The sequence below is a fragment of the Panicum hallii genome, chromosome 9 (assembly GCF_002211085.1).
Source record: "Panicum hallii strain FIL2 chromosome 9, PHallii_v3.1, whole genome shotgun sequence".
NCBI classification, from domain to species: Eukaryota; Viridiplantae; Streptophyta; class Magnoliopsida; order Poales; family Poaceae; genus Panicum; species Panicum hallii.
The window spans coordinates 58,926,693-58,997,752 of NC_038050.1; the positions used below are offsets into that span (position 1 = coordinate 58,926,693).

General features: G+C 49.5%; 4 protein-coding genes, 1 long non-coding RNA gene and 1 pseudogene across 6 annotated transcripts; 4 read left to right on the top strand and 2 right to left on the bottom strand.

The window, feature by feature from the left end:
- The first annotated feature begins 5,723 nt into the window (after nt 1–5,723).
- Nucleotides 5,724–7,177, top strand: LOC112877522. Of its 2 annotated transcripts, none has more exons than XR_003225508.1 (2): nt 5,724–6,205; nt 6,622–7,177. It is a non-coding gene; the product is annotated as an uncharacterized LOC112877522 (long non-coding RNA). The 2 variants fall into 2 exon arrangements; XR_003225507.1 differs by having other exon boundaries at nt 6,625–7,177.
- Nucleotides 7,178–12,219: 5,042 nt separating this feature from the next.
- LOC112873244 (MAP7 domain-containing protein 1-like) lies at nt 12,220–14,133 on the top strand. Its single transcript, XM_025936247.1, has 2 exons — nt 12,220–12,743; nt 13,257–14,133. The coding sequence occupies exons 1-2, from the start codon at nt 12,220–12,222 to the stop codon at nt 14,131–14,133; spliced, it is 1,401 nt and encodes a 466-aa protein (XP_025792032.1).
- Nucleotides 14,134–27,964: 13,831 nt separating this feature from the next.
- Nucleotides 27,965–30,091, bottom strand: LOC112876612 (UDP-glycosyltransferase 73E1-like). The gene is made up of 2 exons (XM_025940755.1): nt 28,436–30,091; nt 27,965–28,343 (listed from the first exon to the last, which is right to left on the bottom strand). The coding sequence occupies exons 1-2, from the start codon at nt 29,920–29,922 to the stop codon at nt 28,313–28,315; spliced, it is 1,518 nt and encodes a 505-aa protein (XP_025796540.1). The 5' UTR covers nt 29,923–30,091; the 3' UTR covers nt 27,965–28,312.
- Nucleotides 30,050–31,802, top strand: LOC112873245 (probable 2-oxoglutarate-dependent dioxygenase AOP1; the record flags this gene model as incomplete). The annotated part of the gene is made up of 4 exons (XM_025936248.1): nt 30,050–30,167; nt 30,220–30,697; nt 30,924–31,248; nt 31,344–31,802. Coding segments are annotated over 4 exons (1,194 nt in total), but the record flags the coding sequence as incomplete, so codon positions are not given.
- Nucleotides 31,803–33,164: 1,362 nt separating this feature from the next.
- On the bottom strand, nt 33,165–35,068 carry LOC112876070 (UDP-glycosyltransferase 73C5-like). Its single transcript, XM_025940110.1, has one exon. It carries the CDS (start codon nt 34,959–34,961, stop codon nt 33,357–33,359), a length of 1,605 nt encoding a protein of 534 aa, XP_025795895.1. The 5' UTR covers nt 34,962–35,068; the 3' UTR covers nt 33,165–33,356.
- Nucleotides 35,069–38,026: 2,958 nt separating this feature from the next.
- On the top strand, nt 38,027–41,254 carry LOC112872980 (annotated as a pseudogene).
- The last annotated feature ends 29,806 nt before the right edge of the window (nt 41,255–71,060 follow it).

A 71,060-nucleotide genomic window follows, 5' to 3' on the forward strand; every position in this document is an offset into this window, starting at 1 on the left:
TAATAGGTTAAGATGCACTACTAGAATGCACTTGTTTCCCTAGGGTATAAATTCCTATGGAAAGGTCCTGAAACAGTAGGGACAATGTTTCCCTACGATTTTTGGTAGGGATATCTTCCTAGGAACCTTTTTGACGGGAAATGCAAAAGTGCCCCATGGTTATTAAAAAACCGTAGGGAAACAATCTTTCCCTAGGAATTGAGTCCCAAGGGAAAGTTGCTGACATGGTGCAGATCTATCCTACATGTAAAGGTGGTTTCCCTAGGAGAATGAACTCTAGGAAAAATGTCATACAATTTATTCAACATGGAACTAATATCTTAATTCAAATGCAGGATTTATATTTGAATTCATATCCGGGATTTATACTTGGATTGAAATGCAAATTATTTAAAACTCAAATTCACATAAGCATTGGATTCCATCAGTATACATTTGAAGTTGCATCACAGGCATGATGGTCCATATATCTTCAAATATCAGCACCAGGTGCAAAAGAGCACTATTGGTCACAAGCAATGTTAACTATAAAAGAGCATCCTAAATGCTGCTCATGCAGGTGACATACTCACATGAGACCCACATGGGACCAAATATTTGCTTAACCGTACCAAAATATATACAAGAAATAACCTCTCTAAGCCATGTTTCAAAAACACATGATGTCAAAAAAATGGAAAGTCATCTTGAGGAGGAGAGGAGTAGGTGCCCCCACCACTTGTAGTTGCATTCACATGGCCACATAGTACTCCATTAGCATCCTGTCCAATGTTTCTTCTGGAGTTTCCATTCCAATTGTGAAGCGTCCCCCCATCAGGGAAGACTTAAAAGTGTTACTTTATCAGTCCCAGGAGGCTGATAACACTTTTATTACATCAGATGGTACATCACCGTACAACTCTTCGCGGTAATGGGCAGTGAAGCGCCACTATCGCGAGGATTACAACAAAAACCCATACTACTACACTAACTACGAACAGGGGATCATCAGAGTCTTGCGCCATGCGGAGCTCCAACGGTGACCTCACCCACAGGCAAGACTGGGTGCAGGACGGGACCCTACTCGTCGTTCTCGGGGATGTAGTCGGGATCCTCCACTGTAAAGTAAGAACGGGGTGAGTACAAACGTACTCAGCAAGTCCAATCACACCGCGAGGGGGGGGTTGTAACAGAATTAAATGCACAGGATAATCCAAGGATAAAGTTACGGTTCTTTTGCGGAAACACAATTATATGCAAGGGTTCGTTTTAAAAGCACTTTTCAAAATGAGTTTTCGAGTATCAAAGAACACACGATGTTGATCCACACGGATTCAAGTTTCAAACCGCTACCGGACTCCCCGTCCGCCGTAGCGCACGGCACAACCGCCGGGTACTTTTCAAACAACTCACACCAGCTCAACCATTCCCAGAGAGAAACACTAGTTATGTGACCACACCGTAACTTGCCCAGTACCGTGGGCACGGCTATTCGAATAGATTTTAACTCTGCAGAGGTGTGCAACTTTACCCACAGGTGGGGTACCACAGCACGAACACCTTAGTGCCGGTGCAGATCCCAACAAAGCCATTACCCACCTTAGCTATACCTGACTAGCCATCACGGGATCCACCAAGGGGTCACTCAACCTATCTCCGAGGTTTAACCAGGGCATAAGTCACACAGAGCTTATCCCTTCTCCTTGATCACCCGTTGCTCTCAGCTCTCCTGATGGCTATCAGACTAACTAGTGGGATTTATGCTAAGCCGTTGCCCATACAACGGTCAAGTGGTTCGCACTACAAGAAGCTAGGTGAGATGTCACATCAACTCGGTCCTTAGGGGTGACAAGATGGATATCTCCCCTCCACGCTCAACCACACAGGTACGAGCACACCAACGGCAATTCACACAGAAATGCCATCCATCCCGTCTGACTCGTTTCTCAAATCCACATTTTACCCTTTCCCACACACACGCATTTTCTTTATAAAATCAGGGGGTCAAGGTATGGTTGTCACAACGAGGGCGGCTATCCTACCATGGTTACGGCACGCAAAACCATGCAATTTTATAAAACAGGCCATCGGGTTGTGTTTATAAAAACTAGGACAAAAACATGCATCAAAGGGCGGAATTGAACTTGCCATCGTCAAATCCTTGCGGGAAGTCCTGATCGAAGCACTGTCCTTCGGGTTCGGGGTCGCAGAACTGGTCCTCGTTCACTTGATTGCAGTCGGGACCTTCCTCATTCACTCCGTCTCCTAAGACGTAAATAAACAGGCACACGATCAAGCGAACGAACTAAAAGCTTTTACCGATAGGCTTGAATCGGAAATAATTTAGTTACGGAGGTAGGGGCAATATTTTTGGATAATTTCTGTATAGCGTGCTTAGAACTATACTAAAAAGGGCGTGGTAAAGTTTCAGGTCAATCAGAGGTCGTTTCGTACATAAAATGACGAGGTAAAGGAAGGTCTATGGGTTAAACAGGGTTACCGGGGGCTCATTTGCAAGTTTCTGTAAAGAGGGAGGGCTTATTTGTAAATCCTAGAAATATTAGGGGGCAGTGAAAAGTGTGAGGGGTCTATTTGGAAATAATAATATAGGGTGGAGGGATTAGATTTGAAAAGAGATAGTAACCAGGGGCTTTTCTGCAAGTTTTACAAAGGTGGGAGGGCTCTTAACAAAATGGGAAAAAGGGGAGGGGCTAGGGGGTAAAATGCCCCTTTCTTCTTCCTCCTGCCCGCAAGAACAGAGGAGGGAGGGGGAGGGCTCGGCGCCGGCTCGATCCGGGCGGCCGGGGCTCGGGCGGCTCGGGCGCGTGGAGGGGAAAGGGAGAGGGAGGCAAGAGGGTTCGATTCCCGGCCTTACCTCGGGCCGGGGCGGCGTGAGGCGGCGGGCCGGCGGTGGCAAGCGGCGGCGGCTCGGGAGCTCGGCGGGGGCAGCGGTGGAGCGCGGGGGAGAGGCAGGGGCGGCGGTGGAGGCTTGTGGGGGGGTGAGAGGCCGCGGCCGGCCTACTTATAGGCGGCCGAGCGGCACGGGGAGGCGGTGGCCGGCGGGGCGGCTCCACGGGCGGCCATTAATGGCGCCCGTGGCTTGCGGCGGGGGCGCGGCCGTGCACAGCCGTGCACGTGGGGGGGGGGGGGCCGGGCGGCGGTGTGCGGGCACAGGGGCGGCACGGCGGGCGAGGCGGCACAGCGGCGGGGGCGCGGCGAGTGCGGGCGGGGCAGGGCGGCGGCGTGTGCGCCACGGCGGCCGTGCGGCCGCGCGCGTGCGCCAGCGACGGGCGGCACGGCGGGCGGCGCGGCACGTGGTGCACGCGCGGGTACGGGCGGCCGGGCACAGGCGCGCGCGAGGGAAGGGGGGCCGGTGGCCGGCGCGGCGGGTGCGGCCAGGCACGCGCGCGGGAGCAGGGGCTCGGGAGCGGGGAACAGGGAGGAAGAAAGAAGGAGGGAGAAGGGAGAAAAGGGGAAAAAGAAGAGAAAAGAAAAGGGGAAAAAGGTGGGGAAGGAAAAAGGGAAAATAGGAAAAAGGAGAAAGGAAAAAAAAGAAAAGAAAAGGGGAAGGAAATAATGAAAAAGGGAGGGATTGACGCGCGCCGGCGGGATTCGCGGCGGCGACCGCGCGGCGAAACTCGCGGCGGTGACCGCGGCCGGTCGGCCACGCGCGCGCGGCGCTCGCGCGCGGAACGAGGGAAAAGATGGCGTGACTGCGGTTGGATTCGGTTGCCGGTTTCGGGTCTCGGAAAGGTTAGGGTTTCGGGGAGTTAAGGGTTTCGGCGAAACGAAGAATTTAGCGCGAAATTTTCGGGCGAAAATTTTCAGGGTGTTACAAATTGACGAGGAAAAGGTGTCAGCCTATGCAAGTAAACAAGTCAAACAGTTAGGACAAACAGTTATCAAAACAATAAGCAAATAGTAATCAGACTGCAATCAGGGCAGCAACATAGAAATATTTAGCTTTTGACAAATAAATGGATGATCTATCATTGTTATGGTCAACACATATAATGAAATTGATTCTAAGAAATGTCACAGGTGAACAAATTTTTGCTCATTACAAAGGCTACATGAAACCATTCACTTTTGTCATCAGCAACAACAACCATTTTCACAATGCAGTAATGGTTATTATGTGCATATGGAACATAGTAGTACATGTTGTTTTGTGCATCTGGAACATTGCTATAGAAACCTTAAAAATAGTTGCCTGATCCAAGTTCCAATTTTACAAGAACCTTAAAAATAGTTCCATCTGGCTGCTACGTGGCCGCGGTCGTCAAACTCGTCCTGACGAAATCAGCAAGCGGTAGGGAAAGGAATGTTTCCCTACGGTTTTGAGATGTAATCCTAGGGAAACAAAATTTCCCTACGGTTCTCTAGTATTTCCTAGGGAACGAAATTAACTCTAGGGAAACATGGTGATTCCAGTAGAGGTATTATATTCACTACTACAGAAAGTATTTTTACCACTACTATTGTCACCACTGGTTTTGCAAAGACCGGTGGTGAAATATTTTCACTGCCGGCTCCAAACAGAGGTGGCGGTGGCCGGCTCCAAACAGAGGTGGCGGTGAAAATGGTTATCACCATTGTCATGTGGCTGGGACCGGCGGTGATAACAGTTTCCATTTTCACCGCCGGTCCCAGCCACGAGCTGGTGGTGATAACCACTTTCACAACCGGCTTCAGCCACGGGCTGGCATTGAAAATGCTACCTCAGTCAAGTTTATATATTTCCTTACATTATATTGAGGTTATTTGTAAAATAATTCACAGTATAGAAACAAAGTAGAAAATAGAGAGATAGTAAGTAACAAACATAACTATATATTTTCATACAAGGCATGAGAAATTTACATATTTTCCATAGCTAATTGATTAAACCTAACGTACTTTTGATGATAGAATTTGTGATACTCATTTATTTCACTTAGCTAATTGATTAAGTAGATACAGTTAGTTAGTGTATAGTCTGATAGAAATTCCACCACGTCCTAGCATTTTGTAACTAAGTATTCACTAAAGTTGCCAAATAGTAATTGATTGTAAAGGTTGGTAGATTTTATCAAAGTGTGGTTCGAATCCAAAAATTCTTCTAAAGATGGAGGGTAATAGTGTGGCATAAAATTTGTTTAAGCATTTTTCGGTGCTAGTGGATTAAACTTCCCAAGAAGTCTTCATGGACAAGTACAATATGACGGTTGTTGATCTCACAAACATCAAAACATCAGGTATAGAGACAAACCGTTCGTATGAGTTAAAGATGTAGTCCAAGTCTTCTATGTAAAAGATCTAACTAACTAAAGAAAACACGTGGTACTTCAGGTGAAAAGAGAGATCGTCAGTGTTGAAAATAGAAGCAAGTACGAAGGGAACGACTACCAGGATATGGGATAAGGTACCTTTGCACGAAGAGCATGAGGAATCTCTTGTGTGCAACATGATCAAAACGAGGCCCTTATCGTCAATTGGAGATCTATTCGAAGATACCAAACCCACTTGTCTCTATTCAAAGGCCCTTATTCTACTTGGGATTAATGGAGCTAATTCTCTCAATTTTATGTAATATGTTTTAATTAACGGAAATAGTGGCATCATCACTGGCCCATAATTGGAATCGGTGGTGAAATGGTTATCATCACCGGGTCATTGATTGGGCCGGCATTGAAAATCATTCCGTTAAAAGCCCGTCGTCTCCACCAGATGTCATTGAAAAATAATTTACCAGATCTCATTCTCTATGCGGCTGCCGGCCTTGCCCCAACGCCTGCCCCGAGTCCAGCTCGCCACCTACCCCAACGGGCCGCCCGTGCCCCGAGCTTGACGCCGCCCGCGCCCAGGCTCGCCGCGTTGCTCTTGAGGCGCTCCCGGTACACCCCGGCCCCGCCGGCGCCCCATCCCACCGCCGCCGCCATAGCGGGCCTCATCTTCCTGCCTGCCGGCGCTATTCCATCGCCCCGTTCAGGAACAGAACTGGCCTGTAGTTGACGTCTGCCACCACCTCCATCCACTCACTGCTGCCTCCAGCCCAGCTCCATGGCCTCCGTAGCAGAGCACTCCGCTACCAGGATGCCACCAAGATCACTCGACAACTGTTTTGCTTGCCCGTGGGAGGAAGGACGATGGCACGACGCACGACAGTCCCTCGCTGTCGGTCACCTTCACCGATTGTTGAGCAAGCAGCCAAGCAGCCGCCACCAGCCCGCCACCACCAGTTCAGGTATGCATCCATGGTGTTCAATGAAATGTCTGTGTAGGTGTATGCTAGAGAACAACAGGACAACATTTGACTTCAAAGCTGCCATGTGATGCTACGATTAGCAGGAGACCACCATGCCTACATGGCACACACCCAAGTTTAGGTTTTCCAGTATGTTCTCTTTATGATGTGATGGTTGATTATTTCTGCAGTAATAATTTCCTTTGTTTGCTTAGATATCATTCTTTAATTGCTGGAGCGGGGGTATGTTGAATTATGTTGGCGTTACTCTGAAACTTAATTGTAGTATGATGACATACTTTGTGTTTTATATCTTGGCCCAACATTCATCACAATTTTCAGCTTCTGAGCTAGCTTTATGCTTGCCACTTGCACCTGTGTTTATGAACCGGGACGCTGATATTTCAATGTTGCAGCAGGTTCATTTTGAGGCTTGAATTTGGCCCGCGCCAATGGCCACCTTCCCCGACTAAACACGCCGCCGCCACCACCAGCTCAGGTATGCATCTATGTTGTGCTCTGTATGCCTAGGGGCAAATGAAAGATAGACTAGACAAATGAAACGTTGGTCTCATGCATGTGTAAACATATGTGGGATTTGAAAAGGAAGCGGGCATGCGTGTGGTAAAGAATAAAGGTTTTGGTCTAAAAAAATGCAAATGGTTGGTCTCCAAATGCAAAGGATTTCGGATAATGTAATTGCAGTGCCTTAACTTCAGTTTTTAGTTTGCTTGATTTGCTTCAATTTGGTGATCTGGTATGAACAGTTAGCCAAAGATTATCAGAAAATGTAGGATTCTTACAGTGAAACATAATGGCGGTGCATTGAAGATGTGAAGCATCATATCAGATATTCATGTAAGCTCTTATTTGTTATAGGAAGCATTACCTTGTACTCAGATCCTTATACGGTATGCTGCTCTACAGATATTTTACTACTATCCTGAGCTGGAATTGTTTGTTTGGCGATCATGGATTATGGATATCTTATTGATTTAATTGCACCTGGTTTTCAATTTGTATAGTTACCTCAAATGTAAGAAATTGTAAGTATGATGCTTGTAACAACTGTGCACTTGTAAGTGGTGCATTGGTGAATTAGTTTTACCAGTATGATGCTAATTGATTCACAACACTTATATGCTGCCAAAACTTCACTTCATTCATTTGTGCTCCGTTGAGCAAACAATAACTTGGAATGAATTGGAGCAGTTAAAGTTTTGCGGAATGTGCTTTTATTGTGAAAATTGAGCTGGAAAAAAATATTACCTCAGAAAATGATTATCATTGCTGGCTCGTAACATGGACCGGTGGTGATAATGTGCATATCACTACCGGCCCATAGTAGGAACCGCCGGTGATATACACATTATCACCGCCGGTCTCTATTATGGGCCGGCGGTGATAACCTATTTTACACCGCTGGTTCAAAAACCGGCGGTAAAAAGTGGGTATTTTCACCGCCGATATTTCACCACAGGCGCCTAAACTTGCGGTGAAAATAGGTTAAGGGCCGGCGGTGTAAATCAATCTGCAGTAGTGATTCTCCCCTCCTTCAGAGAAGTAGTGATTCTCCCCTCCTTTAGAGCTAACACAGTTGGTAGCCTACCTCATTCACGCTACACAAACACATAGGAATGCCCTCATTGGCTTATTGCCACAACCATGAAATGTCCCTGGTATGGGTGCTCATAATACTTAGCACAAAGAGTGATAGTGTTAGGCTAGCTCTAATTAAGAGAGCAAGGTGTAGATATCTTGTGCTTGTTCTTGAGTGAACCTCGGCTGTAATCTCGGTGTGCCGGCCCCTTGGAGTCTTCGTGGCTCGTTGGCAAGTCTTCGACCGTCCAGCTTGGTGTGGAGCGGCGACGACAGCTTTGTGCGGGGGGCGAGAAGACCCCTCCTTCGTGGGAAGCTCTGTACTGAAGGCAGCATCAAAGTGACCGAGGACTTAGTGTGAGCCTTAGTGGCCGAGCCTCCGTGGCAAGTCAAGGGAAGTCCTAGAAGAGAATTGGTGACGGGAAAGCAATATTGTTTGTGAGTGCTTCAACAACGTGGACTAGGGGTGGCTTAGTGTGTACCAACTAGGACAGAGTTTATTGTCAACTAGGACGAAACCTTTGCTTTTGCGCATGACACGAGCTGCCTCTGCGGTTCTTGCGTCCATCCCCGCTGGTAGTCTTTGGTCCCGGATGAAGTCGATATAAGTCTCTCTCCAGACCTCTCCAAGCATTATAACCTCCCGATCAGGCTGTTGAAGGCCAGCATCGGTGGTTACCTGAGGCAAGGACTTGATGAATGGCTGTTTCAGCTCCTGAACGAAAACTCCCGCTGGAACTTGTGCACGGTGGATCCCAGCTTGGATAATATGTCCACGCCAACATTACGTTCCCGTATCACATCCGTATCACATGATGAACCTCCAGGCTGGAAAACTTATTTTCCAGCTTGCGAACTTCTTGTACATAGGCGTCCATTGTCTCCTTGTTGCAGTCCCACTCTTCGTTGACTTGCTGAACGACCAGAAGTGAGTTGCCGTATACAAGTAGTCGCTTGATGCCTAGTGATATCGCCAAACGTAGCCCGTGAACCAAGGCTTCATACTCGGCTTCATTATTAGATACCTCCGAAAAGATCTGGAGAACATACTTCAGTTGCTCGTCTCTCGGAGAAATAAATAGGACCCCAGCACCATCTTCATCGAGCTTTAAGGGACCCATCGAAATATATGGTCCAGTGCTCTGGCTTGTCAACTGGAGTTGGAATTTGGTTCTCTCGCCACTCGGCCACAAAATCGACTAGAGCTTGAGACTTGATTGCAATGCGTGGCTTGAAGTCGATTGACAAAGCCCCCAGTTCCACTGCCCACTTTGATATACGCCCCGTGGCATCCTGATTGTGCAGAATATCCGCCAATGGAAAATCCGTAATCACAGTAATCTTGTACTCGTCGAAGTAATGGCGCATCTTCCTTGATGTGATCAGTATTGCATATAAAAGTTTTTGAACTGCCGGGTATCGTACCTTAGATTCGGAGAGTATCTCGCTAATGAAGTACACGAGCCTCTGCACTCCAAACGCATGGCCCTCCTTGCTGCGCTCGACTACAATGGCACTGCTGTCAACACGAGTTGTCGCCGCAATGTAGAGTAGTAGATCTTCTCCCGATAGTGGTGCTGTAAGGACCGGAGGTGACTGAAGGTGTTGTTTCAGATCTTGCAGGGCCCGCTCGGCCTCCTCCGTCCAGTGGAACTTGTCCTGGCGTTTCAGGAGTTTGAAGAAGGGTAGTCCTCTCTCCCCAAGTCGGGAGATGAACCTGTTCAAGGCTGACATACATCCTGTTAGCTTCTGCACATCCTTGATTGTGCCCGGAGCCCCATGTCAGTGACGGCCGTAATCTTCACAGGATTGGCTTCAATTCCTCGGTTGCTGACGATGAACCCGAGCAATTTCCCTGATGGCACTCCGAAAACGCATTTAGTTGGGTTGAGCTTCAACCGAAACCTGCGTAAGCTGCTGAACATCTCTTCCAAGTCTGTAATCAGGTCATCAGGATTCCTGGTCTTGATGACCACGTCATCCACGTAGGCCTCAACGTTCCGATGCAGCTGATCAGCAAAGCATATCTGAATCGCGCGTTGATAGGTTGCTCCTGCGTTTTTCAACCCGAAAGACATAGTTTTGTAAGCGTATGTTCCGAACGGGGTGATGAACACTGTCGGAGGAAATCTCCAGCCGGGTGGCGGAATGCACCCGCCTAATCCTAGTTAAGGATGGGTTTGGAGGAGACTTAGGAGCGCTTGATCGATTACGGATGAACACAGGAAAGACACAAGGGTTTTAGAGTGGTTCGGGCCGTCGGAGCGTAATATCCTACGTCCACTTGGGAGTTGTATTTTTTGTGTAAGCCTGGATGTGACCTAGCTTGAGATGTAAGGATGGACCTTGTGTTCTAACGGGTGCACGTTCCCTTTTATAGTCCAAGGGAGGTGTTTACACCGAGCGGGGCCCCGACAGGTGGGCCCGGCCAATAGGAGCCTATTCTATGAGAGATATGGAGATCTTCATCTCCAGCTCTTCATTGTAGTCTTCCTGGTTGGGAAGTTGATGTGCGTATCCACAGCCTTGATATGGCCGTGTGCCGCCTTGCGGGCACAGTGACCGCTGTCAGTGTTAACCAACAGTGAAGCCGTGCTGCCACTGTTGGGTCAGAACCTGTCAGGCGAGGGAGCAGCGCTGACCCGCCGCGCCGTTGCCTCCACGCGCACTGTGGTAGCGCACGCCTCGACTCTCCTATTGCAGGCCATCATCACCCACGCGCGCGGCGCCGTGTTGGCACTGTACGCCGTCAGTATACGGTGATACGACGCGTCGCCTTGGAAACAGGTGGCTTACTGTGGCGTCAGCTCACCTACCCCGTGTGTCAGTGGCAGGCCATACTTTTGACTTGGGCGCACCTAGCCCACCTACCCGCATTTAATGCGGTAGTTGGCCTGGAGTCCCGCGAAGGACCTTCTGCCATGGGCACGTGGCAGGGCCAGCCCCGCTCCTACTTTGGAGGCAGCACGTGGCGGCACCGGACCCCTTCCCGGGGGGAGGGGGGTCCGGGCCCCCGAGGCCGGTCGGAGCGGCCGGGCCCGTGGAGGTCTGGCCCCCACACGTGGCGGCTCTGGACCTCCCTGGGGAGTCCGGGTCCGTGGGGGCCACCCGAGAGCATCCCTGTCTTCATGGGCACGTGGAGGCCCCGGACCTATAAGAGCATGGGGGCGATTCGAAGACCATGATCCCAGCTGTCAGGCCCGGGCCGAATGCCACGTCACCCAGAGGATGAGGAGGAGATTACAGATAGCGAGTCGCTAAGGGTCTGGACATCCTAGCAGGAGGTACCCCTGTCCGTATGTACCGACAGAGGCCCCCGGGCCCACCTCGGGTGAGGAACGAACCCGCAGTTGGGGCCATGTCCCAGCGTTGCGCCGGGTGGACAGCTTGCTCCCGTCGGGAAAGGGCATGAATGTATTTTCCCCCTTATCGGGATCCCCGAGGGGCCCGTCCTCCGCCCGCGCCGTGCGCGTCAGACGGTTCAGATTCTTGTCTTATTCGAGCCCGTCTCGCGGCTCGGGCGGTTCGGATTCCGCCTTTCCCCGCTGCCTCCAGCGGCCACTCCTTTGACTGGCGGGCCCGGGCCCACCAGTCATTGAGCGTGAGAGGAGGGGGCCTGGTGCAGGCGACCCTTCGGCTTCTCCTCGGTCGCCGCGGAGCTCGAGAAGCCGAACAGCCTTTGCATAAAAGGTAGGCGCCGAAGGGAATGGCTACCTTTTCGCTCTTGCCATCAACAGACGCCGCAGCGCCCCTTCGTCTTTGCACACACCTTGCAATCAGCTTTCTTGCGCTCGGCATTCCTTCTTCTTCATGTTCCCTTACGTTCCATCCCCCGCAAGCACAGCGCCCATCACCATGTCTTCGCTCACTTTTCCACGCCGCTTCCAGAGCCAGACCCAGCTGGACCTGGTGCGCCGCCTTCTGGGATGGACCGCGCCGGAGCACGCTAGTAAAATTAGGGCCGGCAAAATCCCCCTCCGCGACCTTGCCGCGGGGGAGTTCGTCCTCTTCAACTCGTACGCCATGTGCAGGTTGGTGCCTCCGTTCTCCTCCTTCTTCCTCCTGCTCCTGGAGGAGTTCGGCCTCCAGCTTCACCACCTCACCCCCACTCCGTCCTCCTCGTGGAGGTGTTCACCCACTTTATGGAGATGTTCGTGGGGGTCCGCCCCTGCACCGCCATCTTTAGGCATTTTTATGCCTTGGTCGGCACAGGGAGGAGCAAGCTCGAGGTCGGTGCCTACTACTTCCAGCTCCGGCACGGGATGGCGAACTTCTACATCAGCGCCTTCTCCAGCTCCAAGTGGGAAGATTGGCGTGAAGGCTGGGTCATTGCTAAGGCCGACCCCCACGACCTTCTGGAGCTGCCAACAGAGGGGCCTCAGAGTGACCGAAGCACCTGGACGGCCAAGCCGTCGATGTCGGAGGAGCTCTGCCCGGTGCTTGATCGGGTCAAGAATCTCTCCAAGAGCGTCCTGACGTCCCTGATGGTGCTGGGTGATTTCCTGATGCGGCGAATCGCTCCCCTGCAGCAGCGGACCAGGATGGCCTACATGTACACGGGGTCAAATGACTGCTACAGGATCGCGCGCGGGCCTGGCACCGTCTTCACCAGGGCGGAGCTGGAGGTCGCGATCCGGGGAATGACCGGCGACGCGTTCAGCCCGGAGTCCCTGGTCCCCCCGAGCGAGGTCAAGGCCCTGTGCGAGGACCAGGCGTTGCGGTCGTCAGTCCTGGCGTCAATGCTAACCCTCGACGAGGGTGGCCTGGCGGTCCGGCAGCTGGGAGGCGACCCTAATCGCGGAATTCACATCCTCGGCGCCTCCCCTAACCGCCAGCAGCGCACCAGCCAAGGTCCCGGGAGGTCAAGTCCCGGAGGTCCGACCCCCGCCGGGAAGGGGAAAGATAAGGTGCCGGTGCCGGAGCACCGCCACAAGGACAAGTGGGTGCCGCCCCGACCCGGAGGGACGACAAGGCGCAGGGGGCAGCCCCCGCGCGGAGTAGCCAAGCAGAGGGGTCCAAGTCCTGGAGGCTCCAGCACGGCGACGGCTCCTTCGTCGGGGAGCCGGCCCCCAAACGCCAGAAGACAGCGGAGGCGGAGAGGCCGAGCAGGGCTCCACCACCTCCACCGCAGCGCCAGCAGCCAGAGAGGAGATCGGAGGAAGCGCGGCATCTTTCTCCGGAGCAGCAGATTCCTCCGCCGCCACCGATGTCGCAGCGCCCAGTGACACCACCACCACCGCCGGAGCCGAGGCCACAAACCCCGCCCCCGCCGCCAACAATGCCAGCGGCCGGGGACCGCCACCAAAGGTCCGTGGGATCCTCGGCGGGAACAAAGGTCCCCCCAATCGCCCGGGGCGGTTGGGAGTGGTACGGTTTCGTGTAAGTGGTCTTCCTTGGAATTTTTTATTTCTCCATTTGTCTTCCGGGCCCTAACCCCGTTGGCGTATGACAGGCCCGCATCCAACGCGTCTGCCGGCGACGCTCCAGCTGGAGGGTCCAGCCCCCAGCCAGTACCTTCATCTTCCCCTGCTGGGGAGCCGGCGACAACTCCAGGAGGGTCTCCGCCCGCGCCAGCACCAGTAGCTACCGGACCCAGAGGTCCGGAGCCAGAGGCCACCACACCTCCAAGGCCCGAAGCCGCCCCCCAGGGCGTGGCCACCGGAGCTGCTGCGACGACCGAGGCGCCAGCAGCTGCAGCGGCGCCGGACGCCGTGGCGGAGTCCCCTCGAGCTGAGCCAGTAGCAGAGGAGGCTGCAACAACGACAGAGGCGGCAGCGCCGGAGGCTGCAGAGGTGCCGGAGGCAGCGGCGCCGGAGGCCGCAGAGGTCGCCAGTACCACCACCCCACCCGCGCAGGAGCAGGAGCCGGAGGTGGTGCTGGGGAGGCGCCTTCTCCCGAGCCCAGCGGAGATCCCCCTCCCCCGCCTCTTTGCCAAGAGCCAGCAAGTACAGGAGGAGCTGGAGGCAGGCATCCGCCGGGAGTGGGAGAGGCTGGACGCGGAGCGCCTCCAGCTCTCCGACTGGGAGCACCGCCTGGGGGACCGCATCAAGACCGTCTCTGCCCGCTACGCCGGGGAGCGCGCCGAGCTCGTGCTGGAGCGCGAACTCCTGCAGGAGCACCTGCAGAAGGCTCTCGACCGAGAGGCGGTAGCTGCCCAACGGGAGAGAGCGGCCGCACGGCGGGAGAAGCATGCCACCGAGCGGGAGCTCTTGGCAGAGATGTGGGTGAACGCGGCGGCGGATAGGGAGAAGATCGCCCTGGAGCTGGCAAACCAAGCCAAGGTGGTGGTGGAGGTGACCAAGGAGCAGGAAACTGCCCTTGCGGAATAGGAGGCAGCCGTGGCGGAGAGAGAGGCCAAGGTTGCCGCCCGGGAAGAAGAGGAGGTGGCCCGGCTCCAGGAGCTCCAGGAGCGGGAGGCGGCCGTGGAGGAGGAACTGGCAGCCAGGACCCAGAGGCTCCAGGAGCGCGAGGTGGCCCTCCAGAAGAAGGAGGCCAAGGTGGAGGAGTTCTTGGCGGAGCAGAGCGCCAGCATTGACCGAATCGTGAGGTGGGTCGGTGAAGTGAACCCCACCCTGGATGCACTTGGGCTAAGTCCCATCCAGGTCATGGAGACCCCACCCTCACTTGGAGCTGTCCTCCCGGCGCTGGATTTCACCGCCGAGCAACTTCGACACATGGAGGCCGCCATCTTCGACCTCCTGGAGACAAAGGGACGGGCGATCGCCCGAGGGATGGCGGAGTACATCCTTACCTGCCTTCGGAGCCACGACCTCTCCTGCCCACTGACTCCAATTTTGGTTGGTCCGGTCCCGGCGACGGCGGCCGCTGCACAGGAGAGCGTGCAGGAAGTAGCAGACATGGTGGCGACCCGTGTTCGGCGCCGTCCCGGACCTACAAAGGGAGAAGCCTCTTCCGGACCACCAGTTCAATAGAAGTAGTATCTTTTCTGCTGTTTTTTGTAATATAACTTTGTGATGTAACATAACTTTGAGCACATTATCAGTAATGCATCTAAGAGTTTCTTGCGTCCATTTGTTGTGGAAAAAGCGAAAAAAACTTAGGTGTTTTTCCAACTGTCGATCCTGTGACGTGTTCTCAAGCGTACCGAGGTCCCTTGGCCCCCTGGGAGGTAGTCGCGATAGGTCGGGACTAGATGCCATAAAACCGAGGTCCTGCATACGACTTAGGATCGACGCTTAGTAGACGTCCCCACGAGGTCCCGGACTCACAAGCGAGGATCTTCTGAGTTGCATAGCGAGTTAGAGCACCAGGGCCTAGGTTCAGGGATTAAAGGGGTCCCGGCCCCCGGGTCCGTGGTTCGAGGTACAACGATACTCGCCCTAGGGGGGCAGGGCATGTAGGCTTAGGGTACGGAACCAGGCTAAGCGGCTACACAACCCTGGACCCCAGCAAAGAACGAGCACGTCTCCCTGATGCCAATTCTCAAGTGTCTGGTTCCTTTTCTCCTTGTGAAACAGAGGTCCTGGGACAGAGACACAGCGTAGCAACTCAAGAAAGTCCTCGGGCATGTCACAGACGTGAAAGACCACATAGGGGGTTAGTGTAGCAAAGACAAATTAGAATCGCATAAACCTCAAGGATACACTGAGAACAAATCTTTCCTAAATGAATTGGTACAGAAGAATTGTGCGATGTACGCTAGGGGCCGGGTTTACGAGGGCGGACCTCCACCGCCCTGCTCCGCACAGTAATGCTGCCAATTACAATGGAAAATTTTCCCCTCAACTAGGCCCTAGGGATAGAACTTACGGAGGTGCTCCATGTTCCATGGATTAGGTAGCTGCATGCCTTCCTCCGTAGCCAAACGAACAGATCCAGGTCGGTACACCTTTGTCACCTTGAAGGGCCCCTCCCAGCTGAGGGAGAGTTTGTGCAGGCCTTCTCGGTTCAGGATTCGCCTTAGGACTAGGTCCCTGACCCGGAGCTCCCTACTACGCACGAACCGTTGGTGATAGCGCCGGAGCGCTTGGTTGTACCGTGCGTTTCGTACTGCTGCTCACCATCTTCGCTCATTGACGAGGTCCACGTCTTGGCGACGCTGCTGTTCCTGCAAGTCCTCATCAAAAGGTTGGACTCGTAAATAGCCCATGGTGATCTTCGGGGGAAGGCACGCTTCGGCCCTGTAGACCAGGAAGAAAGGGGTTTCTCCAATTGCCCGGCTGGGTGTGGTCCGGTTCCCCCATAGCACGCTCGGAAGATGGTCAGCCCATTTTGCGCCATGTTTCTCAAGATCGTAGTAGGTTCGGATCTTGAGCCCTCTGAGGATCTTAGCATTAGCCCGCTCAACTTGGCCATTGCTCCTGGGATGCGCCACTAAGGCGAAACAGAGCTGGATGCCAATGTCTTCATAGTACTCTTGAAAGTATTGGCTCGTGAACTGAGTCCCATTGTCGGTGATGACCCGTTTCGGGACCCCGAACCGGCACACGATTGGCTTGAGGAAGGCAGTTGCTGACGCTTTGGTGATGTTGACCACTGGGGTTGCTTCTGGCCATTTGGTGAATTTGTCAATGGCGACGTAGAGGTACCGGTACCCGCCAACGGCCCTAGGAAAAGGTCACAGGATATCCAACCCCCATACAGCAAAGGGCCAAGAGGGAGGAATCATCTGTAGTGCCTGAGCCAGAGTGTGTATCTGCTTTGCATGGAACTGGCGTGCCTTGCAGGACCTTACCAACTCAGCTGCATCCTGGAGCGCTGTCGGCCAATAAAAACCATGCCGGAAGGCCTTACCGACCAGCGTGCGGGATGAAGAATGACTTCCGCCCTCGGCTCCATGGATCTCCGCGAGCAAGTCGCGGCCCTCTTCCTGGGTGATGCACCGCATGAGGATGCCGTTGGCACCACGGCGGTAGAGATCCCCTTCTACCACCGTGTAACGCTTAGCCATCGGACTATGCGGCCAGCAGATGCTTGATCTTCAGGAAGGAAATTATCTTTCAGGTAGTCCCGGACCTTAGAGATGCATGCATCGGGACCTTTCTGAGAAATTGGGCGTGGCTCTCTGAGGTCTTCGAGACCCTCGAGGGGACACACAACCCTTGGCGGGCTCCATGGATGGAGCGCCGCCGGGACTGCTAGCTTCGAGGTACTAGTCCGGCCCCCTTCGCCCAGTTCGGTAGACTGGATGGAAGGCTTCAACAGACGCCTTTGGAAGGCGCCCTCGGGCACGGGTGCCTGAGTCGATGCGCTCGCGGAGAGTGCATCAGCTACTGAGTTACCTTCGCATGGAACATGTTGCAGTTCCAGCACCTCGAAGTCCTTCCCCAGCCTCCTCACATGAATAAGGTAGGCTGCGAGCTGGGGATTGTTGCAGCAACACTCCCCCCGGACCTGCCTGATGACGAGTTGGGAGTCTCCTTTAACCAGGAGCTCTCGTACCCCTAGGGACAGAGCCGCCGTGAGTCCAAAGATCAAGGCCTCATACTCCGCCATGTTGTTAGTGGCCTCAAAGTCGAGGTGCACCATGTACTTCAACTGCTCGCCATGTGGATCGATGAGGATCACGCTGGCCCCTGCCTTCTTGCTGCGGGCGGACCTGTCGAAGAAGAGCGTCCAATGGGGTCCGGTGAACACCGGAGCCCTAACTTGGGGTGAGGGGTCCGACCCGTGGTCCGGACCCCCCGACGTACTTGGGGTTGGAGTCCATTCCGCAACAAAGTCCGCAAGGACTTGGCTCTTGATGGCGTGGCGCGGCTGGAAGTCAAGTTGAAATCCTGCAAGCTCAGCTGCCCACTTGGCGATGTTGCCCGTGGCGTTGGAATTCTGGAGGATGGCCCTCAATGGGTAGGAGGTCACTACCACAATCTTGTGAGCCTGGAAATAGTGACGGAGTTTCCTGGACGCAACAAGGATAGCATAAAGGAGCTTATGCGTCTCAGGGTACCTGGCCTTTGCCTCATGAAGGACCTCACTGACGTAATAGACCGGCTTCTGGACGGTCTTGACTTTGCCTGTCGGACCTGGTCCTTCATCTTGCACTGGGGACTCACTGGCCCCCAAGTCGCTTGGAGTTTCCTTGGGTCGGGACCCGACCGGACCCCCCGAAGCTGGTCCGGTTGACACACTGGTGGAGGCGGGACCTCCTTCCTCAGCGAGGGAACCCGCAGGGCCCCCCTGTCGGAGCTGCTCGGACCTCTCAGCAACCAGCACCATGCTGATTACCTCAGTCATTGCTGCAAGATAAACAAACAGTATCTCACCTGGGTCCGGTGCAACCAGGACCGGCAAGGAAGTGAGGTACTGCTTCATCTTCTGGAAGGCTTGTTCTACTTCCTCAGTCCATGCGAATGGACCGGACCCCGCATCAGTTTGAAGAAGGGTAGCGCCCTCTCTGCCAGCCTCGAAATGAAGCGGCTGAGGGCTGCAAGGGACCCCGTCAACCTCCGTACGTCCTTGAGGCGTGCAGGGGGTCTCATTGCCTCGATTGCCCGGATCTTGTCCGGGTTGGCTTCGATCCCCCGGTGGGAGACCAGGAAGCCAAGGAGCTTTCCTGCCGATACGCCGAAGACGCATTTCTCGGGGTTAAGCTTGGTGGGGGTTGCGCGCAACTTGTCGAAGACTCGAGCTAAATTTTCTAGGAGGGAATCTGATTCTCTAGTCTTGACAACGATGTCATCGACATACACCTCAACTATATCTCTAACCAAATCACCTAGTGTGATGTTCATTGCACGAGCAAAGGTGGGTAGAGCATTAAGCAATCCATAAGGCATCACTATATAACAATAAAGACCGTCCACTGTTACAAAAGCAGTATGCTTCCTATCATCTCTAGCCATTTTGATTTGATGGAAACCAGAATAGGTATCTATGAAAGACAGCAAAACACACTCGGAGGTGGAGTCTACAATCTGATCTATTCGTGGAAGTGGATAAGGGTCTTTTGGACATGCCTTATTAAGGTTGGTGTAGTCGATGCACATCCGAAACTTCCGTTAGCGTTGGGGACAATAACCGGATTGGCCAACCACACCGCGTGGTAGACCTATTCGATGAAGCCAGCCCGCAGCAGCTTGCGGACCTCTTCACGGATAAAGTTTTGCCGCTCGATGGACTGCTTGCGTGGCTTCTGGCGGACCGGCCTGGCGTCGGGGCGGATCTTCAGATGGTGCTCAATCACCTCCCTAGGGATCCCGGGCATCTGCGACGGTTCCCAGGCGAACACATCGATATTTTCCCGAAGCAAGGCGATGAGCGCGCTTTTCTATTTCTCCCCCAGATTCCCACCGATGTGGGTGGTCTGGGAGGCTTCCAGCCCGACCTGGACGGTCTTCACGGGTACATCGTCCGTGCCAGACGGACGGACCTTGGACGCCTTGGCCAGGGCCTTGGCACGTGAGGATGAGGGGTCGGATCCCTCGGCACCGGCTGCGGGGGCAAGTCCTGTTGCCAGCGCGTATAGCTTTTCAACCGCCATGACGGCAGCGGCCCGGTCGCTCTGGACGGTGAGGACGCCTGCTGGAGAAGGCATCTTCAGGACCAGGTATCCATAATGGGCCACGGCCATGAACCGGTACAGGGCCGGTCTACCGATGATGGCGTTGAAGGGGAGGTTAACCTCCGCAACCTCGAACTGCACGTTCTCGGTGCGGAAGTTGTCCTCTGTCCCGAATGTAACCGGTAGGGAGATGGTCCCTACCGGGTACACTAGATCCGGGCCCACTCCGGAGAATGGGCGCGAAGGAGTTAGCCTGGACTCCGGGATCTGCAGGTGCTTGAACGCTGCATAGCTGATGACGCTGAGGCCTGCACCTCCATCGATCAGCACGTGGTGGAGGCGGACGTTGGCGATGGTGGGCACCATGACCAGCGGCAACACACCTGCGTTCGCCATGTTCTCCGGGCAGTCGGATGGCCCGAAGGAGATGGTGATGTTCTTCCACCGCTGGTGGTGCGCCGCCTTCGGCGTCCCCGGCTTCACCGACAGGACCTCTCGACGAAGGGTCTTGACGTCTCGGCAGGAGACGAGCTCCGAACTGCCGCCGTACATGACGTACAGCTTCTTGCAGCGCTCGTCCCCGCCGGACTTAGAGTCGGACTGGTGGAAGAGACCCTTGAGGTCTTTGTTGGGGGTTTGATACCCCAACTCCCTTTCCGTCGCGGCCGCATCGGCATCGGTGGCTTTCTCCTTACCGGACCGCCGTGGAGGGGAGGAGCCTTCCCTTGAGGCTTGGTCGCGCCTCTTGCTAAGGCGCTCCGCGAGCTTCTGGATCTCGCGGCATTCGGTGGCGCTATGGCGAGCCCCAGGATGAACAGGGCATGACCCGGGGTCGGTGCGCTGTTGTCGTGGGCGCTTGCCTCGGGAGTTTTGGCCCCCGATCGTCGCAGCAGCAACGGCCGGACCCCTGATCCGTGCCTTGTCAAAGCCACGGTTCTTCTTGTTCTTTTTCTTGCCGCTACCAGGGGTAGCGACACTAGGCCCGCTCGCCTGAGCGGGTCCTGCCTGGGTTGCAGAGTGCCATGCACGTCCCTCTACATCCCTGGCACATTTGTCTGCCAAAGTGAACAAGGTGGTGACGGTTTCCACCTGATGAGTCGCCAGCTTCTCCAGCATCTTCTCGTCACGGACCCCCTGGCGGAAAGCCGTGATGATAGACGCGTCGGAGATACGTGGAATGGTTCCACGCACCTTGGTGAAGCCAAAGATGAAGGTCCGGAGGGTTTCTCCGGGTTGTTGCCTCACGGCGTGGAGGTGGGCCTCCACACCATGCTGCTGGTACGCACTGGCGAAGTTCTCCGTGAACTGTGCGCAGAGCTCACCCTAGGACTGGATGGTCCCTAGAGTGAGGTTCATGAGCCAAGTCTGGGCTGGCCCGGTCAAGGCTACATGAAAGTAACTTGCCATAACGGCTTCGTTACCTCTAGCCGCCGTGATGGAGGTGATGTAGACCTGCAGGAATTCTGACGGGTTGGTGGACCCTTCATACTTTTCCAGCAGGTGGGGCCGAAACTTGGACGGCCAGGCGACCGCATGAAGGTGGTCTGCAAGCGCTGTGCAGCCCACGCCCGACACCGGTGCTTGAGCGAGTCCTTGCGGCCTGGCCACGGCCGCATCGAGCTCGGGCGCAAGATCCCGACCCTCAATGTTGAGTCGTCGGTTGCGCGCCCGCTCGATGGAGACCCGGGCGTCCTCTCCCGCATGCCTGCGGTTGAGCTCCGCCCGGAGGTCCTCGGTCCGTGCACTCCTTACTGATGGTGAGCGCACAGAACCGGATGCGCCGCCCTGACGACGGCGTTGCCTGGACACAGAACCCCCCCCCCCCCCCCCGCTGAGCCTGGGGAAACTTGCGCCAGGTTGAGGAGGCGGTCGACGTCATCGCGCCATTGCCTCTGGGCGTCAGGCGAGGCTGCCTCGCCAGGAGGGTTGCGAAGCAACTCCCTGGTTGCCACGAGCGGCCCATTCGGTGCAGGCACCGATTGGGCCACTGAAGCCCGCTCCATAGGACGCTGCGAAGCAGCACGCGCTGCTGCCCTGGATGGGGGGCGGCGCGAGGCCCGTGGCATGGAGGACGCCATATCCTCACCCATCAGGAGGTCGTGGTGACCATTTTCCTGCGCCATTGCGGTCTTGAGCTTCGATCGAGCGCAAACCAAACCTAGCCCCCTACCTGGCGAACCAAATGTCGGAGGAAATCTCCAGCCGGGTGGCGGAATGCACCCACCTAATCCTAGTTAAGGATGGGTTTGAAGGAGACTTAGGAGCGCTTGATCGATTGCGGATGAACACAGGAAAGACACAAGGGTTTTAGAGTGGTTCGGGCCGCCGGAGTGTAATACCCTACGTCCACTTGGGAGTTGTATTGTTTGTGTAAGCCTGGATGTGACCTAGCTTGAGATGTAAGGTTGGACCTTGTGTTCTAACGGGTGCACATTCCCTTTTATAGTCCTAGGGAGGTGTTTACACCGAGCGGGGCCCCGACAGGTGGGCCCGGCCAATAGGAGCCTATTCTATGAGAGATATGGAGATCTTCATCTCCAGCTCCTCACTGTAGTCTTCACGGTTGGGAAGTTGATGTGCGTATCCACAGCCTTGATATGGCCGTGTGCCGCCTTGCGGGCACAGTGACCGCTGTCAGTGTAACCAACAGTGAAGCCGTGCTGCCACTGTTGGGTCAAAACCTGTCAGGCGAGGGAGCAGCGCTGACCCGCCGCGCCGTTGCCTCCGCGCGCACTGTGGTAGCACATGCCTCGACTCTCTTGTTGCAGGCCATCATCACCCACGCACTGTGGCGCCGTGATGGGACTGTACGCCGCTTGCGCACAGTATACGGTGATATGACGCGCCGCCTTGGAAACAGGCGAGCTTACCGTGGTATCAGCTCACCTGCCCCGTGTGTCAGTGGCAGGCCATACTTTTAACTTGGTCGCACCCAGCCCACCTACCCGCATTTAATGCGGTAGTTGGGCTGGAGTCCCGCGAAGGACCTTCTGCCATGGTCACGTGGCAGGGCCAGCCCCGCTCCTACCTCGGAGACGGCACGTGGCGGCACCGAACCCCTTCCCGGGGGGAAGGGGTCCGGGCCCCCGAGGCCGGTCGGAGCGGCCAGGCCCGTGGACATCTGGCCCCCACACGTGGCGGCCCCGGACCTACCTGGGGAGTCCGGGTCCGTGGGGGCCACCCGAGAGCATCCCTGTCTTCATGGGCACGTGGAGGCCCCGGACCTATAAGAGCATGGGGGCGGTCCGAAGACCATGATCCTAGCTGTCAGGCCCGGGCCGAATGCCATGTCACCCAGAGGACGAGGAGGAGATTACGGATAGCGAGTCGCTAAGGGTCTGGACACTCTAGCAGGAGGTACCCCTGTCCGTATGTACCAACAAACGTGGTTTTTATTTGATCTTCCTCCTTGAGCGCAATCTGATGATACCTCGAATAGCAATCAAGGAAGCAGAGGAGTACACAACCCGCCGTCGAGTCGACAACTTGATCAATGCGTGGTAACCCGAAGTGATCCTTTGGGCAATGCTTGTTGAGATCGGTGTAGTCAACACACATTCTCCATTAATTATTCTTTTTTCATACAAGGACGGGGTTAGCTACCCACTCTGGATGGATTACTTCTTTAATGAAGCCACACGCGAGGAGTTTAGCTATTTCCCGTTTGATTGCCTCACGTTTGTCGTGAGCAAACCTTCGAAGGCATTGCTTTTTGGTCACAGCCTGTGCATTTACATTTAGACTATGCTCGATCAGTTCCCTGGGCACCCCTGGAATATCCACAGGTTTCCACGCGAATATGTCTTGGTTAGCCCGAAGTAAACTGACGAGCGCGAATTCCTATTTCTCATCTAAGCCTGCACCGATAACGGCGGTCTTGGATGAGTCACCCTCGTGGAGTTGGATCGTCTTGAGGGCCACGTCGCCGGTCGACTGGATGCTCGACTTGCTGGCCTTTCTCGTAGAGATTTCCAGCCCGGCCTGGGAGAGTTGTTGCGCGGCCGCGAGTACTTCTCCTGAAGCATCTAGCACACGTGCAGTCGAAGCATACTGGATCGCTTCCTAGTTGCAGTCATACGACTTCAAGTCGCCTCGGAGAGTGAGTACCCCACTTCGTCCTGGCATCTTGAGAAGCAAAAAAACATAATGCGGCACTGCCATGAATTTGGCCAGTGCCGGTCTGCCCAGTATTGCATGAATTTGGCAACTTCGAATTTGATGAACTCGGTGCGGTAGTTCTCCCTCGTGCCTAAGGTGACCGGAAGAACCACCGTGCCAAGTGGATGCGCCACATTACCTGGGACAATGCCGTAGAAAGGAGACTTACTTGGAACAAGCATGTCCGTAAAGTCCAGGCAAATCTTTCTCAAAGTGCTGGCGAAGATGAGGTTTAGACCACTTCCGCCGTCGATAAGTACTCTGGTGAGCCTGACTTCTGCCACCACCGGGTCCAGGACCAGGGGGAACTTGCCGGGCTCCGAGAAGCTTGTCCACGGATCGTCGCGTGAGAACGAGATGGGGACCTCCGACCAACGGAGTGGTCGTGGTACCGCCAGCTCGACAGACATGATCTCTTGGAGGAGCAGTTTCTGTTCCCGCCTAGAACTGAAGTCCTCATCTCCCCCGAAGATGACGTTGACGGTTTTCGAGGCATCCTGGAACTTCGCGTTGTGCGATTTGTCCCCTTGGTCATCCTCTTCGGGTTCTTTGTCCGCTGGATTGTTCTTTTTGCCACCACCGGGATTGTTGAATGTCCTCCGGAGGTGGTAGCAATCAATTGCCGCATGATTGGCACCTGGATGGCATGGGCATTTCTTCTGCAGGAGCTTTTCGAACTCCTCCTGCGTCGTAGTCTTCCTACCTCGCGAAGGACAATCCACAGCCGCGACGAGGTCGTCTGGCTTGCGCTTTCGGGATGGATCCAAGTAGTCTCGCTGGATCTTGTCGGTACGACTGTCGTTTGTGTGCCTCAGGTTGCTGTCATTGCGCCTCGGGAACCGCTCCCGCATCTTTTCCTCCTGCTCGGACCAATCATGCATCATGTCACGAAGCCTTACAACAGTTTTCGGTCTGTTCCGCCCAAGTCTCTGTAGATGCCTGGGTTGGTGATGCCGTTGTAGAAGCAGTCGATGATGTCTTCCTCCGAGATATTCGCAATGGTGGCGCGCACGTTGAAAAAACGGCGTGTATATGACCGTAGGAGCTCGTTACGTTCCTGTTTACATTGAGCAAGATCGTGACGAGTACCTGCACGGGTGATCGCCCCCTGGAAGTTGTCGATGAAGACTTTCTTAAGCCGCTCCCAGGAGTCGATCGAGTTGTTGCTGAGGCTCTCCAACCACGTAAGCGGCGCAGGGTCCAAAGCCATCGGGAAGTAGACGACCTTGGTGATGTTGGAGCCCCCTGCGACTTCAATGGCGGTGGAGTAACAACGTAGCCATTGCTGATGAGCTTGCTTACCATTATACTTGGTGATCCCAATCGGATTGAAGCCCTCAGGGTACTTGTAACTGCTGAACCGTGCGGTGAACGCTGAAAAACGGTCGCTGCAGTCGGTACCCTCTGTCTCGGCCACTTCACGCTCTCTACGCCTGGAATCGATTATGGATCGCACATCGCGCCCTTCATTGATTCGCTGGCGCAGGTCTTTTGGAGGATTCCGATAATTGGCCTGTCGCGGGTTGCCCCCTGGAGGTGGCTGCTGCCTCCCGCCAGTGGTCTGACTCCACGAGCGTTGTCGTTGTTGTTGCTGCGATGAGGTCGAGGATGGCCGCCTGCCGTTCGACTGTGAGCCTGGCTGCGGCTTTCGCCCACGTGTTCTTCTCTGATGGTGGACGCCGGGTTTTGTTGGTCGAGCTGAATCCAAGCCCTCTGCGCGTAGCGAAGTGTTTGACGCAGGTTTGGATCGTTACTGCGCTCGAGTATAGCTGTTACCCTGGCGATGTTGGGCACCGGAGTTCTGAAGCCTCGCTCGCTTACGGCAGCGAATTCGGCGTCTAACTCGCGATGCATAGATCGCATGCGCTCGTTGACCCTCCTTCGCCGGACTACGCGAGCTCTGTTCCTGGCCCTCCGTGCCTCACGATCGACGTCGTTTTCGTCGCCGGCATTGGCTGTGGCCTCATCTTCGGATATCACATCAAGTTCGACGATGGGTAAATTGCCATCATCCTCACCCTCCTCCGCCATCAGCACCTGGCGGGATATGAGCTCATCAGAGCTCGCTTCGACTAGCTCGGTCGACTCCTCTGCCACGGTGGCTAATGGCCTGCCCTCCAGAAAAGGCAAGGGCTTAAGGTGTGCCACAAGTCGGTCTGCATCCTCGAGTAGGTCAGAGAGTTTCATGCCCTTCCAATGCACGAAACGACCCTCTGGAGTGGAGGTGATCATCAGACCGTTGTCACCAAGACAACCCGCAGCTCCCCGACGTGCGGTGGCTTCGGGCTTTCCGATTCGGAGTAAATAGTCCAAGTCCTTTTCCAATGCGGAGAGGGACTCGGAATCGTTGGCCTCCTGATGATCAGTGGCCAAATTGCGTAGACCGAGTCGCGATCGGCTACGCAAGTCCTCAGATTGGAAAGAGTCCAACCCGAGCAAGGTTGTTGCAGCGCTGGACGGAGTCGCATCGAGAACGGACTCCTCCTCGGTCCTCGTAGCGGAGCCATGGGTTGACAAGTCGTCGAGATTATCGACAAACTCGTCGAGGTCGCTATGAAAACTCACCGCGAGAGTTTTCGGCTTCATGTCGATGATGAATCGACGAAAATTGCCCGCACCATCTGCGACGCAAACCCACGAGCCGAAAACGAACGTCGTGCCCTGAGGGGGCACAGCACTGATGAACTTGAACAATGCCATCGAGTTCGCCGGTGGATCTTCCATGCGCTCCCCTACCTGGCGCGCCAGCTATCGGTGTTTTACCGCCTGCCCACCAAGGGGTATGCCCAAGGTGGTAAGTTTTAGGTAGAGTGACGCCGAGATCAGGAACTTGAAGGTGCAAGGAACACAAGGTTTAGACAGGTTCGGACTGCGATGTGTGTAATACCCTACGTTCTGTTTGGTGGTTTGTATTGCCTTGGATGTTGATGTTATGTTTTGAGGGGGTCACTGTCCACCCTTATATATCTGGGTGGACAGGGTTACATGAATCCTAGTCCGACACTAGTCTAAGAATCGTACTCGAGTACAACTCGAGTAGTTTCTTTCTGTAACGGTTAGTCCTACTTCGCATGTGAGTAGAGTACAACACAGATAAGGTATAGGACATGTCCTATCCTCTAATCCTGTATGAACTACGTTATGTACACAGTCCCGTAGTTCCGGATCTGACACCAATACCATGGATAAATCCTTACGTTAAGAGTTTGCTTCCTCTCATCCCCTCTTTACGTTTCTGCATTTCATACTTGCAACTTGTGTGCCTTTACTTTCTTAGTGTAGTATCTTGGTAGGATTGGCTATAGATTGCAAAACTTGTTTGGGATAAGGGTTTCACACTAGATGAACCATAATTGCACATCTAGATTGTATGTTCTAAGGCTTTAGTTTGTCTAATTCACCCCCTCCCCCTCTTAGGTTACGAGCACTCGTTTCAATAACTCGTAACAATAATTTGTGAATTTGCTTAGTTGATGTGATATATCCCATTCTTGTATAACTTTGGTTCTCAGATCTAAACTTTCTCATTTTGCACTTTTTTATGTTTAATAACTCCTTGCACTTTATTTATAACTTCATTATGTGTGTTTATGTGCTTTGATATGATATGAATGTTATGAACCCAGTAAGAAAATGGATTATTCTGTGCATATTTGAAATGTACATCAGGCCGATGCCAGGATTACTTTCTCTTCAATTGAGTTATATCTGCTTGCTGTCCAGTGTCAAGTCGTGGGTTTTTAGTGAATTGTTTACCCACAACTTTAATTTACAGCAAAGAGCTAGTTCAATTGTCTCCAGTGTTTGGGATGGCTCTTCCCAAACGTTTTGCCTACCTGTTAAAATTTGTAGGCTAATCATCATTATTCTGGGATAGCCATCATGGTGGAACAGTCATCGACCTTTTTTAAAAAAAATGAATAATAGACATGCATGCCCACTGTGCGGTAGCTCCCTCACCATTTTCCATCAAAATTTAGAGATATATATAATTGGAAAAGGTCCATTTTACTCCCTTCAGTAATTCATTTTATCCGCTTAACCCTCTGAGCAAAATTTAGGCTCAATTTACTCCTTTAACAATTTCAATTGTCCAATCTACCCTCTAATGATATTTCTCTTTTTTTCTCCGCGTATGAATTGAATTTTAAGTTCAAATTTTGTGTGTGGATAGAGAAATGATGTCATATGTTAAAAAAATATATTAAAAACTTTTCATGGTTATTTTCATAATTTGGAAATAGTTAACATAAAATTTATGAAAAAAATACAATTGTGCATGAAAAATATTAAAAAATTATAATATATTTTTCTAGCATAGGGCATCATATTATAAGTTACATTGCAAAATTTAAAGTTCAAATTCCACTTGTAAGTGGAGAAATAAAAAAAGAGAAATATTGTTAAGGGGTAGATTGGACCAATTGAAATAGTTTGGGTAGTAGTTTGAACCTAAATTTTGTGTAGAGGGTTAGGTGGACAAAGTGAATTGTTGAGGGGAGTAAAATGGATTTTTTCCAATATAATATTGAAAAATAGAATAGAAAATGTAGTGGTGGATTGTTATTTTCGATAACCGCCACAGTTCCGCTGGCGTGGTAGCTAAATTACGTGGCCATGCTCTAAACATGCAAACATCAGATAATTAAAGAGATCCACCAACAAACAGCACTAATAATGAGGTACACGTCACGCTTCAAACCCATCGTCTGACGTTGTTGACCCACAAGCATACATGGGTTTTAGATTAATCCCAACTAGTAATCAATAAGTTTTTTTTGAAAAGATAAATCAACCCTAAGTTTATTGCAATAAAAGTACTTTCTTGCACGTGATGCTTCCACCTCCGAAGCTTCAATGAAGGATGCCACCAGCTACTCGCTTCAACTTCAAGCCACAGCAGTGAGGCTTTGAGGAATCCTTCAAACAACAAAAAGGTCATATCAAAATTTGCTAGCAGCACACTGCATGAGCTCAGATAATCAAATGTGAATTATAGCAGTAGTACTTACTTTTGGGGGGTGCTGCTATCATGCCGCTGCTGCTCTGTTCTTGCTTGCACGAGGTCGTCGATCAGGCTGTGCAGATCGCGGTGAGAGGCGCCGCCTTCCGCCATGGCGGCCCGGGCCCGGGCGGAGAGCTCCTTCACCCGTCCCCACGCCGCGTCTCCCCCGCCTCCAGGCTCCATGAACTTGGTCACCGCCCGGGCCACTACCTCGGCCGGGACCAGGTCGTTCTCCTCGGACCTGGTGCTCCGCACCCCGGCGCGCTCCGGGAACAGCCGCTCCCCGATCGCCAGGACCTCGGTCAGCAGCCTCTCGATGATGAACTGCTCGAACACCATCGGCCACGTCAGCGCCGGCACGCCGGCGCTCACCGTCTCCAGGACGGAGTTCCACCCGCAGTGGGTCACGAACGCCCCCACCGCCTGGTGTTCCAGGATCCGCGTCTGCGGCGCCCAGCCCTTGACGACCATGCCCCTCTTCCCGACGCGATCCATCCACCCGTCCGGCGGTGACCACGTTTCGTCCCTGATGACCCACAGGAACGGCTTCCCCGAGGCTTCGAGCCCGAGAGCCAGCTCCACGAGCTGGGCGTCGGAGACATGGGTCAAGCTGCCGAAACACAGGAACACAACCGATCGAGATGGCATTCTATCGAGCCATTCGATGCACGGCGGCGAGTGTCCCGCTCCTGCGCCGTCTCCTGTTGCTGTTGCCGGCGGTAGCGAGAGGGGGCCAACAAAGTAGGAGGGCCTCGTCTTTATACCGCTCGTGAAAATCTCGCAGTATCCTTGCTCCAGGTCGAAGAAGGTGTTCACGGCCCGGCCGGCACACCTCTTCAACATTGAGGTGAGCCGATCCAGGACGGGGCGATCTATGACTTGCTGGCTCCTCACGAACTCAGGCAGCTCCGTGTGCGGGATCAGTATGTCGCCGCCGCCGCCAGCTCGAGGCAGAGCCACCACCCCTCCTCCAGCGGCGCCATGGATGTCAAGATCCGTGAGGTGTGAGATGGCCGTCGTCGCGAAGGTTCCGATGACTTGGAACGCCACACACGGCACGCCGAGGTCGGCGGCGATGTCGATGTTCCAGAAGAAGTGCATGTCGCTGATGATGGCGTCCGGCGAGTGCTCCCTGATGAGGCTCTCCTGCCCGGGCCTCATCAGGGCCTCGTCGAAAGCGACGGCGTCTATCCGCCACGCGTCCGCGGCCTTGACGGTCGAGAGGTTCTCCACCCCCGGCGGAAGGCCATTCACCACTGGGAACGGATACGTCGCTATTCTCACCGCCGTCGCGCGGCCGGAGCTCTGCTGCCGTGCAAGAGCTGACTGCACGACCGCGGCGTTCGCCGTGCTGACGGCGACGGTGGCCTCGACGATGTCCGGCCGCGCAGCCGCGAGGTGGACGGCGAGGTTGGTAAATGGGCCGATGTGACTAGTGGCGAAGAAGGGCATGAGGAGGATGCGCAGCTTCCTGCTGTGGACAGGAGAAGCCATTATTGCTCACTAGTGCAGGGTCTTGGTGGAGATCTCAGTGTTGGGACTGTTACGAAAGGTCCCTACAACTTCAGATATAATATAGAGGAAGCTGTGGTGTACTAGGGCAGTCCCAACCATATGAGTGGGAAAGTTAATAATACGAGCTACCTACAGTATACTGCTAGTTGTTGACACTGAGTCACTGACAAACTATCCAATTATTACTCATACTTACGAGACACCGCAGCTGATAGCAACAGCTGATCCTCATCCGCAGATCCAGACTGTGATTTTTATATACATATCGTTTAGCTAATAAGTACTCCATAGACAGGACGAATCATCAGGAGCCAACAAGGCCTAAGCATCAAGAGGTTTCTTCACAAGCCGAAGCCATAGTGCCTGAGGAACCTAGGCAAGGAGTAGAAGCAAGCAAGCTCATGGCGATTCCCAAGGTCGACCTGCGCGCGCTGGATCCCAGCAGCCCTGGGTGGGCCTCAGCCCGTGCTGCGGTGACCGCGGCCATGCTGGAGAACGGCTGCGTTGTCGCCGCGTGCGACACGCTCGGCCCGGGGCTCCGGCGGGCCTTGTTCGAGCGTGCCATGCCGGAGCTCTTTTCGTTCCCTGCCGAGACCAAGCAGCGGAACGTCTCATCCGACGCTGCGCTGAGGGGCTACGTCGGGAAGCTTGCCGGCCTCGACTTCGAGAGCTTTAACGTCGCAGCGGTCACGGATCCCAGCAGTGTCCGCGACTTCAGCAGTATCTTCTGGCCGCGAGGCAACCCGGAATTCTGGTATGCCCACTCAGGTTTCTTCATTTAATTTCTGAATTTCCTGTCAGGGTCGTTCGGTTTGAAAAAGATTGGAGTCCCAACGAGTCAAAATCTCTCTCAATTGTCTCCAATCCCACTCAATTCCCTTGGAGAGGGGATTAACAAAATAGGACCTTATTGCTTTATAATTTACTGAGTTTGTTGGTGCAAAAATTCTCATGTCGATCTGCATGCCGCTTTTCTCCAGCGACACAGTTATCTCGTTCGTCAGTACCCTGCTCAAACTGGAGCATACGGTGGAGAAGATGACCCTGGATGGCCTCGGCGTCCGGGAAGAGAACATTGCCGGCCACCGCCAGACGCTCACTCACAGCCTTCGCCTGTCACACTACAGCGTGCCAGAGGAGCCGAAGATGGGCGTGACCCTGCCAAGGCACACTGATCCTAGCTTCACGACGGCGATCGTGCAGCATGAGGTGGAAGGCCTCGAGGTGCAGGCCAAGGATGGGAGCTGGATCACCATCCCTCCCGAGGCGGACACGATCACCATCATCGCCGGCGACCTACTCACAGTATGAATCGATCGTCAATCCCCTTCTTTCTCAGCTCTCTGTTCTTCGGTGATAAGTGTGCACTCTGAACCTGACCCCACCGTCATCTCGATCAGGTGGTAACAAACGGGAGGGTACCCGCGTGCATTCACCGTGTGAAAACGGCGAGCAATCGCGAACGCTTCTCGGTGCTGTTCACCGCCGTGGCAAAGAACGGAGCTGTATTGAGTCCCATGGATGAACTTGTCGACCGGGACCATCCTCTGATGTACAACCCCTTGAAGACAGATGAGTACGTGGTGTTCCGTTACTCGGAGGAAGGGCTCAAGGTAAGCAATCCATTGGAGGAGTTCTGCGGAGTGCACAAGAGTGGATCGTCCACGGAGTGATCGTAGCCCTACTCACAATGTCATGTGGCTACGATCTGTCCCTAGAGTTGTTGCTTTTAATTTCCTACTTTCTGATCAATGAATGGCAAATATCACATATGTAATGAATAAAATGTTCCTTGTTTATGTATTGTTCTCATGGGGGAATAATGTTGAGAAAACTATTTTGTACCATAATTTCAGACAGTGCCGAGCCAGTTAACTGAATTATCTATTACAAGGTGTGTGGAAGTTGACCTGTTGTAAGCGCTAGGGCTACATGCCGTCTCTAATGGTTGAGCTAGTATAATAATAGCTCTAAATTTGTCAATCTCAAAGAATAGATAGCAAAAAGATTATATTTTCTCATCTAGGGGTACGTTAAATAGGGGTACATACGCTATTTTCTCATCTCCTTAATCTATCATAAAAATGCTAGGATGCTCTAGATTATAGGACGGCGGGATCGGAGTATGTGAATCGATTGACCCGCATACACATAAACACCTCTTATACAATTATTTCAATCCATTGTATGGCCTAAACTCCTTGATGCCATGAAATTTGTTTCTTGTCATATGGTATTATATATATGGACATAAGTCAGGCAACATAATTTATGCATTTGGATTTTACACCTAATACGATCACTAAGCTTGTACATAAGTCAACAAAATATCTTCTTTTCTCAGATTTTCAATTATAAACCTACTTATCTATTTGGTTCAACTAATGACATCAATCAATCAATAATAGTTTTCTTCTATTTTGGTGGTCGAGCAAACACTAGCATCATACGTGTATAATTGATATGCTATTATAAAATTGGATCCTTGAGTTATATTGGTCTTGGTTCTGTCAGTTAAGTTGGGAAAGTATTCAGGAGAACTATTCTATTGATGATTTGGAGTCAGCAGTGATGGTTTTCACCTTGAAGACTTGGAGGCATATCATCTCCATGCATGGTGAGTTGTGTGACATCTTCACGGATCTTTAGAAGGCGTTAAACTTGAGAAAGAGGAGGTGGCTTGAGCATAATGATTATGATTTGACTCTATATATAGTACGTATCTCCCTTGAAAAGTGAACGTGATGCACTTAGTAGGATCCGTGATGCTAAGACAGGCGTATGCCTTTGATTGTTGATTTGGACCGGATCGGTATTTCTCACTGCTATGCTAGTGAAGCCCATCATGAGGTGAGCAACTATTGATTCAACTCATGTTGTGTGGGAGTGCATGTGGCGCAGTTGCATAATCGCTTGCTTCAAGCCATTCGCAATTGGGCAATCGTATTATCAGGCTACCCTAAAAAATATCGTATCATGAGGTGGGTAAACCTTAACTTGGAAGTTCGGTATGGAGGATGAATGCACTACATATTTACTTCAGGGTTCATCTTTGTGTGCCATACAAAAGATGCAGTAAAAGTAGGGATTTTGAGAGAATCTCATCGTACTCCATTATGGTGCATCCATACCATGATAGTTAACGCAATGTAAATCTTTTCATGTAGACCCTCAAGTTATTTTGTAATAGATGAACACTATAAATGATATTGTTCTGTTACTTCACTAATAAAGTTGCTTTAGCTGGTATTTGCCATAAAGAGAGGACCAGTTAAACTCGTCTTTGCATGATTCAACAACACAACCAGGGCTTAATTTCAAGAGCGTTGAAATATACTACCAGCCACCTGGCACCAGAAAGTATATAGAGGGTTTGATTGTAAAAGTACTCTTATTTTGTAATTCAAGGAACTTTATTCGGACGCCACTGGGAGCTTGCCATCTGTGTCGTCCATCTTCTTCTCCTTGCCCTTGCTCATCACGACCTCTGCCGCACCAAAAGCCATGCCCTCCTTCCGCGGGAGCTCGACGATGTGGCGGATCATGTCCTTGACATTAGTGTCCGGCGACCCGCCCTCAACCATCACGGCCCTAACCTTATCCGCAAGCTCATTCGCCCTAGCCCGCCGCGCCGCGCCGGCTGGCCCTTCGTTCATCACCTCGGCCACCGCCCTCTCCACAAGGTCCCTACCGACCTGCACCTCCAGCAGCTCCCCGGGCTTCACGAGCCCTATGTGCGTGGCTGGCACCTTCACGCCAACACGGACACCGACGCCTAGCACGTCGACGACTAGCGCCTCGTTCAGAAACTGGTCGGCGAAGTGTGGCCAGGTCAGCAGCGGCAGGCCGTGGGAGACAGCCTCCACTGTCGAGTTCCACCCACAGTGCGTCAGGAAGCCACCCACGGATGGATGTGACAGGATGGTCATCTGCGGCGCCCACCCGCGGATGACCAGGCCCCGGTCCTTGACACGGGCCTCGAACTCTACGTCGAGGCCGGCAGTCTCTTTGACTACCCAGATGAACCGCCGGCGGGATGCTTCCAGCCCGGCGGCGAGCTCGGCAACCTGCGGCGGGAACAGGCGGGCGATGCTGCCGAAGTTGATGTAGAGCACAGACGCCGCTGGCCGCGCGTCCAGCCAGGACACGATGTGCTCGACGTCCATGGCCGTACGGTTTTCCCTACGTGCCACCGTGCCGGCGGCGTTGGTGTTGAGGAGGCAGAGCGGCCCGATTGCCCATAACTTCCGGCCGAGCGCTTCCGCGTAGCGCTCGAGGAACGCGCCCTCCAAATCCGTGCACGAGTTGACGAGTATGCCGTCGGCGGTGGCCTCGGCTTCGACCGTCTCCACCTGCTGGTTCTCCATCAGTCGCAAGCCGAACGACGTCGCCCGGTTGACAACCAGGCGCACCGGGAATTCCGGCACCTCGAACGGCTCGAAGTCGTCGGCAGCGCGGTCGCACACGTGCCGTGCTTGGGCCAGGTTGTGCATGGCGAGGAGGTTGAACGCGGACGAGGCGTGCAACACCAGCCGAGGGACGCCGAGCCGCCGCGTGACGCCCGCCGTCCACGAGCCACTCGCGTCGGCGACGAGGCAGTCCGGGCGCCTGGGCAGCGACCGGAGGTACGCCTCGAGCGGCTCGGCGAGCAGATCTATGGCTTGGTAGAACCGGATGGCGAGGGATATGTCGGTCACCATGTCGAGGCTCTCGAAGCCCTCGGGCAGGCCCACCGCGGCCCCCGGGAAGGGGAGCTCGGCGACGTCGACGGCGAGCCCCGCCCGCGCGACGTTCTCCAGGAGGGTCCTGTTGCGCGCGGCGTTCACGGGTGTCAGCACCACGGTGACGCGCGCGCCGTGGCCGGCGACGACGCGCGCCAGGTCGACCATGGGGAACACGTGGCCCTGCGCCATGAGCGGCACCAGCACGAAGTGGAGCTTCGCCGTCGCCATGGCACTCAACGGCCAGCAGCGATAGCTAGTGTTCCGGCAAAATATCAAAAGATTTGCAGCAGGCATGTGAGTTAAAATAATATGGTCGATGGATTACAAACTTGACTTCATCCATCTAGATAGGATGGGAACACGCGTGGCGTGGCGTGGCATAGTTTCAGTGCACGGCGCACTGTATTTGTAATATTTATACTAGTGTACACTATTCAACCATCACTACTAGAAAACGGTGTATCGGTACCAGCACGTTAGTGCCGGTCAAGAACGAGCCGGCACTAACGTGCCTCAACAGTGTAAGGCGGGCACGTTAGTGCCGGCTAGAATTACCAGCCGGCACTAACGTGCCATCCCCCCAACTGTCAGCCGGCTGCCACAACGGTCAAAACGCACGTTAGTGCCGGTCGGCATATCTAGCCGGCACTAACCTGGTCAATTACAAGTTAGTGCCGGCTGTCTGCTCTAGCCGGCACTAAACGTGCACAGTTAGTGCCGGCTAAAGCCACTAGCCGGCACTAACTTGCCCCGTATACCACTACAAACCCAGCCCTCCATTTCATTTGGCACTCCTTCTTCCCGAGCCTTCAACCGAGCTCTTCTCACTCCCATGGCGTGTTACAGGGGAGGTGCTGCCCATTTTTCCCCAAATTTGTGAGGATTTCACCCATCCAAGTGCACCAAAGGTTAGTATCTTCTTCCACTCTTCTTTGACAGTGTTTATTCTTTGTTTCATGCTTTCTAGATAAAGAAAATAGTGATTTTAAAGTTGAGGAAAAATGAGCATCATTTTCCGATTTGTTCATTAATTTGAGCAAAATAGAATCGATTTGTTACTTTTTTGAGAAGGTTTTCTAGATAGTTTGACTATGACACATTTAGAGTAATTTTTTTGAATTATTTCACGGGGGCATGTGTATATGTTACTATGCAAAATTTTAGAGATTTTAAGGATGAGGGACAATGAGCTAATTATTGATAAATTTCCTGCTATAGTGATAAATTTGGCTTATTTAGCTAATGAGCTAATTATTGAAATAATGGATCTGATTACACCGAAAATACGATTTTGTTAAAGAAACACTATATACCTAACTAGTGAAACGGAACAAAGCCACTCAAGAAAACTCGAAATAAAAGGACAGAACATACTTTGGGATTTGGATCATCAGCATCACATAAAGCACCAGCTAGAGTAGTATAGTTATCAGCTTCTATATGCTCCCAATTGTCACCATACACTGTCAGTAGCTTCTTCAATTTTCGCACAACAGTTTCCTTTGGAAAACCCATACTGGTCAATCTTTCCTCCAAAGTGTTTGGAGCTGCCATCCTACTAGCAATGAAGTAAGCATCAAACATGATATAAATACATATTAAAAAGGGAATGATTCACGGCATGAAAAATATTAAGATTTGCAATGCAAGATAGGCTGCAATTGTTAACAAGCTGGCAAGATATAAGCTATAAGCAACTTATATTATCTTGAACTAAGCATGCTTCATTTGGTACAGTGAACCATAATTTGTGGCATTAGATCTTTATAAGAGAGGCTAGAACAAGACTTTAGGATGGAAGAGACAATTCATTCTTGCTGAATTTGATACTGGCAAAATGCCCGTTCTTATATAACTCGTGGACTGGAGTGGACTAATAGGAAACAAATGTTGTCTATGGAAGCTAATTGGTATATCCCATATAAATCATTATCCCAGGGAACTAACCAAGATTACAAGAATGGAACAAAACAATTGACTGACCAGATGAATCTTTCCAAAACCTGGCTGTGGGGAAGTTTTAGATATGTACAAATCATGGTACCACATGCATGATATTGTACAGTAACATTCTTGTGTAGATGTTGCCTCCAAATGCCATATGCAGTAAAATCAAAATTATTATTTCAATACGTTTATACTATCTATGGTGATTTCTCAATTTTAATCACACTGCAGTTCTTGTTCCTACTAAACACTAATGTTATGAAAAGAAACAAAACCATGTATACCATCTCATATCAAGTATGAAGAAATACCTTTTCCTTTAATTCATGAAAACATGACAAATAGACTTGTTGTTGTGGTGTTCATGGCCACAATACGAAACAAATCAGGGCACCCACTAGTTATTACATGCACAAGCCCAACAAACTGAAATCAATCCCGACAAAGCAAATGCACCACAGCAAGATGTACAAAAAGAGGGTCATGATCTATTGGACAACCCGCACACAATAAATGCACAAGCCATATAATAATCTCTAGAAAAATTCTGCAAATTATAAATATCCCGATGTATGTATAATTCGAAGCTTTGCAAATAAATCTTGAGTAAAACTACAGAGACAATTCACTGTAGAACTTTTTGAACTGTATGGCTACTATTGAATGCAAGTTGATAAAGATTTGGTGTATTTCCGCTCAATATACATGTCCTAGATGTATTTCTGCCTATCCAACAAAATGAATGATGCCATATCTCATTGGGTTGATATTGCTCCCAAGTCCCAATCAATTCGAACTCAAATCAAAGCAATGGTATGGCATATATTATGAAAAATTGCACAATAACCTTAGATGTCACTACACTGAATAAATCCAAATGGCTACAAACAAAACTTTCTCAAAACGATATATATGGATATTATTGTCATAATGCAAGGAGATTTATGTACTTAATACATAAGAATGGGAGGGTGTGAAGTGGGCACATGATTGTATTATAAATTTTTTAAGAATTATCAAAATTCTTCCCAAAACCATATTTAGAGGTTTCAAAAATGACATCCAAAAACATATAGAATAGGTGATCTTACATAAGCTTGCAAAATTTTAAAATTGAGTTCAACCTCATGGAATAGGTGGCTCCTCTGATTTTTTTTAGAATTTCCAAATCTTGGATATGCCTCTGGAGAGTTTCTCACAGTTTCACTCTCAAAGCTACTCCCTCCGTTCCGTTTCAAATTATCAGTCGTTTAGACTTTTCTAAATTCATAGTACAGATGAGCATGATTTTTTTTTAATTTGTATAGATGGACCGGCAATGGATGCACGGAAGCCGAAGCACCTCGGCGTGGATTCAGGGTTTAGATTCTTTTCTCAAGGCAGCAATGGCAAATAGGTCGCCAAAGGGTTTAATGTGTTGTCCATGCAGTGTTTGCGAAAATAAAAAGGAATTCCGGAAAAGAGAAACTCTATGGAATCACCTGGCCTTGAATGGTTTCATGAGTAACTATAGCCTTTGGACTAAGCACGGAGAAGTTGGAGTTATGATGGAAGATAATGAAGAAGATGATGATGGTGATAACAATCTTCCAGATTGGGCATGGGTTCATGAAGCAGGTGACTTTCAAGATGAACCAATGGACGAGGGTGAAGTAAATGTTGCACAAGAGGAGCCACCTGACGAGCTAGGTCAGGCGTTGCTTGATGCACAGAAAGACAGTGACACTGTGAAGGAGGCATTAAAGTTTGAGAAGATGTTGGAGGATCACAAAAGGCCGTTGTTCCCTAATTGCAAACCGGAGCAGAAGAAGTTGGGTACCACGCTAGAGATGCTGAAATGGAAGGCAACTAATGGTGTCACCGATAAGGGATTTGGTGAGCTATTAAAGATTGTAAAGAACATGCTTCCTGAGGGTAATGAACTGCCGTCAACAACATACGAAGCTAAAAAGATGGTTTGCCCTCTTGGATTGGATGTGCAGAAGATTCACGCATGTCTTAACGACTGCATCCTGTATCGCGGCGAATACGAGAACTTGGAAGCTTGTCCTGTTTGTAGCGCATTGCGATATAAGATCAGGCGAGATGATCCAGGTGATGTTGATGGGGAGCCGGTAAAGAAGAGAGTTCCCGCAAAGTTGGTGTGGTACTTCCCTATAATACCACGTCTGAAGCGCTTTTTCAAAAACAAGGACAACGCTAAGTTGATACGGTGGCACAAAGAAGACCGTAAGGAGGATCACATGATCAGACACCCAGCAGATGGGTCCCAGTGGAGAAACCTTAACCGAGAGTATCGTCAATTTGACAACGACCCAAGGAATATAAGATTTGCTCTAAGTGCGGATGGAATGAATCCGTACGGTGAGTTTGGCAGTGCTCATAGTACATGGCCCGTGACCCTATGTATGTTCAACCTTCCTCCTTGGTTATGCCTGAAGCGTAAGTTCATCATGATGCCGGTGCTTATAGAAGGGCCAAAAGAACCTGGCAATGATATTGATGTGTTCCTGCAACCCTTGATGGATGATCTCTTACTGCTCTGGAAAGAAGAAGGTGTACATGTGTGGGATGAGTATAAATAGGAGTCTTTCAACCTCCGAGCTTTGCTTTTTGTATGCATCAATGATTGGCCTGCACTTGCAAAACTTTCGGGACAGTCGAACATGGGATACATGGCCTGCACCCACTGTTATGATGAAACCGATAGCATTTATTTGAAACACTGTAAGAAGTGCGTATACATGGGCCATCGCCAATTCCTTCCTACCGATCACCCCCTAAGAACCGAAGGGAAGCATTTCAAAGGAGAGCCCGAAACTCGTCGTAAGCCTCTGTTCCGTAATGGAAAGCGTGTGTTCTTGATGATCAAGGATGTGAAGGTAGTATTTGGAAAGGGTCCCGGTAGCCAACCTGTTCCGAAGGATAACCAGGGACATGTTCCAATGTGGAAGAAAAAGTCTATACTGTGGAACCTACCTTATTGGCAAGTCTTACAGGTTCGCAACGCAATTGATGTGATGCATCTGTCGAAGAATCTTTGCGTCAACCTACTAGGCTTTCTGGGAGTGTATGGCAAGTCAAAAGATACATTGGAAGCAAGGCGCGACATGTGAATGCTAGCTGGACGACAAGGCTTGCAACCCGAGAAGAGAGACAAAGGATGCCACTATTTAAAACCTGCCAGCTATAATCTGAGTAAAGAGGAGAAGGAAAGCATGTTCGATTGCTTGAACAGTATCAAGGCCCCGTCTGGGTACTACTCAAATATACAGGGCATAATAAATGTGAAAGAGAAGAAAATCCAAAACTTGAAGTCCCATGACTGCCACGTTCTGATGACACAATTACTTCCGGTTATACTGAGGGGTGTTCTACCGGAAAATGTGAGATTAGCAGTTGTAAAGCTTTGTGCATTCATGAATGAAATTTCACAGAAAGCAATTAATCCAAATAATCTAATAAAGCTGTAGAAAGATATTGTCGAATGTCTTGTCAGTTTTGAGATGGTCTTCCCACCTTCTTTCTTCAATATTATGACACACCTTCTAGTTCATATTGTAACAGAAATAACTATTCTGGGTCCTGTTTTTCTACACAATATGTTCCCTTTCGAGAGGTTCATGGCAGTATTGAAGAAGTACGTGCGTAAACGTTCTCGCCCAGAAGGATGCATTGCTAAGGGCTATGGAACCGAGGAGGTCATTGAGTTTTGCGTTGACTATCTTCCTGATCTCAGTCCGATTGGGCTCCCCGTGTCACACCATGAGGGGCGACTAAAGGGAAAAGGCACACTAGGAAAGAAATGTAATGTGCACATCCCTTGTAGTGAATTCAGCCAAGCAAACTTCACGGTTCTTCAGAATTCATCCAAGGTGGCTCCATATATTGATGAGCACATGAATATTATACAGTCTGAAAATCCACAAAAGAATCTTTCTTGGATTACACGCCAACATATAAAAACTTTTGACGGCTGGTTCAGACGAAAATTATTGGGCAACAACACAGTTGATCAAGAACTTCAATGGCTGGCTAGTGGACCATCAATCACTGTCCAGCAATACCAAGGGTACGAAATCAATGGGTATACATTTTATACGAGAGCTCAAGACAAAAAAAGCACCAACCAAAACAGTGGTGTCCGTATGTGTATAGTAAATAGTAATGGAGAAAAGAACAACTACTATGGTGTCATAGAGGAGATATGGGAACTTGAATATAGACCCATAATTGTCCCTTTATTTCGTTGCGAATGGGTGGCTGGAGGAGGCGTAATGAAGGACCGGTATGGGATGACCATAGTTGACTTTAAAAAGATTGGATATAAAGATGAACCATTTGTTCTAGCCAAGGATGTGACACAAGTGTTCTATGTGAAGGACATGTCGAGCAAACCGAAGAAGAAGTCAGATAAGATGTCTGAAGCAGACAAGGCTGGAAATGAGCCGAAACGGCACATAGTTCTTCCAGGAAAAAGAAAAGTTGTTGGAGTTGAGGATATTTCGGACAATTCGGAAGATTATGACCAGATTGATGACCTTCCTCCATTCTCAGTTGACGTTGACCCTAGCATCCTCTTATCCAAAGAGGACACACCTTACTTACGCTGTGATCACGCTCAAGGCACTTTCGTCAAAAGGAAGATTATCAATGTTCCAGTAGATAATGATAATGAGTAGTAGTTTTATATAAATTATGTATTGAATTCTCTCAATCAGTGATGTAATGTAACGCACCGCATCGTATTTATCTCAATTCTTGATACTATTTCTCCAATTATGACATAATATCATCTTCAGATAATATTATATTTTTGCATGGTATAAATATTATTTACATTCACTAATTTTGCATTACTAGAAGCATTGAAACATTAAATTACAAACAAATAATCAAGTAATATGCGAATTGATTACATCATTGTATAGGGTACTATTGAAAAGTTTTTTGAAGAATTTTGCATGGATCAAAATGAAATGTTTTCGATTTATTATCAATAACAGAAACATATACACATATAAACCCTTTACGCTACACATAATTGATAATGGTTGCATATTCGTTAATTTACTTCAGTTACTATTATTATTGTGTACATATAATTACTGTAATTATTGTGTAGCTAAAAATAAGATATAAATTTTTGTTATATTATTCTAATTATTGAGCCTATGTTGAATAAATTTATGAATACTATAAATTTAGTGTAAATGGGAACTGGCGTGGCCAGTTCCCGCGCGCCAGTTCCCGCGCGGATGGTACACGTTAGTGCCGGCTGGTAACCCGAGCCGGCACTAACTTGCCCACGTGACGTCAGGTGGGCGCGTTAGTGCCGGCTGGTAATGTTAGCCGGCACTAACTGCGCCATCCCCCCAACAAATTAGCCCCTTCGCCCATTCAGATCGACGTCGCCCCAACTGACCCGCCGCCTCCACGTCCTCGCGCCATTGCTGCCGCCGCCCGAAGCTCCGGCCGCCGCGCACGTCGTCGTCCTCGCGCGCGGCCCCTTCCGCGTGGCCCGGCCGCCCGGCTGCCCCTGCCGCCTCGTGGTCCTCGCGCCACTGCTCCGCGTCCTCGCGCCCCATTGCTGCCGCCGCCCGAAGCTCCGGCCGCGGCGCACCTCGTCGTCCTCGCGCGCGGCCCGTCCGCAGCAGCCCGGCCGCCCGGCTGCCCCTGCCGCCTCGACGTCCTCGCGCCACTGCTCCGCGTCCTCGCGCCCCATTGCTGCCGCCGCCCGAAGCTCCGGCCGCGGCGCACCTCGTCGTCCTCTCGCGCGGCACGTCCGCAGCAGCCCGGCCGCCCGGCTGCCCCTGCCGCGTCGACGTCCTCGCGCCACTGCTCCGCGTCCTCGCGCCCCATTGCTGCCGCCGCCCGAAGCTCCGGCCCCCACCGTCGACCCCTCCCTCCGGACCTCCTCCTTGCCCTCTTCGGTAATTGGATCTTCTCAACTTTGATCATTAGTAGATGAGTTATATTCTTAGCATCCCAGAGCTTCTCAAGGGATAATAACATTGAAAATATGTATGACTTCGAGTCTTCAACACTGTCACAGTGAGCTTCTGTGGAAATTAAATTTTACCATTCTCATTTGACAATAGCTGTAAATCATATACAATATAGTATGCTGGGAGTGTATCCTCTAATGAATATTCATCATGTTTAATTCATGCTTTGGTAAGTGGAATTATGAATCTGACTTCAAAATGAACTGAATGAAATTTGAAGGAATGTGTACGTGTAGATGATCAACAACTATAACCCTATACCCTTGCAGTAGCATCTTTTGGTGGCCTTTCTTAATATTAAACTCAAACTTGAGGCTGAAAAACCAAGCATTGGAGTGTGGAATTTGTTTGCTTTATTAGCTGTAGATTTCATTTGGAAATTACACTTTGATGGTTTAATAATTTTATTGCATGGAGTCAAGATCGATAATGTTTGCTTGCCACCTATTCTACTGTTGTAGTATGTGAGTGAATCTAGTTGCGCATAGTTGTGCAAATGGGATACCAGTGACTCATCACGATAAGAAACACTCAAAGTAAGTCAGGTAGTACAGGGAAAATAATCCATCATAGAGTTTACTATGTTAGTAGAAAAGTTGTTATGGCTCAACTTTTTCAGTGGCACTATTTCTCCCATCCTCCCATCCAACATTGTCAACTAATATCATCTTTAACCATATTGATCACCAATATTTCATCTCCTTGAATGTTTCTATTTTCTTGTATTTGGTAAGAGTGAAATCTTGACGTTCGAGTACTAGCATTGCCCTCCAATATGAGTGATGAATGGCTCTAGGTTCTGTTAGTAAATTTGGAGTCTGAATTAAATTTAAGCATATGCATAATTGTGTCATAACATGATTAAAGGTGATCCTATCAACTCATGAGAAACAATGTAACTTCTCCGCATTTTGTAACCTGAAAATTCCACCACAACACTACTGATGAGGAAACTCAACCTTGATAATGGAAGCAGCAGCTTGAAATGCAGCTGAAGCCATCATTACTGCTGGCCAGAAAAAATTGAGTTCAGATAGAAATGGACCACCATTGGCTGCACTGCATTCATAAAGAAAAAAAAAATCAAGGTGCTATGCCACTGAAAACTCGGAAAACACAAGCAATCTGTTAAATTTCTACATAGTGGTCAATGTTTGTGTCACTAACTTTTATGAAAAAATTAGCACAATTGTCTCTTATTGCCTGCACATCCTAAAATGGGACCAGTAGTATCTAGGATGAACCAAGGTGCTTTAATACTATCCAAGAATTTGGTTTGTTCTATATTTCCTTCCCAAGATGAGGACAGAGAAGATAAGCTGCCAAACCAGAAAAGACTACAAAAAGATGACAGTGCATGTTAGAGTATTCACAGGAAGGTAAAATGGAAAGTGGTCGTGAAAAAGGTCGATATAGCTGATATGATCACTAAAAATGAATATACAAGCGAGCATGCGAATATGAGCCCAACATTGTGGCTAGAACAATTATAGAAGTGTTGATCTAGCACTCCAGAATGAATACAGAAATCTAAAGAGAAATGCTAAGGGGAAAAAATAAATAGCAAAAACAGCATACATGTGACCAGCATTTTTTACAGGGTTATATATAAACAATGCATACATACATCCCGCAATCAAAGCTTTATCATGTGGCTAAAGAATTAACCTTGGAACTTGAAGGTAAACTATTTATGGCTATGTGTTACCAATACTGCAATGAGCGTTGAAGTAATGCATTGCATTGCACCTTTTACATTTGTATTATAAAGTAATATTCTGGTGTATGTACTTGTTCATCTTGCTACTCAATAAACTGATTTATTATGGTAGCTCTTTATAATACTGCTTCTTAAATTGATGTATGTACTTGTTCATCTTGCTACTCAATAAACTGATTTGTTATGGTAGCTTTGTTCATCTTGCTACTCAATAAACTGATTTGTTATGGTAGCTCTTTATAATACTGCTGCTTCATAAAATTGATGTTTAGATAATATGTTATTTAAATAGTTTGGTTGAACCAGTTTGCTTGTTGAGGTTTCATAAACCTCACACATGTTTTCTCCTCTTCAGGTTCTTGAGCTAGAGGGTGCTTCATTGGATGGTAATAACAGCACGTGTGCACACTTTTCGATATGCATACGTTCTGGATGGATGAGTTGTAATAAAAATGTTTGGATGTGAAGTCTTGCCTTTTGTTTTAAGTAGATGGTTTATATGTTGCTTCCGCTAGCTCTTTTGTTTAGTTCCTTCTTGTTACTAGTGCTGCGTGAAGAATGTCCTGATGAGTCAACATATCTATGTCATATTATATTAGTCTAATACAGTCATATCCACATAATCTATTCATTCGTCATCAAATTCCAGGGTATGTGCACATGAGCACTTCTGTGTAAGTGGCACATGTATATCTGCCCTATGTAGTCCAGTGTGTAAGGGCCCACGTAGTTTAGTCCATAATTATTTGTGAAAGCTATTCAGTCTGAGACGCACTGGCCCTAATTCGCACACGGGAGGCCCGAGCATGGAGGTGGGGCAGGCCGGGCCGTCAACCTCGCGCGGAGAGGCATCTGTTAATTGTTACTAAATAATTCTTTTCTGTATATATAAATTCAGGAATTTGTTTTGTTCAGTTGTAAAAGATATTAACTTATTCTGGATCTAAATAACCATGTGAGCATTTATGAACATAAATGTGTGTACAATATTTTTGCAAATACATACATTTTATTAGTACTAGAAAATACTTAATGTTTTTTTATTGTTTCGGGTAGTGGAAATGGATCCTACGGACAACCAAGACGAGTTAATGCACGAGCTCATTTGTGGTAGTACTGGGCACATAGCTCCAGAGTTTCACGAGGACGAGAACGATGGCAGCCAATTTTTAAACTTGCATTATCATGGCGACGAGAAGCAAAATATTAGTGGGGAGGAAGAAAAAAATGTCGAGGAAGCCGAGGTATGAAATTTAGTGATTCTTTCAGGCATCAGGATAAACGTTTTGTCAATACCTGCCGCGACGTCCACTAGTTGCTAGCAACCCGCTTGATAAATTTGCGATTCTTTCAGGCATCAGGATCGACGAAGCCTAAACGGAAACGTGGCTCCAAGAGGAAGATGGTAGGATGTACGACCATCACGGAGATCAACGAAGCAACCGGCGAGCCACTAGCCCCTGGTCAAATTAAGACGACCTTTGTAAATCAATTGGGATATCTTGTTAGGGAGAACGTCCCCATAAAGTACAAGCTTTGGAAGAGAAACAAAGTCTCTGATCGACCTGAAGATATCGTGCCAGATTTAGAGAAAGATTTGTTATGGAAAGAGGTGTCGTTGCACTTCAACTTTCCCCCAGGCAAAGCTGACAAAGTAAAGGGATGGGCATTTAAGAAGATGGCAATTCAGTTCGGCTCGTTCAAGAAAAAATTGGTGGCAAACTTTGTCAACAAGGGCCTCACACCAGATTTTGATAAAGTCTGGAAGAAGCAATGAGAGTGGTGGAATGAATTCGTGAATTACAAGCACAGTGCTGACAGCATGGCAGCCTCGATTCAAGGCAAAATGAATGCTAGAAAAAAGACAAATTTCCATAGACTTGGGCCTGGATGTTATAAGGTTGCTGTTCCGAAATGGGAAAAGATGGAAAATAATTTAATTGCAAAAGGAATCGTACCGCAGACCTTGAGTTGGCCCAAACGAGCAAGGTATTACTTCTATGCACATGGAGGCACACTAGACCCCGACACTGGAATGATTGTGACTAGCGACGTACTAAGATAGGCTGCCCAAAGACTTGACGACGCAATGAGGCGTACGGAAGAAGGAACCTTCCAGCCCAACAGAGAGAATGACGAGCTGACTTACGCTCTTGGGAATGCGGAACACACTGGACGGACCCGAGGCGTGGGCGTAGTTCCATGAAAATTTGGCTTTTCCGGAGATCTCGAAACGTACCGAAGCCGATGCAGAAGCAAGGCAGTAGTGGCAGAGAAGATCTGTAGCCTAGAAAATCGGATAATGTCGCTTGAGGTAGCAGTTGGGCAACGCTCGGACCAACCAGCTGCCAATGTGGAGTTCAGCACCCCTTCTCAGCGTCGTAGCAGTGTTGCTTCCACAGAGCACCCTAATTTGGGTGCCGACAGGACGAGGGACCCCATCGACGACATCCTCGTTAGGACCCAATGTGAGCTTCTGGTTCTTTATGGGAAAAAGATCAAAGTTTGTGCTGAGGGTTATGCGGAAGTCCAAGAAGAAGGCAGGACAATACATTGCCAGCCAATTCCTGAAGGATTCGCCAGAGTCTTTGTTGACCGAATTACTGAAGAACGCTGGGAAGACTTGGACCTCCCGATCCCTATAGGTCCTGAAGAAACAGAACTACAACATGCCGTACACACATGGATTGCGTGGCCAAAGCGCGACATAAGATTGGTGCAAGCAGCCACAGATTCCGCTCGGTGCTCAAGGCAAAGATCACCAACGCCAGCTGATGACAGGAATCCTAGTGTTGGCCCACCTTCTCCACCGCCTGCACGGGACCCCAGCATGGATCCGCCATCACCAGCCGCACAAAGCGAACCAATTTCGGCATCATCACCAGCCGCACAACAGAATCAGAGTCAGCGACAGAAGGCATACACGGTACCTTCGGTCCAGCCATCTCATAAGCAGCAAAGAAAGAAGAAAGCGAAGGCTCCAGAAGAGAAAGAGGCAGAAGAATCGTTTGAAACCTTCTTGCTGAAGCGCAAGCTACTGAGGGAGGCTGCGAACAAGAAGCCAGAAATAGATCCGGTTGCGAAGTCACACTTCATTAAACACTTCATTAAAGATCCCACCAAGGAGAAAGAAAGGGAGTCGGATTATGATCGGCAGATCAGAAAGTGCTACAACAACCCCAGGAATTGACGGATCAATGCAAAGACCGTTCCCCAGCTCGGAGAGCAGTCCAAACAATCGATCCCTCCGTTGATAGTGCCGCGTGAAGAATGTCCTAATGAATCAAGAGATCCGTTGACCATGGCTGGGATGATATTGCAAACTGATCTAACAAGGGCTCAATTGCTTGGGGAGGCCCTACAGAATGCCCGCGGCAGGAAAAAGTTTGTACTTGGTGAACCTTTGATATGGCCAGAGTTGCTACCATTTCTACCAACGAGAATGGCCGAGTTACACAAATGGTATGCCGTGCAATCTAAAGCTAATGGATTAGAGATGTTCCCAGCCCGGATTAAAGATGAGCATTTCTGGCGGGGGGCAGGTGAAGTATATATCGAGTTTGAAGCATTTTACGATTTATACCATCAAGATGCCCTTGACAAGTCCCTCGTGAGTGTATGGTGCATGTGAGTATTGTCTCTCGTTTCATTATTTTTAGCCTTGTGTGTTGACTGATCCCCGTTTTTCTTGTGTCCCGTAGGTCAAAAATTCAAATTTGCCGAAAAAAGAACTTCCATAACGTCGGGTTCTTCGACCCCGATATTATACACGAGAAAACGGTAGAGCAAAACCCTGAAGAAATAGTCAATATTATATACAGGGGGTTGCGTAAGAATAGCATGTGTCCCTTCATTCTCTTGCCATACAACCATCAGTGAGTCGTTCTTTGTTAGCCTCTTTTTTTCAATCCCTTCGTATTAATAATACTATTTAATAACTATTTTAATTAACATTAATTGGTTATGCGTATGTATATGCACAGCTTTCATTGGATATTACTTTGTATTCGGATTGAGGAGCACAAGGTCTTGGTGTACGACTCGTTAAGGCAAGATAAATCAAAATACCAAGATCTCATCGAGGTGGTAAATACTGCATGGCGTCGCTACCTCCGCAAACACATAGGCTTGCCCATAGGTGAAATCGAGGCTCTTTGTTGGGTGACTGATTTTCCGGTATGAATATACTCTCGCTACTAATGTCATTCGCAATAAACATCAGAAAAATTCTATATCTTAACCCACATTTGTCCATAGTGTTGGAGACAGGGACAAGGAAACAATTTATGTGGATACTACGTATGCGAGTGGATCAACACTTTTGCAAGTGAAAAAGGGCAAATGACAGTGGAGGCATTCAATGTACGTGAGCACAATCACATCTGCTCATCATTTTAATTCATTATCTTTTATTCTCATGTTTTTTTCGAAAAATGTGACAGCTTTGGCGGATGAAAGAAGAACTCATTGAAATGGCTCGGATCAGGGCAATTCAAGAAGCTATATGCGGATTCCTGCTCGATGAAGTCATAAATTCTAAGGGCGAATTTTATGGCGATGTCCGTACAAGCGTCGCCGAAAAAGATCCGACGACGGGGAAGCTGATAAATTACTATAGTTGATGTTCTTAATAATTTGTAATATCTCAAGTACTTTTAAACTCCTAAGTGTTCCATACATGATGAATATATATATATATAATATTAGTGTAATATGCTATCCTAATATTACTGTGCAATGCAAAAAGTACGATTATGTAGTCGCATACGGTAGAAATACGCATAGCCATATGTATAAAAATGAAAAACAAAAGATAAATAAGAAAAAAGATTCAGTGCCGGCCAGTTATACCAGCCGGCACTAACCTTGCTGCCAGGAGCCGGGCCGGGTCGGGCACGTTAGTGCCGGCTGGAATTACGGACCGGCACTAACACGCGCCATTTAGTACCGGTCAATCTAGCCGGCACTAACGACTGTCACGTTAGTGCCGGCCATTTAGTGCCGGTCGCGTTGACCGGCACTAAATCTCCCTGTGATCGGCACTGATGTGCCTTTCTCCGGCAGTGCATAAAGAGTGATAAACAGTATACTTGTGGTTTTAGATCAAGGGCTTGAATGGTCGCCATCTGTACGTAACATAAATTGCCATGACCAAACCTTTTGCTGCATTATCTCGCGACTTGCTACGCGCAAATTATATCTACTACCCGTAGATTTATTGTTCTATGGCTATAAATATTGCCAACGACGGCTATTCATCTGCTCGGGCGAGTTGGGCCCCGTTTAGATTGCAAAACTTTATAACATTTGGAACTGTAGCGTTTTCGTTTGTATTTGACAAATTTTATCTAATTATGGACTAACTAGGCTTAAAAGATTCGTCTCGTGATGTACAATTAAACTGTGCAATTAGTTATTTTTTTACATACATTTACTGCTCCATGCATGGGTCCCAAAATTGATGTGATGAAGAGAGAGTGTAAAAATTATAACATTTTGAGTGCATCTAAACAAGACCTTGGACGTGCTTCCAACTCTTATTATTTGTATTATTTGTCTAGATATGCTGTACATCTAAAAATATTAAAATAATCTATAATTTGATACGAAGTACGAAGGGAGCAGCTACGTTGTCTCCTAAGAGTCTAGCTAGAATCAATGAGCTGGAGGACAAGCAAATCTACCCGAGCCACGGAACTTCCCGGTGCTTACGATTGCCGAGGGAGACTATTGATGTTGACACTGATTGAGCCACGGAACTACTAAAATGGATTCTAAAGCCGATACAAGACGTTGGGTCCTACCTGGTTATTTCTGGGGTCGATCAGAAAGTGCAACCGACCCTAAAAATAAAAACACGAGGTGTCCCACACATCACTTTTTAAAAATAAAGCCACTGTTCTTGAACCATAATGCATTCGGTGCCACTAGCATTGTTTCGGTTGGCATCCACCGTTGGGTTCTATTTGCCAATAATATCGCCCATGCGCCAGAGAGCAGATGTATGACGTCACAGACGCCCTGGTCACCGCGGCGGCACTGCTCGGCCGTGGACAGTAAACAATGGCAAATGGGCCATTTTAACATGTCTGCTAGCTGAGATTACCGCCGGAACATTGGCACGAAGGAAATTAAATTTTGTGGGCAGGGATTTTTTAAAAAAATATAAGTTATTTATGTAGCAAATCAGGGATAAAAGTTTTGGCCAGTGGTGTATAGAATATTCTCCCTTTCTTTTTTTTACTTGATATCGAATCTTTATTTGCCGATTTTCCGGATATAATAACAAGCAAGCTAGCGTCTCCCGGGCGATTTTTCAATCGTTGTCTAGTTGTCAACAACCTAACTGGAGATAATTAATGTGACGACGACTTGTGAACTGATAGATACTGTGTACTCCAATAATAAAGTCTAGCTTGGTTCACATATTGATTGAGGAACTAGTTTAACCAGCTTGCCGAACACGTGCAATTCTTTAATCGATCGGCCCTGTGCCAACCACGTTTCATTGATTGCTTCCACGGTTGGTCTTTTCCTCCAGGCGATATACTTTTGACAAATTCACGTATAACTGAAAAGTAGATCAGTTATTACCTTAGATAGGGTTAGCGAGATATTTTGTGGTTCCATGGTTAGTACATTAATTAATGTTATTTGCTACTCTGCTCGTTTTTAGATATATGATGATGCTAGCTCACAAAAAGCTGATGAGTTGAAAAATAAATTAATTAGCTTATCATAAATGACATATATTTAAAAATCGAGCGAGCAGTATACACAAGAATTTAGTATTATAGATATACAAGATTATGGACTTAGAGAGAGCAATCAGTCACCTGAATGAAAGATTAAGTACGTTGACCCGTTGAAGAGATCAAGATAGAAGGTCCAAGACGTACATGCATCAAAGAAATAAACCTCCCGACAAAAGCAACAAGAATTAACCTTTCAAATTAATCATATGCCCGGTGATGAGCACAGTGCTCACCGAGCACTACCGCATGCTGCAAACTAATCAAGGAGACAAACAAGCTAGCATGTAAAGAGTCGACCAAATTCAATTCATCCATCGATACACCGAGAAAGCAAAAGGTAAAAACGAATGCATGTGGCGCGTGTCCTTATCGATGTAGTATCCTTCTCTCTCTCTCTCTACGAAATAATGCACGTCTGGGATTGGGAATCGTCGATCTAGCAGCTCATCGTGGTGCTGCAGAAGATGGTGTCGGCCGCTTGAAAGGCCTGAGCCGACCGGCACGCATGGTGAGCGTAGGCCCGATCTGCACTGTGCACCCAGGCAGCGGCGATGGTTGCCAAGGCGGGCCAGGTGTGAAATGCAGTCTTCACTGACTCAGATGAAAGATTAGCACAATTAGAATAAAAGATGAGGCCGTATTTGTAGAATGTAGCTGACTGGTTACAACCATTTTTGTCTCTAGAAACTCCTTTTATTTTGCTGAAATAAAAATTAAAAAAGCTAAAGATGTAATGAGTGCTTAACTCAATCAAATATATTAAGTCCAAATTTTATAGGTTTTCTAGCAAAAATGTTAAGAGATCCATCGCGTTGTTATCGCCATAATTTTAGGCGGGCCAGAAAGGTGGGCCGCGAAGCAAGATGGGCTCGAAAGGTAATCATAATGGGCTTGTGAACCGGCCCCTATGCGGGTGTTTGAGGCTAGGGTTGGCCATGTATCTAGATAGGCATGTGTGTTTAGATAATTTAGATATAGATAGCCAAGATTCGTATCGTGTTTAGTTAGGATTGGCTAGGGAAGGCAAGTCTCCAGACTATAAATATGTACCCTGGATTATAAATAAAAAATCAATCAATCATTCACCAACAACTCTCGGCGCATCGCCACCCCTGTTCTAGGGTTTCTCGGGTAAGTGCCGTGCAGCCCCGATCACGTCTCGCATGATCGAGGCGGCATCGTCCCTACTTATCTACCTTTTCTTGTGTTTCTCGTACTGAAGCGTTATTGATGGCGAGTAACACTAGTCATCTTGGCGTTTATAGAGTAGCATCGGCTCTTCCATGCTTTATCTGTGCATCGTTTGTTACTTGTTAAACGTTCAGCTGTCTTCGTACCCGATTCTGGGTGTAAGGGCAGCATCTTGCTCTGTTCTTGTTTAGTAGATCCAATCTGTTGTGGTTAGTCTTTATTTATCAAAGATTTAGTTCAATATCTGTATAATTAGGCCCTTCAAATAGGTTGAATGTTCCGACGGTATGCTTAGTGCTTTGTATCAGCTTAAAAAGGGATTGTTCCGGGAATCGGCTCTTTATTGGTTTTTAGGCCTCTGTTTAGGCTGTTATTCTGTTACCTTTCGTATCTGTTAGGCTCGATAATGTGCAGGATGTTCCGGTTATGCAGTGAGAGTTTTAACTATCGTTGATTGGGTTAGTTTAATATTTATGGAGCAAGTTTTTACATTACCATCGGATATGCTCGCCTTATTCGTATATATATATATTCGATCTGGTACTGAATACAATTGGCTCTTTACAGCCAATACCGGGAATCATCCGATGAGCCGATCACGGCTCAGAATAATATTTACATATGTCTGTGCATGCAGGAAACTAACATATAACATCTTCCTAATCAGGTATAAGGTCAGGTGGCACGCCTAGCAACCCAGACACCTGGTAGTGTGCCGGATCTCGGGCCGTTGCCCGAGGGACCGGGGCCCACCAGCAGTCCCGGGAGGCTCCCGGCTCCTCGTGTTGCCTGTCGCTACTCGCCGGTGGGTTTTGACCGACAACACATTCTGGCACGCCCGGTGGGACCATCTTCGTCGACTACATCGACTTCTGCTGACGGGATGAGGAGGGAGGATCCGATCACGTACGAGGAGCTGCCTGCTGAGCACAAGCAGAAGTACGATGAGATCAAGGTTCTCTTCGAAGCCAATCTCATCAGCTCTTTTGAGAAGACCCGCCATCACGGCGTTAGGTGGAAGGGGTTTTCACCTGAAGGTGCTCTTGATGACGTGGATCTCTCCACCCCTTCAGAAGATCGTACAAGAGCTCTGCGCCAGGAAGTAAACTACATGATGGCCCACTCACTGCATCAACACTCCGAGAGCCTGGTGAACGCTTTCGAGCGTGTCTCGCTACGCATGGTCCAGGAGATCATGAAGCATCAATACTCCCCAACGGGACCTACCCTGGGGAGTCACAAGGGGGAATTGCCGTTCCAGGCTAAGCCACCGCTGCCTTACGCGCTTGCGGCTCCGGAGTCACACGGTTCCCCGGCCTACGTCATCTACAAGGTGGGAGGTGACCCTGTGGATCACCAGTTCTTCAGCGAACCGCCCAAGGAGATCCCGCATAGGTACATGTGTGCTTATATACCAGATAGCAATAATCCGGTGCATTCGGTGCAGAGGGCAGCTGGAGGAGTTTCTGGGGCAGATGCTGACAAACAAGCGTAGCTAGCTGCTTATGCCACCGGGCCGAGTCATGATAGTACGCACTCGGCCCCTGGAGCGCAGATGGTAGATCAGATCAGTGCCATCCTAAGAGATCAATTTGGCATTCTACCAAAGAGGAGGGCAATCGGCTATACTAAGCCGTATTCCAGTGATTATGATTTAATCCTCTGCCACCTAAGTGTCGGCTCCCTGAGTTTACCAAGTTCAGTGGAGCTGAAGGATCTAGCTCCATCGAACATGTAAGCCCATACTTGGCGCAATTAGTAAGGTTTTCTTGCAGTCTCTTACAGAGCCAGCCTTTGGATGGTATACATCATTAGGCCCTGATTCGATCCGCACCTCAAAGCAGCTGGAGGAGCAATTTCATATTCAGGGCCAGTTTGGTAGAGCTCCAACTGATCCTGATTCTCTGTGGGAGCTGATTCTCTAATAGAAGTGATTCTGTGGCTGAAGGTGATTCTCTTTGATTCTCTAGCATAAACTTTTAAAATCAGGATGGAGAATCACTTCGCAGAATCAGGAGAAGCTACTTTTTTCAGCTCCCAGCCTCTTAGTTCATTTCAGAGAATCACTCTACGGAATCAGCAGAGAATCACTTCTCTCTGAAAAACTGTTTGGCAGAGCTCTTGCTGGATTCAGCAGAGAATCAGCTCTGGGAGCTCTGCCAAACTGGCCCTCAATATCACTCGGAAGCTGCAGAAGCAGGAATTGCCGACTTAGTACAAGTACGGCAGAAGCATGGGAAACCATGGCGGAATACATCCAGTGCTTCAGAGAAGTGAAGAACCGATGCTACTCGACCCGTATTTCAGAGAAGGAGGCGGTCGAGTTGGCATCTTTGGGATTACTAAAGCCGATCAGGGATCTGGCTTTCCAATTGGTGTTCAACTCCTTGGCGTACCTAGTGCAAAAGTTAACGACATATAAGCAGCGCCACCTAGAACTATACTAGGATAGGTTCAAGCGTTAAGTGACATTGATCGACACAGAAGACGCTGAAGATTCTGAGGATGATCAGGAGGTAGCAGTTGCATAATGGACTCGGGGGGCAAATCTCGTGTTCTGTAAGTGGGTGAAACAGCAAGGACCTGCGAAAGGTTTTCACTTCGACGTGAGTAAGGTTGAACAGATATTTGATCTGTTACTGAAAGAGAAGCAGTTGAAGTTACCTGAAGGTTGCAAGCCTCCTACAGCACAGGAGCTGCAGGGGAGATCATACTGCAAGTGGCATCACGCTTTCACTCACAACACGAGCGACTGCAAGAAACTCCGTCGATAGATCCAATCGGCTATTGAGCAAGGCCGATTGATCTTGGGCCAAACTGCCATGAAGGTCGACACCCAGCCCTTCCCGAGTGTGAATATGGTGGAAGGTTATGACCGGTCTGCGAGGCAGCAATTAGATTTCGCACTCGGCATTAACATGGCAGGGCTTGCACCACGCCGCCGGAATGAAGAGGCCGATTGTAACACCCTAATGTAAAATTCCAAGAATTATAATGGATTTAATTTGGCTCCATTAATTTTCTAAAGATTTATTGTGCTTAGTTTGCATTTAACCTAATTAAATTATACAAAGAATTAAAATTTATTTTAGGAACAACATGATTGTGCATTCATGCTCGTGCATATGTTTTATTGGAATGAGTGCACAGGGTTTGAATTCAAAAGGTTGTTTGAATTCAAATAGATTTGAGTTTCAAAAGGATTAGAAAAGGGAAATGAAAGGAATTTGGTGAAGGCACTTCAGCCCAGGCAGCCTAACCTGCCTCCTCTCTCCCCTTGGGCAGGCCCATTCCCTACCTCTCTCTCTGATTCCCCGACCCCACCTGGCAGCGCCCTTTCCCCCTCTCCCTTCTTCTTCCCTCGCATCACCGGCCGCACCCGAGCTCCCGAGATCTCCGGCGAGCCCTCCACGCCAGGCCCGCACGTCGAGGGTAGCCGCCGCCCTACAAATAGAACCCCTGACCCCTGCACCCTTATCCCTCCACCTCGTGGCCGCCACCCAAGCCCTAGCACCCCCGCTGCCTTGCTCCGCCGCACCCCACCCACGGCCAAGCCCGGCAACAGCTCCACCTCAGCGCCAGGAAGATTTCCAAGCTTCTTCCTCACGACCCCGGCCCGTGCAACGGCTGGAATCGCACCGAGGATCTCCGCCGATGAGAAGCTCCGCCGCCTCGATTCCCTGCCGCCGGTGTTTCCCCGATCGTCTTAACCCCCGTAGCACCTCCGCGGGGACACCATGAGCCGATCCGAGGGGATCAGAAGCTTGGAGCAGGCCTGCACCGACCTCCCCCACGAGCGCCACCCATCCCCGCCGCTCGGACCTCGCCGCCAACCACCTTGCGCTGCCTCTCCGGCCAATTCAGGCCCTCGGTGAGCATCAGCACATCTCCTTGTCCTGTTGGCGCTAGATGTCATCGGTCTTAGCCTGTCCCTAGGCCAGAACGGCACACGTCGGCGAGCGCCACCGCCCCGAACCGCCTCCGCCGCCGCGCGTGCAGCCCAGAGCATCCACGAGCCCCGCCTTAGCCTCAGGAGCACCACGCATGTCGCGCTGAACCTCCCTTGCCCAAGCTCGAGTTGTTTTGACCCCCAGAGCATCGATTTCGATGGAACTCCGGCGAGCCCCGAGCCGCGCCGCCGCGGGAATGGTCGCCGGCGTTTACCGCCGCCGCCAGCGCCCCCGACCCATCCTGAACCGTCAGATCCGCGATCAACGTGTGAGGTTAGATCCCGCGTACTGTTTCGCCCAGAGCCGTCCGATCGGAGGCCAATGCTCGAGATTAGATCTAAGTTAAGAGGGGGTCCGGATCGTCAGATCCAGATCCGACGGACGAAATCCCTAGATACCGGTTCACGCTTTAGATCGGGTCCGAGCCGTTGGATCTAGATCCAGTGGCCCAGATTAGAAGGTACCGGTTTGGCCTGGCGTTTTGTTAAAGAGTCCCTGGATTTTCCCGAAAACAACCCGCAGTCCACCCCGTTCAAAAGTATTTTCAGATAAACCCTGTTTTTAGCGTTTAGGCCTCTGAGCTTCTTAAATATAGAACCCGCCGTCCATCTCCTGTGTTTTCACGGGTTAGACCCTAAGTCTACCCTTTAATTATGTTTAGACCCTTAGTTTTTGCACAGAAGCCCTGGAAACTTCTATTTTCTGACAGTTAAGTCCCTAGATCTTGTTTTAGCCCTAGATTTCGCGTCTTAGCTCCGTTTTAGGTGGTTTTTGCGCTCGCGCGATCGTTGTAACGTGTAGAATAGTTTTAGCTCAGTTTTGGGTGCTGTTTTATTGTATTGTTGTACTGTTTCTTATCTTTTGTCCTTGTTTGCATGTATGTGCCTGTGTGGACCATGTTTTGGCGTTGCGATCGTGAGTAGACGTTGAGCCCCCGGAGGAGTACCAGGAGCCACCTTCTTCAGAGCCCTTTGAGTAGCAGCAGGAGAACTTTGAGGAGTATAACATGAACATCCTATCATTTTTAAATATAATTTCATACTGCATTTTAATACTGTGTGCCTATAAGGATTTCCTAGCCACTTTTACCCTGTATATAAATACCTTGGATTGCATTTGGTTAGTTGTGCTAGGTGCTGCGCTCTCACTCTTTATGGTCCTTTTTAATTAAATTTGATTAATGGTATATGCAACTTGATTCTGAGAGTGGCCCTCTGTGCTGTGTACTTGAGCGGCTCATGTCTCGTTAAAATATGTTTATTAGAAACATGGTTTAGGGGGCCAGCACGGTGCTTAGTGCTTGGTTGGCCACTCTCCATAAGGACCGGTTCATAGAGCGACAACCTGGGACAACCGCGCAACCACAAGACTGGAATGGGACGGTCTTGACTTACTAATTAGGTCATTTTAGTCTGGGAGTAACTTACCTGCGGGGCAAGAGGGGTGGTAAGCTTCAATGGTCCCTGCTCCTCCGGCTTGGTCTGTGCTGTGTGCTTGTACCCTCGTGAGGTAGGCCCCATCGTTGCTGATCTAGAAACTTTAGTGGTTACACCTTACTAACGTGATCCTTTGTAACGGACTCGTAGTGTGCTTGCTAGTCATCTCACCTAAGGAAGTGTGATGAACCACTAGCGTAGCTCACGACTTGTGGGTAAAGTTGTGCAACCTCTCGAGAGTGTAAAACTGGTATACTAGCCGTGCTCACGGTCATGAGCGGCCCAGATCCTCCGTCTGATTAGTGGGGTGTATCTTTGGTGGTTTGGCTTGGTTCTCAGTAGACTCATGGTTAATCTTGATTAATTCATCCACTTGTAGTAAATAGCTTTAATAAAATTTGCCAAGATTAAAAGCTAATACAGTTGAGTCAGCTAACCGTAGAGCCTCATAATTCGTGTTATACTTGTTGAGTACAAGTTGTGTACTCACACTTGCCTCCTCTACTCTTCTGTTCTCTTTGGGATATCTTCGACTGCTGCTCAGTACCAGGCGACGTGGAGGACTACATCAGCAGACTTGACAATTTCTAGGCATTTGTCTCCCAGCCGACGTCCCTGTGGCGCCCTATTCTTCATGTATTTATTTTACGCATTCGCATTCCTTGAACCGATTCTTGATTCAGTTGTAATAAAGATACTCATTTACAATTTATACACTTTTATTTCGAGATATGTGTTGTGATATCTTGATGATTCTGTTGTATATATGTGTGACTTGATCCTGGCGCATATATGATTGCTCGATTTGTGTTCTTATAAATCGGGTGTGACACCGATCCTTGCGTCGGCCCCAAAAAGGAGAAATGGGGTATATCACAGAAGAACAAATAAGGCATGTCACAAATCAGCGGCCAGCTTCTTTCGATCTCCTCAAGAAGTACAAGTACCAGTACCAGCAGCATCTCCAGCGTGAGTCAGAGGAGGAAGAGTATGAGCGCCGTACTGAAAAAAATTTGAGGAAGCGGGAAGACACGCGTGCCGTCCCAGCAAGAACAGATTCAACCATCACGAAGAAGGGTGGATTTCGAAGAAGAAGAGGATAAGTATCACCATCCGCGTTGGTGCCCTGATGGACTTAACCGTTCCCAGAAACGCAGGGTTCAGTGGTTGCGCAGCCTGGAGGAAGCTGAGGCTAGATATCTTGAGACACTAAGGAAGACGCGCCCGGATTTGACGGACAAAGTTCACTACACGCAGGAAAGGGAGTCGCGCCCTTCCAGGAAGGAGTGGCAGCCAAAATCAACAAGAGCCGATGCGAAGACATCGGCTGATGCGCATATGGTGTTTGTACTCCCTGCGGAGTTCCACGCTCGAGGCCGTGAAGAGTTATCAGTGGCCCAGCTTGACTTGGGGCCGCGGCTAGTAATATTTGAGAAGCCACAAGCAAAGGACTACAGGCATTTGAAGGCTTTATATCTCAAGGGTTACAAAAACGGCCAGCCTCTCAACAAGATGTTGGTCGACACAGGAGCGGCAGTTAACATAATACCATACTCAGTGCTACGCCGGTTGGGGCGGTCCACTGGAGATCTGATCAAGACCAACGTTATGCTAAGCGACTTCAACGGACAAACATCAGAAGCCCAAGGCGTCCTTAGTGTGGATCTGACCGTCGACAACAAGACTGTCCCGACCTCTTTCTTCATCGTCAACAGCAAGAGCACATACAATGTCCTACTTGACACGGATTGGATCCATACCAACTGCTGCATCCCTTCCACAATGCATCAATGTTTAATTCAGTGGGATGGAGATGAAGTAGAGGTGGTTCTTGCAGATGACTCGATCGAGATCTCGCATGCTGCCATGAGCATTTGGGACGTGGAAGACCAAGAGCCGATCCTAGGGATTAGTTTGGAAGGCTGTGACCGCATTGAAGCTAAAAAAAAGGGGTGACGCTGGTGTTATCCACTAGCCTTACAGAGTAGATAAAACACAAAGAACGAGCTGTTCTGATGCACTCGGCAAGGCCAATTCCCGCGATCAGCCCCAAAAAATAAAATGTAAGCCTTTGATGACAAATGTCTTACATAATCATAGCAGTTACAAGGAGGCCTGCTCTAGCAGCCGACCATATTTTTATTGTAAAATTTCAAAGATCAGTGAAGGATATAAAGCGACCAATCTCAACGATCGGCCGAAATTCTTTTTGTTATCTTTTTTGTCCATCTACAGCGTTGATTTAACAGATGATGGGAAATTAGGATACGGGTTTACATCAGCTGACGAGCTTGAAGAAGTGGATATTGGTCCTGGGGATAAGCCACGACCAACATTTTTCAACAAAAAGTTATGCCCGTGTTTACGAGAACCGATGATAGCTTTGCTAAAGGAGTACGCAGATTGCTTCGCTTGGGATTATACCGAAATGCCTGGGTTGGACAGAAGTATAGTCGAGCATCGGCTCCCTCTCAAGAATGGATTTCGGCCATTTCAGTAGCGAGCATGGCAAATGAAGGTTGAAGTCCTGGTGGAGGTCAAGAAGGACGTGGAAAAAATGCTGGAGGCAGGATTCATCAGGCCTTGCAGGCATGCCGAGTGGATTTCAAGTGTCGTACCTGTACAAAAGAAAGATGGCCGATGGTGAGTCTGTGTGGACTTCAGAGACCTCAACAGGGCTACTCCAAAGGATAAATACCCGATGCCTATCACGGAGACATTGATTAACGCGGCTGCTGGTCATAAGATCTTGAGTTTTATGGATGGTAACGCCGGTTATAACCACATTTTTATGGATTGGAGAGCCGATATCTTCAATTATTTGAAGGATTTGGCTCGGGGGGCACCCAAGGGGATACGTTACAAGGCCATGAGGTACGTCCTGATAGTAGATGACATGTTCTACTGGACTCTAGAAGGTTTGCTGCTCAAATGCTTGGGGCCGGTTGAATCCAATCGGCTCTTACACGAAGTCCACGAAGGCACCTGTGGGACTCACCAATCGGCTCATAAGATGAAGTGGCTAATTAGGCGATCGGGGTATTAGTGGCCTACCATGCTTGAAGATTGCTTCAAATATTATAAAGGATGCCAGGCACGTCAGAGGTTCGGGAAGATTCAGATGGTACCAGCATCAGTAATGAACCCTATCGTCAAACCGTGACCGTTCAGAGGCTAGGGCATGGATATGATCGGCAAAATTAATCCTCCACCCAGCAAAGGTCACCAATTTATTTTGGCCATCACAGATTACTTTACCAAGTGGGTGGAGGCGGTTCCCATGAACTCGATAGCATCCAAGGACGTCATCAATTTTATCAAAGAGCATATCATTCACAGGTTCAGGATTCCTCAGACCATTACAACAGATGGAGGTTCGGTTTTCATTTCAGAGGAGTTCAAAAAGTTCGCTACTGACATGGGTGTTGGTGTTTAACCGGCTGCCCACCGAGGGATATACCCAAGGCGGTAAGTTTTGGGTGAGGGGACGCCGAGATCAGGAACTCGAAGGTGCAAGGAACACAAGGCTTTTAGACAGGTTCGGGCCGCACAGAGCGTAACACCCTACGTCCTGTATGGTGGTTTGTATTCCCTTTGGTGTAGAATGACCTAATGATCTTCTGTTTTGAGGAGGGTCCCTGACCTCCCTTATATATCCGAGAGGCCAGGGTTACAAAGATACTAACCAATACCAGCTAAGGAATCGTACCAGAACATGTCCCGAGTAGATTCCTCCTGTATCGGTTAGCCTTATCTCCTATTTAAACAGAATAAATAAGAGATAAATAAGATGAATAAGAGATAAGACGGACTTAATCTCTAAGACCTGTTTAAACTACATTATGTGCCCAGCCCGGTGGCCCCGGGTCTGACAAGCCCCCGAGCTCTTCGTAGCTGAGTACTGCAGGCTTATCAAGTACTTTCGAAGCAGTCTTCGACTTCTTCTGAAGCTTCGTCTTGAAGTCCATCTTCGAGTACTTGCTTGGCTGCATCAAAGCTACGAGGTGCTCATGCCCTGAATTTTTGTTATGGTGTGCGATTTAAAAATCGCACTCCATATGGAGTAGCCCCCGAGCCTTAGGTTGAATCGGAGAATCAGGCTGAGGGTCCCATTTGCCTGTAATCCTCCTTACCTACTCTTCGAATAAATTCAAAAAATAAGTAGTCGATGCCACGTACCCCGAAGCCCCCGAGCCTTGAACCCAAATCTCCCAGGTTTGGGAAAAAGGATCCAAGAATCATGGCATTGGTGTTACTCTGAAATCCTGAGAAAAACTCTTCGCTTTCTGCATAATGAAAGTAAGCCTCCTGCTGGTTTATTTAACCGCGCGGTGACTTAAGGTTTCGTCTGCACTCTCAGTCTTCATATGAGTCTTCTTCGAGTAGTTTTGCGGCGTCCAGCCCCTGAGCTTACGAGCCAGGAGAGCCGAAGGAGCCATGTCGAGTAGTGCGCATCGCCAAGCTCCCAAGCCTGGGAACTAGCAGAACTGTGATGGCACGCCGTGCTGCCTGGAGGCTTGTTGCCGAAGCTTGATCCGAAAAAAGACAATGCATACATTATGTAGCATAATGCGAAGATACCGAGTAGTACTCAGTAATAATATGAAGGAACCAAAATTTATTCGGTGTAAAAATTTCGCGTCTTGCTCTTGCTAGGCCATGTAATTTCCCCGGGCAGTTAGCCTGTTACGTTTAAGCACCTGATCCCTGATGGCCATAGACCATAGCGTAGGGAGCTCAGCCGCATGCACGCGTAGGAGCATAGGCTTACAGAAGAGTCGAGGTTTCACGGATTAAGGCGTGTGCTACCCGAGTACTTTAGCAACCGTTAAGAGAAGACAAAGAAGTCGTCATGCGACAAAGAGGATGCGCGGTGCGCATAAAGTAGTCGGCGATGTGTAGCTCTGGAGGGTTTTGTACCCATCGAGAGACATACACGCATAAGTAGTCGGCGAGGGCGTGTGTGGCAACACGCAAAGATCTATACTTCCATAGAGCGTAGTCCCATGAAGCCTCCAGCACTCAGAACACAACCTTGTGGCGTAGCCTCCGTAGTCAATGTCATAAGGCCGTGGCAAAGCCGCCGGCACTCGGTGCATCAAGTCTGTGGCAAAGCCTCCAGTACTCGGTGCACCAAAGCTGTGGCTGTCGATCTAGCATCCCAGGAGTAGTCGATCAGGGCGTAGCCCCCGAAGATTTCATGCCCATCGAGAGGCGTACCCGAAAAGGTAGCCGATCCTATGAAGAACAAGTCGGAAAAGGTATAAATCACTTAGCTTGATTCGTGGACGAATATTGACGAAGCCGTGGAGCTCGTTAATGGAGCTGCGACGGTTTGTTGACGAAGCTCGACTAGTCGGAGTCGATTCCGACTAGTTTTCAAGTCGAGACGAGTAGTTGAAGTAGTCGTCGGCGGGCTGCCGATCGTCCTCGCGAAGTCAAAGTAGTCGAACTCGTCGCTGCTGCGCGTGGATATTGCAGCACAAGCCGAAGTGGAACTGGGTCGTCGAGGTCGACTGCGGCGGTGCATCGACGTTGCAGCGTGAGGTGAAGTCGAGCCGAGTAGTCGAGATCGATATAGCCGTTCGCTGAAGGATCCGATCTCGAACTCGATGAATCGACTCGTCGATGCACATGCGTGAAGGTAGCAATCCGCCACCTGGTGAACTAGAAAGATGCCGTCGAGTTCGCCGGTGGATCTTCGATGCGCTCCCCTACCTGGCGCGCCAGCTGTCGGTGTTTAACCGGCTGCCCACCGAGGGATATACCCAAGGTGGTAAGTTTTGGGTGAGGGGACGCCGAGATCAGGAACTCAAAGGTGCAAGGAACACAAGACTTTTAGACAGATTCGGGCCGCACAGAGCGTAACACCCTACGTCCTGTATGGTGGTTTGTATTCCCTTTGGTCTAGAATGACCTAATGATCTTCTGTTTTGAGGGGGGTCCCTGACCTCTCTTATATATCCGAGATGCCAGGGTTACAAAGATACTAACCAATACCAGCTAAGGAATCGTACCAGAACATGTCCCGAGTAGATTCCTCCTGTATCAGTTAGCCTTATCTCCTATTTAAATAGAATAAATAAGAGATAAACAAGATGAATAAGAGATAAGACGGACTTAATCTCTTAGACCTCTTTAAACTACATTATGTGCCCAGCCCGGTGGCCCCGGGTCTGACAATGGGCATCAAGCTGATTAGGTCATCTCCATATTATGTCCAAGCAAATGGACAAGCTGAAGCGTCCAATCAGAGCCTTATCAAGTTGATCAAGAGAAATATTGATGAATATTCTAGGCATTGGCATGAGGTCTTATCAGAGGTATTATGGGCATACCGTATTTCTTGCCATGGAGCAACAAAAACTTCTCCTTATCACCTAGTGTATGGACAGGAGGCTGTATTACCATGGGAAATTACGGCTGGCTCGAGGTGTATAGAGTTCCAAAATGACTTAACAGCTGAAGAGTATGATACTCTGATGAATGATAATGTTGAAGACCACACGGAGCTCAGACTTTGGTCACTTGATAAGATCAAAGAAAATAAGGCCAAAGTAGCCCGCGTGTACAACAAGGAAGTCAAGCCGAAGGAGTTCCGAGTTAGAGATCTGGTTTGGGAAGCGGTGCTACCATTGGGGACTAAAGATGCAGCGTATGGCAAATGGTCTCCAAACTGGCATGGGCCTTATAGGGTTGACCAAGTCCTATCTGGGAATGCATATATGCTTGAGGAGCTAGATGGCGTCAAATTCCCGGCAGCGGTCAACGATCAACATCTCAAGAAATACTTCCCAAGTATGTGGGATGATGAGCAGTAAAGCCGATGCTATATATCAGGCTATGAAACCGATATGATCAGTTGGCCCGTACAAGAGAAAGACGACGCTGCGTGGACGGATATGAGCTGACAGAACCTGATGACTCGTACATGCGAAAGCCGGTGATATGCGCCTGGCCGGGTACAAGGAAAGAGGGCCGATACGTGCAGTCGGCCCACATATATAAAAGAGAAAGAGAAGTACTTTGTAGCTAACACATTGAGTTGATCGAATAGCCGATGTATAACCATCGACTTTAGAATCTTAATATAAGATACATGCATGTTTATCTTACAAAGGGTGACTACAGGGAAGTCTACTGAAGGAACTCGTCGATGGCGGCGATGGCCTCAAGACGGACGCGATCAGCTTCAGCAATCACTGCTTCATCGTTCTTGTCCTCTCCCGGCGCCACTTGCCTAATCAAAGCACTCAACCCTGCAAGTTCTATCTTCAGTTGGGCGATCAGGTTTTCTGCTTCTCGTTCAGAGCTGGCAATAAGGTTCTTCTCTTCTTGGATGCGATGCTCGATTGCCCGGACCTTAGCCTTGAGGTCCTCTAATTCCTTCTTCAGAAGTTGAAGCCTTTGAGAGTGCACAGATGTATCGGCCTTGGCGTCCAGAGTTGCCTTCTTCTCGTTAAGCAATCGACATCTCTCGGCGATGTTGGCCTTCAAGGGAGCTTGAGAGCGTCGAGCTTCAATTCTGTGTCGAGCCTGTTCTACCCTTGCCCGAAAGAAAGGAAGGTGCCCGGTTGGCCAAAGCTTGATCTGAAGGACTTCCAGGAGTTGAGACTTGATCTCCTCAAGAATCTGCCTCACTGCATCGGAATCTTGCACCAAACTGTCAATCGGAGCTGACAGAAGGCCCTTCACGCGTAGAAGCTGGCTAGCGACGAGGGTCAAATCTTGCTGACGATCATTGACTTCTAGTATGGCCGAGCCAACAAATGCAGGGTCAAATGAAAGCAACTTCGAGAGGTTCAGGCCCTGAAAGAAAGACATAAGATTAGTGCAGCGTAGGGAAAAAGATGTAAACAACTTGGTGATAAAACATACCTGTTCTGGAGGAGGAGCAACGACAGCCGATGAAGTGATGATCGGCTCCTGAGGACGCACCCTTTCTGGAGGAGGAGCAATGACAGCCGATGAAGTGATGGTAGGCTCCTGAGGATGCACCCTTTCTGGAGGAGGAGTCACAGTCGATGAAGCAACGATCGGCTCTTGCAGGCACGCCCCTTCCGGAGGAAGACTGATAGTCGACGAGGTGGTAGTCGGCTCTTATAGAAAGGGATCAACATCCGACGCGGCAACGACCAGCTCCTGCAGACCTCGAAGGACGACCAAAGCAATAACTGGCGTTGTGGGGTGCTCTGGAGTTTTTGGGATGGGATCCTGAAGGTTGACTAGGGTGCTGACCGTCATCAAAGGATCTTCTGGAGTTTCTGAAGTTGGGTCTTTTTGGCATATGGGCTCTTCCCCACTAGAAATGTGTACAACATCGGACTGCAAGAAAGGGAAGAGTAATCATGTTAAAATGTACATATTCAGAGGGTCAACTATGAGAGGGGCGGTCCAAACCTGGCTGGCGATTGGAGCTTCTTGATTGGTGGAAGACAGCCCAGCTTCCTTCTGAATTTCTCTGACAATCATCTTCCTCACCTTAGTTTGGGCTCGAGGGGCAACAATGTCAGAGGATCATTTCCACTTGGGGGTTAACTTCGCGGTGCCAAGTGTCAGACCTAGGGCTATGGGACTGTGTACATAACGTAGTTTAAACAGGAATAGGAGATAGAGCTTGTCTTATCTCTTATTTGAATTGTTCTCAACTCGTTGAGAATAGATCCAGTCGGTACAGGAGGAATCTACTCGAGTTGTATTCTGGTACGATTCCTTGGCTAGTGTTGGTTAGGATTCATGTAATCCTGACCTCCTAGATATATAGGGGGGCAGGGACCCCCTCAAAACAGATCATTCTACACCCAAGGCAATACAAACCACCACACAAGACATAGGGTATTACGCACCTCGTGGTCCGAACCTTTCTAAATTTTATGTTCCTTGCACCTTCGAGTTCCTGATCTTGGTGTCTCCTCACCTAAACTTACCACCTTGGGTATACCCCTCGGTGGGCAGCCGGTAAAACACCAACAGCTGGCGCGCCAGGTAGGGGGACGGTAAAAACACCGACAACTGGCGCCCACTGTGGGGCCGATCATCGTGATCATTGGGCGAATTTGAAGGACCTCTTCATCAACATCAATCCACTCAAGGTGGTGGATTGCTACTTCATACATATGTATCGGCGGATCGATTCATCGAGTTCGAGATCGGATCCTTCAGCAAACGGCTACATCGACCTCGACTACTCGGCTCAACTTCACCTCGCGCTGCAACGTCAATGCACCGCGGCCGCCGACCTTGACGACCCGGTTAAACTTCGGCTTGTGCCGCAATGTCCGCGCGCAGCAGCGACGAGTTCGACTACTTCGACTTCGCGAGAAGGCTCGGCGGCCCGCTGGCGATCACTTCGACTTCACGAGAACGATCGGCGGTCCGCTGACGGCTACATCGACTACTCGTCTCGACTAGAAACAAGTTGAGGGCGGGCCTCACAGCAACGACTACATCAACTACTCGTCTTGACTTGAAAACTAGTCGAAATCGACTCCGACTAGTCGAGCTTCATCAACAAACCGTCGCAGATTCATCAACGAGCTCCACGGCTTCGTCGACATTCATCCACGAATCAAGCTAAGTGACCTATACCTTTTCCGACTTGTTCTGCATAAGATCGGCTACCTTTTTGGGTACGCCTCTCAACGGGCACGAAACCCTCGGGGGCTATACCATGATCGACTACTTATCTGTGTACATCTCTCAATGGACAATGAAACCCTTGGGGGCTACACCATGATCGACTACTTATCCATGTACATCTGTCGATGGGCATTGAAATCCTTCAAAGCTACACTTCGCCGACTACTTGTCCGTGTACGACTCCTGATGGGCATTGAAACCCTCCAGAGCTACACTTCGTTGACTACCTTTGCGCACTGCACATCCTTTTCGTCGTATGATGACTACTTTTTTGCTCGTTGTCTCCTCTTAACAGTCGCTAATCTATTTGGGTAGCACATACCTTAATCCGTGAAACCTCGGCTCTTCTGTCATGCCTAATGCCGTTACACGTACACGAGACAAAGATCTCATACACGCATTGAGCAATGGCTAAAACAGGACCAGATGCTTAAACGTAACAGGCATACTACTCGGGAGATTTACATGGCCTAAAAAAGAGCTTGACACAGCAATTTTTTACACCGAATAAATTTTGGTGTCTTCACATTATTATTGAGTACTACTCGGTATCTTCGCATTATGCTACATAATATATGCATTGTATTTTTTCAGATCATGCTTCGGCAACAACCCTCCAGGCAGCACGGCGTGCCATCCCAGTTCCACTAGTTCCCAGACTCGAGGGCTGGGCGGCGCCCACTACTCGACATGGCTCCTTCGGCTCTCCTGGCTCGTAAGCTCGGGGGCTGGACGCTGCAAAACTACTGGAAGATGACTCATATGAAGACTGAGAGTGTAAAAGAAACCATAAGTCACTGCACGGTTAAATAAACCAGCGGGAGGCTCAATTTTACTGTGCAGAAGGCGAAGAGTTTTTCTCGGGATTTCAGAGTAACACCAATTCCACGACTTTTGGATCCTTATTTCCAAACCTGAGAGATTTGGATTCAAGGCTCGGGGGCTGCGGGATACGTGGCATCGACTACTTATTTTTTTTGAATTTATTTGAAAAGCAAGGAAGATTCAACACTAATGTGACCCTTAGCCTGATTCTCCGATTCAACCTAAGGCTCGAGGGCTACTCCATATGGAGTGCGATTTTTCAATCACACACCATACCAAAGAAATAATTTGGGGCATGAGCACCTTATAGCTTCGATGCAGCCAAGTAAGTACTCAAAGAAGAAATTCAAGACGGAGCTTCAAAAGAAGCCGAAGACTACTTCGAAAGTACTCGAGAAGCCTGCAGTACTCAGCTACGAAGAGCTCGGGGGCTTGTCAGACCCGGGGCTACGGGACTGTGTACATAACGTAGTTTAAACCGGAATAGGAGATAGAGCTTGTCTTATCTCTTATTTGAATTGTTCTCTACTCGTTTGAGAACAAATCCAGTCGGTACAGGAGGAATCTACTCGAATTGTATTCTGGTACGATTCCTTGGCTAGTGTTGGTTAGGATTCATATAACCCTGACCTCCCGGATATATAAGGGGGGTAGGGACCCCCTCAAAACAGATCATTCTACACCCAAGGCAATACAAACCACCACACAGGATGTAGGATATTACGCACCTCGCGGCCCGAACCTGTCGAAATCTTGTGTTCCTTGCACCTTCGAGTTCCTGATCTCGGTGTCTCCTCACCTAAACTTACCACCTTGGGTATATCCCTTGGTGGGCAGCCGGTAAAACATCGACACCAGGCTGGATCCGCATGATACCTTTCGAAGGGGGAGGTGCGTTTTTGCCAAAAAGGACCATGGGGGCAACCGGTGAAAACTGGAAGTTGGAGCCATCATCGTTCCTGGGCTCCGGACCATCTTCCTGCTGCAGGAAAAGCAAATGGAATCAGAAACGGAATTAAGCGAAATCAGGAGGAAAACATTGAGTTGAAAGTGATACCTCTTCCTTAGGGGCTTCATACTCAGCTTGAATCTGCTGCAGCATTGGCCCCAGCGCTCTCCGGAAGACGTGGGTCTTCCACATCGACCACCAGTTCTCGAAGTCGACGGCCGAAGAGGTGAATGATAAGTCAACAGGGATTGGGATGAGAAGGTCTGAGAATAGGCTGTAGCATCTTTGGATGGTGACGGCATCGGGCAGATCAGTTCTGTTGGTTGTCAGATAATGAAGGAAGAAGTGAGGAGGAACTTACCCAAGGCCAAACAGACGGGCTGCTACAACCGGCTGATAGAACTCATACCCTGGTTTAATGATTCGGTTGGAGGTGCTCATGCCGACTGGAAGGAGGCAAGGGTGAATCATGATAGAAAACAGATGCCGAGTGCCATCATCATCAGCAAAATCAGCCAATCTGAATGTGATCGGGTTCTCAAAAATTTCAAAATCAATGTAGGGAAGGAAGATAGGATTGTTCAGGCCCCTATAGAAAGTCCTAAACCAGTTTGAGGCTTGTGAGTTATTCAACTTGCTGCTAGGAAGGCTATACAAAGCCTGGACGAAGCTGATACATCTGATCCACCTCCCACTCTGATCTGGAAAAGAGTTATCGGCTAAAACAGGAAAGTTTGGGATGAAGTCCTGGAAGTATAGGTGAGCCCACAATTGGATGAACTACCAGGGGCCACCAGTCCTAAGTTTCTTCTGTGAAAGTAGGCTTGAGGACATCAGGTGGAGGTATCTGTAGACTTCCCCAAGGAACAATTTGCCGAGGCCAATATTGTTACCTTTGGCTAGTTCATATGCTAGGGAGAGATAATTCTTGGTTGGAGCAAGGGAAGGACCACAGAATAAGAAATGTTCCAACCAAAGGTTCAGAAAGGCTGTGTGTTCCCTCTCTATCACGGGGCCCTTGGTTTTTAGGTGCTGGTTTAGGTATGCACCCTAGTTTATGCACTCTATTTTTGAGAACAACTTGAAGGGGACTTCGGACAGTCTGTAAGCAGAGGGGCAGGATGATGAGATATTTAAACCAGTGATCATCACCACGTCTAAGAGGGTTGGAGTCATCGGCCCATGACCAAATATGAAGCAGTTCAAGGCATTGGACCAAAAGTAGCCGATGGTCTTTAGAAGGTTCTCGTTCTTCTCAAGAGGGGATAGAGACAAAGACAGAGCATCGGCTATCCCTATAGTTTACCATGTGGGCTAGTAGGTGTTTGTTACTCTGTTATACCAGGTCACCCAGCCCTTGGGAGGATTTGGCCAGGCACGGAGGCTGTCGGTCCAAGAATCTAAATCTATATTTTGGCTCACGATGGAATTCCATTGGCCTCGCGAGAAATCAGATCTACGGGTTTCTCGTAAGAACGAAGCCCGAGACAAAAGGAATTGGGGAAAGAAGGATGCGGCAGGAGAATATCTGAAACCTGAGGAATCCATAAAAGCCAAATAACCGGAGAAAGATCATTTAATGGCGCAAGGGATCTAGTAATTGCTGCATTAAATTAGCGAAGGTCGGAGTTTTACCTTCAGACCAAAGACACCCACATCGACATTCGAAGATCCCGCCATCGGAAACTCTAAAGATCAAGAACTTGGGAATTGGATCTAGGGTTGGCGGCGCAAGTTTGAGTCTGTGCTCTAAAGGCTTTGGTTCGGGTCTCTGCGGTTATGGTTTACGAGCAAAAGGTTTTGGAGAATAATTTGGATTTGGGGAATCTTTGAAGATCTATTTTGGGAAGGTTCCAGAGTAAAGCGGAAATGAAATGGATTGGAGAATCGACTTAGATCCGGATCGGCATTTTAAAGAAAGAGACCGATGCGTTGCCATCGGCTCCCAAGGGATTGGTTTCTTAATGAATTGT

Coding starts and splice junctions, on each gene's coding strand:
- LOC112873244 (XM_025936247.1), top strand. CDS start 12,220: ATGTCGGAGGAGCTCTGCCCGGTGCTTGATCGGGTCAAGAATCTCTCC. Junction 12,744..13,256: donor GAGCACCGCCACAAGGACAA/GTGGGTGCCGCC, acceptor GGCGTATGACAG/GCCCGCATCCAACGCGTCTG.
- LOC112876612 (XM_025940755.1), bottom strand. CDS start 29,922: ATGGCTTCTCCTGTCCACAGCAGGAAGCTGCGCATCCTCCTCATGCCC. Junction 28,344..28,435: donor GATAGCAGCACCCCCCAAAA/GTAAGTACTACT, acceptor TGTTGTTTGAAG/GATTCCTCAAAGCCTCACTG.
- LOC112876070 (XM_025940110.1), bottom strand. CDS start 34,961: ATGCCTGCTGCAAATCTTTTGATATTTTGCCGGAACACTAGCTATCGC.